The sequence below is a fragment of the Lactuca virosa genome, chromosome 7 (assembly GCF_052849685.1).
Source record: "Lactuca virosa cultivar CGN04683 chromosome 7, Lactuca_virosa_CGN04683_v6, whole genome shotgun sequence".
NCBI lineage: Eukaryota > Viridiplantae > Streptophyta > Magnoliopsida > Asterales > Asteraceae > Lactuca > Lactuca virosa.
In genome coordinates, this window is record NC_136432.1 from 21,838,013 (window position 1) to 21,910,101 (window position 72,089).

The 72,089-nt window shown below is 36.5% G+C and overlaps 1 protein-coding gene and 1 pseudogene across 2 annotated transcripts; both read right to left on the bottom strand.

Annotated features, from left to right (window-relative positions):
- Positions 1-8,302: 8,302 nt before the first annotated feature.
- LOC145123385 (uncharacterized) lies at positions 8,303-10,741 on the bottom strand. The gene is made up of 5 exons (XM_079058600.1): positions 10,431-10,741; positions 9,239-9,406; positions 9,041-9,172; positions 8,600-8,953; positions 8,303-8,492 (listed from the first exon to the last, which is right to left on the bottom strand). The coding sequence occupies exons 2-5, from the start codon at positions 9,349-9,351 to the stop codon at positions 8,354-8,356; spliced, it is 738 nt and encodes a 245-aa protein (XP_078914726.1). The 5' UTR covers positions 9,352-9,406; positions 10,431-10,741; the 3' UTR covers positions 8,303-8,353.
- Positions 10,742-16,141: 5,400 nt separating this feature from the next.
- Positions 16,142-21,190, bottom strand: LOC145125952 (protein DETOXIFICATION 24-like; annotated as a pseudogene). Its single transcript, XR_013716228.1, has 9 exons — positions 21,019-21,190; positions 20,317-20,577; positions 18,520-19,061; positions 17,876-17,962; positions 17,742-17,798; positions 17,194-17,407; positions 16,945-17,082; positions 16,781-16,867; positions 16,142-16,695 (listed from the first exon to the last, which is right to left on the bottom strand). The product of XR_013716228.1 is annotated as a protein DETOXIFICATION 24-like (transcript).
- Positions 21,191-72,089: the final 50,899 nt, after the last annotated feature.

Sequence of the window (72,089 nt, forward strand, 5' to 3'; positions counted from 1 at the left end):
TGATGACGAAACATAATAACTATATTATTGTGGGTTGAAAACCCTATGTACTCACCAGGTTTCCCAACCTGACTCACTCAGTTTATTTGTATCACAGGTGTCGATATGAAGATACATTACACCGAGAGATTAAGGAGAAGTAGATCACTAGTGTAAATGAATGTAAGCTCTTTTTATTCTTATGTTTCTGTATTGACGACGACATCCCAAAGTTTTAAAATGAATAAAATACATTTCTTCGGAAATGCTTTGATAACATAATTATCATGTTTTTTCTGGGAACAAATTCCGCAACAATTTTGTTTAAATAGTTATTCTGATTTGAAAATAATGCATAAACAAATCAGTCTTTTCTGGCCGTGAAAATGGGGATGTCACATGCAGGCTATTAGTGGAGATTCATCGAGAACTTCTCCAAAATAGCCAAGCCTCCCACCACTCTAACCCAGAAGAGAAAGAAGTTCGATTTGGGAAACAGACAATAGTCTGCCTTCCAGAAATTGAAACAATTGTTGTGCAGTGCGCCAATTTTGTCTCTTCCAGAGGGAACAAAAGACTTTGTAGTATTTTGTGATACCTCACACCATGGACTTCATAACGAAGTTTCCAAGAACTTCAAAAGGTTATGACACCCTTTGGATAATGGTTGATCATTTAACCAAGTCTACCCATTTCCTAGCCATCAAAGAAACTGATAATATAGAAAAACTCACCAAGACCCATCTCGAGGAGATAGCCAGACTACATTGTGTGCCAATAACTATTATCTCGGACCGAGATACTAGATTCACTTCCAGATATTTGGCAATCATTGCAAAGGTTCCTAGGAACCAAACTCGACATAAGTACTGCATATCATTCTCAAACGGATGGACAAAGTGAAGGAACTATACCAACTTTGGAAGACATGCTTCGTGCTTGCGAGATAGACTTTAGTAATTCAAGGGATACTCACTCACCACTAGTTGAATTTTCATATAACAATGGTTATCACACTAGCATAAGGGTTGCTCCATTTGAGACCTTATACGGACGTAGATGTCGTTCTTCGATATGCTGGATAGAAGTTGGAGATACCCAACTAGCTAAAAAGCATGTTGTAGATACTCTACTCACTAGCCCTGAGATTATTCATGAAACAACACAGAAGATTGCTCAGATAAAGGAAAGATTAGTTGTCGCACGTAGTCGTCAGAAAAGCCATGTTGACTTAAGACGCAAATCCTTAGAATTCAAAATAAGAGACCGTGTCCTACTAAAGGTCGCACTATGAAAAGATGTCATTAGATTGAAAACAAGGGAAACAAAAACCCCGTCACATCGGACCTTTTGAAATCTTGGCAAGGGTTGGTCCAATGGCTTACAAACTCAAGTTACCTGAAGAACTCATCAAAATTCACAATATCTTCTATGTGTGTAATCTTAAGAAATGTCTCTCTAATGAGAACCTTGTCTTTACTCTCGATGAGATCCAGGTCAACACTAAACTTCACTCAATGAAGGAACCGGTGGAAATCATGGATCAAGAAATCAAAAGCCTTAAACAAAGTCGCATACCTATAGTAAACGGCTGATAGAAATCTTGTAGAGAAACGTGAGGACCACATGAGACAAAAGCATCCCTAACTTTTCAACGATGTTCCCTCCACTACTGGAATGAAATACTAGTAGAACAAAATGATATTGGAACAAAATATTCTATAACAAAATAATTTTGGGAAAAAATTCCCTTAACGAGGAGGTAATGTGACATCCCAGAATTTAGGTCAAAGATTGTGAACGGTCAAGTTTAAAGTAAGTCTCTTTGGTAAATTGACTCATTGAGTTTTAGTGCATCTAATATAAAATAAATGAGTTATTTCAACTATTATAAGATACCATATGGTATCTTAATTCCAAATATTTAATCTGACAAACAAGCCAAACAGCTTAAACGACAACCTTAGGAATGCGTCTGAAAAACTGAAATTCCGTATTAAGCCATTGTGAGAAAAACAAACACTCTAGTCTCATAGTACGTGTTTCCCTGTTTTCGAAAATATAAAGAACGTCCAAAACAGATTTCGTATGCAAAAAATACAACCGTTTTAAGAATCCAAAACCAGTATACTACTATTTTTCTTAAAACCACTAAAACTGTTTCTATCCGTTGAGGGACTTGCACACCTCAAATGGAAATTCTAAAAGCATTTTTGGACTCAGACTATAGCCTAATATTTAATTTCATATTTGAAATATTTTTAGTAAAAATATTTATAAAAAGTGAAAAATCAGACGTTTTCAGATTTATTAATCGTGAAACATTAAACTATTGCTTTCGACACGATTCCTATTATTGGAAATTCATTTAAAGTATAAATTAGAAATCCAATCCGGCAGGTATGCGATTTTTAGCGATAGAAATAACCCTATATTTCTAAATGTGTCTGCAAATATATAGATATAAGTGTGTGGGTGTGTATATGTATGAAACATAAGTTATAATCAATTATAATTGTTTTGGTATAGTTTTTATAAAATATACAACATATGAGACATGGACATAAAAGAATCACAATATAAATGTTAAATAATAAAAACACTAACGTATTTACATGTATAGGTGTATGTATCCAAGACGACTTAAAAAGACCAATACTTAATAAATTAACATTTTAACACTTCTAACATATAAATTTGTGTGTATAAATAATGATTTTTGGAGTTATATTTGTTACCATACACGTTTTTCTTTACCATTTTTTTTCATACATATCAAATACATACATACATACATACATACATGTGGGTGTATATTTTGCTAGTTTTCTATAATATATTACAATAATATATATTATACAACCAAAAATAATTTATTTTATTAGCTCAAATATTGAAGTACACTTCTTATATGATTCCAAAAATCTTCCCAGGATCATTCCTATATCTTCCATATCTTGATTTAAAATCAAGATTTTGTGCATAAAATCATTTTATACATAACCTACACACATACTTTATGTATCATAACCCAAATTCACACTCAAAGACTTCACAGATGCAAGACACACTCAAAGATTTCATAGATAACAATACATACGAAACCGTATAAGATTATAACGATTGACTTCAAAATGATAATACCTGCCTGATCATTCTTCATCTCGTTTCTTCTTCTTCCTTTTGATATCAATAAACAGCAGCCTCCAAGTTCTTGTTCATCCCCTGTCAAACGACCCAACCCAAAGAATCATCGATTTCTTTCAAAAATTAAACCCAAATCACCCCTCAATGTCTCATGTTGATATTCACTACCCCTACAGCCCCTTTCCCATGAACAGATAAACAAAAACCCAAAAGAAACATTTTTTTACTTGTGGTTGATCGGGACTGCTAAAACAAGGGGGAAACATCGGGATTGTCGAGCAAACACCATCGAGGCCCTCACCAGTGACGTATGGCTGCCAACCGGACTTCCATCGGACCTCTTTTGCCTCTCGTACCTCACCCACGCATCTCCCCTTTGCACACCGCTGCTGGAATCGAAGCAAGCAGCCGAGAAGCTACTTGAACAGCAGCCTCGCTGCCTCCCTCTTTCTTCCCTTTCAGACTCGTTGACCCGGAGACTTCTCCCTCTTCGCGGATCAACTGACGAAGCGCACCTGTGAGATTTCGTCTACCTTCGTTCACTGCTTCCGTTAAATAAGAGTTTGAAGTGTTTTATTAGAGGATTTTTTATTTCAGTGATTCGACTGTTTTTGCGATGGGATAATGACTTAAAATGGTAATGTATTTTTCGATTTGTACACATTTGGTCACTGAGTTTTTTTTTCGTCAACATTTACCCCTTTAACTTGTTAAACTGTACACATTCAGTCCTTATGACCGGTTACTTCAAGTTAGCCGGGAAAAATGACTTAATAGGGTAATATATTTTTCATTTTGTACACATTTAGTCATTAATATTTTTGTACATATTTAGTCCTTAACATTTTTTTGTTTCAAATAAGTCTTTTTGTTGTACTCACTCAGTACTTATAAATGATTTCTTTAGGTTTTTCTCACGACATCTTACGTGGAACAATCATTGATAAGTTGTTTGGGGTTGTTGATGTTTATGTCCAACATGATCTCGACTACTTGGTTGCGTAGGTCTTGTGGTTTGGCTTGGGTCTTGTATTCTGAACGTCGTAACTTCTTCATACGATATCAGATTTTAATGATCTTTATATCCACGTGTTCATTTTTTCATTAAGATTACTCCCGTTAAAATGTAATATATTTTTACTTACGATTTTTTCTTTAAAAAAAACATTCATATATGCATTCATAAAAACGTATGGACAGGGGCAGACGCAAGAATACATAGTAAGTGTTGCCGAGATGAAATAGGTGTTGCTGATATATGAAAAAGAGCTATAAACGAAAAAAAAAATCAAAAAATTTTCCACTGCGGACAAAAAAAACAGTTGTTGTCGGTGCAACACCGAGACTAGGGTAAATCCGCCCCTGCGTATGGATATAAAAATCGTAAGTAAAAATATATTATTTTTTAATGGGAGTAATCTAAATAAAAGTTGTAGCAGACTAAAATACGAACGCATGGATATAAAGATCGTTAAAATCCAAGATCGTATGAAGAATTATGACGTTCAGAACACATGACCTAAGCAATCAAGTAGTCGAGATCGCAATGGACATAAGCATCAAAAGGCCCACACACTTCATTAATGAATTTCCCACGTAAGATTTCGTGAGAAAAAACTAAATAAATCATTCATAAGTATTTAATGAGTACAAAAACAAAAATGACTTATTTTGCAAAAAAAAAATAATAATAATAAAATAAGGACTAAAAGTGTACAAAAATATTAAGGACTAAATGTATACAAAGTGAGAAATATATTACCCTATTAAGTAATTTTTACCGGCTAACCTGAAGTAGCCGGTCATAAGGACTGAATGTGTACAGTTTAACAGGTTGAAGGGGTAAATGTCGACGAAAAAAAAACTTTGTGACTAAATGTGTACAAATCGAAAAATACATTACCCTTTTAAGTCATTATCCCTTTTGCGATAGTGTCAAAACTTCGTGAGAACGAAATTCCGAGAATAGAATCAAATACTAGGGTATTACCTGACTTGAAAAATGTTACCATTTTCACTTAACGAGTTGCGTTGCTATTCCAACCAATCATTTGAAGATTCGTTTCGATAAAGCCTATGTTGTGCTGTTTTGTTCTTATCCACAGTGGTGTCAGACTTTTTCGGGAAAAATAAGTTAGTTCCAAAATCAAATACTAGATTGATTGGTGTTTATGGGATAATTGTTCAGGATTAAAAGAATCACATTTTAAAGTACCCTATGCAACATTTGAAGTGTCATTTCTAGCCGTTACATGCAACATATTGTTATTTGATTGTTCGTTTCTTTTAAACGGTCATAACTTTTGCATATGAACTCCGTTTTCGACGTTCTTTAAATCCAAGGAATCATATTTTCATGCTCTATAAATCTGGGATGTTACGCTCTAAAACCACACTCGTAATACAAGGAAAAGCATCATAAATACCTTCAAACACCAAAAAAAATGTGTCCAACTTATTCATCTTTGATGCCCACTTATCCGTCCAAGTAAAAGAATAATTACCCAAAGGCACATCAACAAGCTCAACATCATAAATAAAATAATTACATAAGTCTGTAAGTCTAACATTAAAAACCGATCCAAATCGCTTTGTGACTTCCCCCATTTCATTAAAATCGCCCAACAAAATGACTTCACCCTCCCACTTGTGAAGTAGTCTTAACAAAGTAGATCATAACTCTTTTTTATCATTTACCCTATGAAGGGCATATAGGGAAATAAATAACACAGGTAAATCCAAAGAAACCCAACAACCATCCACAAAAACATAATTGTCTGTACATAAAACTCGACCATTGGGAGACTTCGAATAAACTGGAGTACATATAGGATAGACCGGTGCAAAAACCTTTTCTCAAGATATCTTCCAAACTGTTGGGTTCCTTGCTCCGGATGTAGTTCGTACGGTGTGAAAGCAGTTGGTTACGTAGTTTTAGAATTCTGCTGATCCCAAGTAGTCCATCTCCATCATTGCATATGGCAATATAGAAAGTAAAGAGGAAAATGCATGACCAGAAGAATTGTGTGAAATAAGTGAATTGATCTAGTCAAGGCATGATTGATTCAGTGATGTGACTTCTCCTGCTCGGCTGCTCCAGTAAATCAGTCTGGAGACTTGCTAATTCAATTCAATTGCCTTGGTTTTTCCAAGATATACATGGGAAAAATAAGAGAATTTTGAAAAACAAGATTATTCCAAATACATAGAGAGCTACAGACAAAGTCAAAGTGCAAATTACCCTACACTTGACAAATTGACCACAAATCTATATGCAAAATTTTAGTTTCCTAATGAGTTCAATTAAGGCTCTAAACGAACCGAACGAACACGAACAAGGCTTGTTGATGTTCGTTTGTTTAAGTTAGTCGAACAGACGAACGAAATCGAACAGATAACAACTTTTCTTGTTCATGTTCGTTCGTTTTTGTTTAATAAAGTGTCTTGTTCATGTTCGTTTGTTTATGTTCATGAACATGCTAAACGAACATAAACGAACAGTAATAAACACACATAATTAAACATATATGAACATAAACGTACATATGATATAGTAATATAATATAAAAACAATTGAACATATATGAACATAAATAAACTTAAACGAACGAAAATAAATGAACGTAAATGAACGGGGTTCATTTAACTAAATGAACAGAGATTTATGTTCATTTTTGTTCATTTATTAAATGAACAAACTCCCGCCGAACGGTTCGATGAACATTCTGTTCTGTTTGTTTACAGGCCTAAGTCCAATACAATAAAACCCAATAATAAGTGTTATATATCAAAATATATTTTCCAAAGCGTATGGAAAGCCTCAGAAAAATATCACTCAAATATCATCAAAGTTCGTTTTTTTAACATGCTTCAAAGTACTTAATTTATAATGTGAGTTGTTGATTTTTTTTGCCATTGCATAAACGGTCATTTTTTACTCTCGTTTAAACTATATGATGCTATGGTAAGTTAACTTAAGCCATTAATATTTGTTTTGGTTGAATCTTTAATTTAACCCGGTTGTTCATTATCGCCTTATAAAAGGAAGAAAGTTGCATGAGACTTTGGTCATAATAGTGTTGGGTTTGAGACTTGTCACGACATTTTTATATGTTTAATACTTTGACCATAAGACTTTCATATATTGTCGATTTCGTCCTTGGAGTTTTTGGGTTTCATACTTTAGCCACAAAACTTTGATATATTGACAGATTTAATCCCTATATTTGTTGGGCTTCAGACTTTAGCCCCAAAACTTTCGTATATTGACAGGTTTATCCTTAAATTTTATATCATTCTAGTTTTAGTTAAGCTACATGTTCCCCAATCACCTCACTCGGTTTATTTGTTTTATTTTGTTTGAGTCCTTATATAGCCCACTTTTCGTTATATATAAACTAAATATGATCAAAAATGTTATATAGCCCATTTTTTGTTTCGAGTCCTTATATAGCCCATTTTTCGTTATCTATAAAATAAATATGATTAAAAATGTTATATAGAGCCCATTTTTTGTTTTGGGTCCTTTTTTGTTATATATATAATAAATATAATTAGAAATGTTAATATACGTTTTAACTTTAAACAAAACACACGTTTATTTGTTTCTTTTTGTTTTTTGTTGTTTAAAAGGTTTTATATTTAAACTCTCTTTTTTAAACACTTTTTTTATATCTAAAAAAAACTTATATGTATTTTATCAAGTTTATATTCTGTTTTAATATAGTTTTAAAAAGTATAATCCATTACAAAACATGTTTGGAATTTGTCAAGTCTCTTTGATAAGAATTTAAGGTTGAGGGTTCAAGTCCCGTCGTGAACATAAGTGATATTAGGTGTTAGATTAGGAGTAGATTTATATATTTGTATTTGCCGGTTAAAAAAAAAAAAAAAAAAAAAAAAAGCTCTTCCAATTTTATGAAAACGGAGGATTCGTGTTTTAAGCAAAACCAACATATCTTTCAATTTATAAAACAAACAAAGAAACACCAAAAATAACATTCTTTGGAATCGCACTTTTTAGTCTTCTCAACTGGATCATTACAAAATGAACTTTCTTGTTCTCTTCATTTTCTAGACATTTTTCTACCTTTAAATGTAGATCCATTATATGTCTCCAATTGTATTATCCGAATAATTAATAAATAAAATATACAGATAATAAGAATATAGAAACTTTAGAAAATCACTATCTCGAATCTGTATTCTATCAGTTGTAAATTCGTTTTCAAGGAAGAACAGGAAGCTCAATTTGATTAAAAGAAAAGAAACTTACACGTCCATGTTCAACATAACAAAACTTTAAAGGGATGCCTTCACATTGTCCTTCAAGTTCCTCAATCTGTTTCTTGGTTGGTGGGTTGCCACTACAAGAGACAAAAAAAACAAAAAACAAAAAACAATTCAGAGAATATGAATTAGGATGATTTATTTATCAAAGATAACAAAATATGAATTTATAAGGTCATCTTACCTAATTATACAGAGAATAAAGATCGGATTGCCTGGATTTGACTTTCTAAACTTGCTGTTTGGAGGGTAAACATCAAAAACCAGTTTTTTACTCACTTCATTTATCTCCATACTACTAAACAACTCAGTAACTTCCATTATAGAACTGTTTTCTTCACTTTTACCACGTTTTATGCTCCAACAAACACCATGCCTCTTGATTATATAACCTAATGACTTAAGATGCCTGTAAACCTCAAATGAATCCCATGAAGATCCACCTACACCTTCTGCAACCTTTTTATAAATATCTTCAAGTGGAATACATTTATCCTCATCATCTAACAGATGCAATGCCCCTATCTCTGCCAAAAACCTACACATCATCAAACATTTTATAACATGTAACCAAGAAGTTGTAAAGTATTAAGTTTTTTTTTTTTATTTGTCTCCTTTGACTTACAATGTATCTTCAAGAAAACTATATAACTTCCCACCACGAACTATCCCTGTTGTTGTCCACAATTTGCCTTTATTACTAACAATCTCAGCCATTCCCACATCTTGTTTCCAACGAGCCTTTGATATATCTTTCCTGAAAATTAAAACTCAATGTTGTAAGAAAACTTGATAAGAGAAAGGGTTAAATGAGAGAGAGCACCTAAACTGCAACTTGGGAAAATCAGTATATGCATAGCAATGGTCCTCATTATCACTATCAGGTGCAGTTATGTCTGAATCACTTGATCCACCTGCCCAATCTTTGATTTCCATGATTGAAATGATGCTTATAAAGTTGGAACCAAAGCTTCAGAACAAGGAGCAGATTCTGAAAACGTGGAAGAAACAGATTTAGTCAAAGCAAAAGAATTTCAATGAAATATTAAGAATTATAACCCTAGATGAGAATTACTCGAAGAAGCCACGTAACATAATATCAAAAATCCAATTGCAATGAAATTAAGTAAAATACAATAGTCAAGTTCACCATTGTATTTTACTTAAAATTCATTGCAATTAGACTTTTCAATTTTATCAAATAAAGAGTGAACTCCTACAAAATCATAAACTTAAAAGAAAACCCTGAGCCTGAGAGGCTGACAGAGCAGTGGCGGATCCAGCCCGGAAGTCAAGTGGGGTGCACCGTTGACCGTTGACCATATAAATTAATACGAAAAAATTAAAATAACAAGAAGTAGAATAACATTATAACCTTAAATGTCATTTTACAATTGAAATCTAGGACACATAACTAAAAAATCCATTGATGATATTTTCATTCCTAACCTTGGAAAAATTTTATGTTTCAACTGTGCAAATTACACAATAATTTAAAATTTCATTTGGAATCGATTTGGTTAAACAATAAAAAACCATTAAACAATAAAAATCATTAAACAAAACCATTCAACATAGAACAAAGGCAAAGTCACTAAGTCAGTTCAAAACTATTAAGCAAAACAGTTAAGTAAAAATCTGAACTTTGTACACCCTTTTTAATCGGTTATATATCTTTCCATTGTCCCACATAACTATTAAGCAAAACAAACCAAAGTATCAAACCCATTTAATCCAAATTAACCAAAGTATCAAACCCATTTAATCCAAATTAATCAGCCAATAGTATTAAATCAAGGCAAAATTCAGTTTAAATCTAAATTCAGTTCAAAGTATCAAAGCAAAAATCAGAAATCAGGAATCACTAAAATCAGTTCACACAAAACCACTAAGCAAGATAAACCCATTTCAGTTTAGAAATGGAACACAAAATCACAAAATCTGATTTGAGAGTTTCAAACCAAATTTCTGAAAATTGAACACAAAATCAAAAGAAATCAGTGCAACAAACTTACAAACTTTTCGTCGGCGGTGTTGTGCGGCGTCATACGGTGGTGGGTCGTGTGCGGCGGCAGATGGTGTCGGTCAGCCGGTGGTGAGCGGCTTCAGGCAATGGCGTCACTACGTTAGGCAGCGGTGATGTGTGCCTGGATTGTGCGAAGTTTTGGCGACGGTGGGCGGTGGTTGTGGAGTGCTAATTCCCGACGATTTTCATTTGTTTGTGCTATGGACCATGGTTTCCACTTGTTGGGTACTTGGTAGGCTAGGTCAAAGAACGGAAGAGAAGAATAGACAGGAAGAGAAAAATGGACGAGGGAAAGAAATCTAACGCCTTGTTCCGGAGGGTTTTTTTTTTTTTTTTTTTTGTAAAAACGGATGGAAAATTTTGACAGAAAGAAAGGGAGGTTTTTAGAAAATATTTATTATTTCGTGACTCGTGTTCCCGAGTTCGAAGGAAATGAAAAGAAATGAAAGAAAAATTTTAAGTTTTTGTGTTCCCGAGTTAGGAGGAAAAAGAAAATAAAACTAAAAATTTTCCTTCCTCTCACTTTCTTCCCAAATCCGTCCAATTTGGAATGAAAATATGACTCCAAAATCTTTTCCCTCCCCTCACTTTCCTTCCATTAATGAAACTCGGGAACACGATTTTCCTTCGACACCCCTCACTTTCCCTCCGTATCCTCTCATTTCTCTCTTAAGTGGAACTCGGGAACAAGGCGTAAATGAGTGGGGACCAATGTTTGCGAAGTGGGTCCATAGTTTAAAATAAAAACGAGATAAATTATTTTTTTTGCATATTACTAGAAGGAAAAAAAATTTAAGTAGGGGCCATGTACCCCACTCCTATTGAATTGAATCCGCCATTGTGACAGAGTCAAGATGGAAAGTGTTAATACTGTACAGTATCAAGAACTAAGAGCTTCAGGAAACTTGAACTTTATGTTGCCAATGATGAATTGAGGTCAAATTCGTTTCTGATATTGGTATTGCTTAGCTTTCAAAGCCTTTCAACAGCACATGAAGATCCATCTTACAAGGTCCTCTTGACATGGAATCATGGGCAGAGAACGTCATTTATCGTTGCATCACCATGGCTATTTCTGACTTTTTAACCAGGAATGTCAAAGGAGAACCCAGGGCCGGTCTAAGACAATTTGAGGCACGGGGCAAAATACAAAATGGGGACCTTTCTGACACCTCCGAAAAATTTTATTAACTAAAGAAAATAATACAATTGTAGGCCGGGATTCCCCAACTATAAAAATAAAAAAGGCTTCCAGACAGGATCAAAAGCCACCAAACAGCTTAACAACTATTAAATACAAAAAAACAAAGAAACATTATGAACCTTAATACATAAAGGTAACAAAGAAAAACAAAAAAAAAATTACATTTACCGGTGCAAAGTTATCATTCTATCAAATTCAATATCATCCGGCAAATCTTTCTTAATTCATAACGTGGCCAAACTATTTAATCTTCTTATTCTCTAATCTGCTATAAGAAAGTGAAATGCAATAGAATTCAGAAATACAACATATATCTGGAATTTAGAATGGGATGGTGTAAGAAAAAAAATCAGTATTCGCATCAGATTAAAAAAATCGAATTTAAAAGTCTAAGATCGAAATTTGTATAAATGTATTCAAGTGTAAGAACAAAAATTGAAATTTGAATCATATTAAACTTACACAGATTCAGAAATTAATTCATGATTTGCGTCTTTGAATTCTTTGATTCTCGAACTTCAGAATAATTCAATCCTTCAGAAAGAAACAAAAAACAAGAAACATAGGGGTATTTCAGAAATTAGAATTAACAAAGGCTATTTCTGATTCAGAAATTAGTCTTTCGGAAAGAAACTTACACAGATTCAGAATAAATTCAAGAATCTCGTTTGTTGCTCTATTAATTTCAAAAATAAGAATGAAGAATCGCTTGATGCAATCAGTGTAAGGATCAAGGGTCAAGGCGACAATGTCTCAACTCTAAAGGGAAAATCGAACAGAGATTCAGAGGGGGTGGAAGAAATTGTGGGATGATGAGATTCAGAAATTAGAAAAGAAAAAAAAAGAATCAGAAGAATAGAAGAATCGAAGTAACTGTTGTGTGGAGTCTAGAGAAGTGGAAGCGGTGTATTTGGAGTCTCCATAGAAATTGTTGATGAGCTACGGAAATAGGGATTTGTGAACGCATGCCTGACGCTAATTAATCTTGCTCCTGCTTTTCGGTTCCTCTTGCTCCGTATATTATCATTGGGCCTGATAACTAGTGGACTAGGCTAAAAATAATGGGCTAACTCAATATAACAAATGCAAAATGGGGGCCTTTGGTATTTGGGGGCCCGGGCAGGTCGCCCAGCTTGCCCAGGCCCACGAGACGGCCCTGGGAGAACCACTCCTTGCCTTGTCCGCTGGTATTGTCTTTTTTTTATTCTTTGTTTTTGGTAAACTTTATTTTTGAATAATAATATATTGTTCGTGGACATTCAGCTCTGTATCTTTTGAAGAACACAGAAATCGATTCTCAATAAGCAGGAAGATAATCAGTAAGAAAAGACACCCAATCGCTCTACATACTAGTACGCGCGCGCGCGAGAGAGAGAGAGAGAGAGAGAGAGAGAGAGAGAGAGAGAGAGACTCACCTGGGGAACTCGATTAAGAAGACGAAGGCGTGAAGAATATGGTGTCGGCTCTGCACACAACGATTAAACGAACGTGAGATAGGGTTTGGATTTTTCATCATCTTCTTGTGAGAGAAAGTCACGCGTTTATGGAAAGTTTTTAATTTACGATTGTTATTGTTGTTAAAGTTGATATAATAATTCGCATACTAAGTTCATAAGTTCATATAATATAATATATTGATTATTTTGAATTATATGATTATATATATAACTATTAAAACTATTATATTGATTATTTTGAATTATATGATAATATATATAACTTTTAAAACTGCATAATCTCGATCGTTTGAATAAACTTTATCCGCAGGTTACTTATGAATAAAAAGAAAAAATAATATATAGTTTAATGTTATTTATAGTTGTTGTTATTGTTAATTAATTTTTTAAAAATTATTTGTTCAACGTCTTAATTTCTATAGTTGTAATTATTTAAAACATCAAACATTGTTTTTTGTTTTTAAATTTAACAATATAATCATTTATATAAAGTTATTTTTAACTATTGTTATTGTAAGTTATTTTAAGCTACTTATTTGAAAACTTTTAATGATTATAAAAATATCTTTAGGAAATATTTTAGTTAAATTGAGATTACAATTTAGTTTTTGTATTTAGCACTACAAGTTATCATTTTTAACTATTCACAAAATATTCTTTGGGTTTTTAAAGAGGAACTGAAATTTATATTTAAGTTGACCATGTAATGTATATATTTAAATTAATAATTTAAGTATATTATCCAAACTGTTCAAAAGTTGTAGTTTTAAACTGATAATGGTTTACATACAACAACCTATTAAATTTAATAAATTAAATATAATATGTTAAAAGTTAAAGACATAACTTTATAAGTAGAAGTAAATATATTATTTTAATATTGAAATTTAGTTTATTTATGATTACACTTTAGGTTTGATATTTATTTAACCTTATTAACCAATTTATAATCATTAGTAGAAATACACTACAATTTATCACTTTTAACTATTTACACAATATTCTTTGGGTTGTTTAAGTTGAACTAAAATTTATATTTAAGTTAACCCTGTAATGTTATATTTAAATTAACAATTTAAGTATTTTATCCAAATTTTTCAAAAGTTGTAGCTTTAAATTGATAATGGTTTACATACAACAACATTTTAAAACTAATAAATTAAGTATAATATGTTAATAGTTAAAGACATAATTTTGTAAGTAAAAGTAAAAATATTATTTTAATATTGAAATTTAGTTTATATATGATTACACTTTAGGTTTTCTATTTATTTAACCTTATTAACCAACTTATAATCATTATTAGAAAGAAATTGAAAAGTCATGTGAGTTTCAAATGAATGTGGTGAAAGGAAAAATGCTAACACAAAAACCTTTAAACTTGTTTTCTTTGTGAACTTTGTATGTGATTTGTATTTGTGTTTCTACTCAAATATATTGACCTTTTTATAGTAGATTATCCATTAATTATTTATTAACATATTATATAAGTTATAAAACCTTTGAATAGTTAATCATTATTAAGAGAATTTTGAGTGATATTCATTCAAATAGGAGGTTTCAAATGAATATGGTTTGAGTAAAAATATAAGTTGAATAGCCTTAGGAGTTTCAAATGCATGAGGTTCAAGGAAAAATGCTAGCTTTACTTGTATGTGATTTGTATTTGTGTTTCTACTCAAATATATTAGCATTTTTATAGTAGACTATCCATTAATTGTTTATTAACATATTATATAAGTTATAAAACCTTTGAATAGTTAATCATTATTAAAAGACTTTTAAGTGATATTCATTCAAATAGGAGGTTTCCAATGAATATGGTTTGAATAAAAATATAAGTTGAATAGCCTTGGGAGTTTCAAATGCACGAGGTTCAAAGAAAAATGCTAGCTTTATGAGATATAGATATATATATAGATAGATTCCAATGAACCAACGCAATTTCTATTTGGACACTTTATAAAAAAAAATTAAAAAGTAGAAATGGCTAAAATGGTCACTTGTGAGCTATTTGCGTAGAGCACTCTCGACAACTATGAAATAGTTATCTGAGAAGGGGGGCATCGGACGGTTTTTTTTTGTTTTTCGTATTTTTGAGTTGATTTGTTTTGAGTACACTTGTACATTTGTGTCTCGGATCGGTCTCGAAACGGTCCGGTCTTTTGTGGTCGGTCTCAGAGCGGTCCCGTCTTTTTTCGGATCGGTCTCGTCCGGTCTCGAGACGGTCTTTTTTCGGTCCGTTCTTTTTTCAGACCGGTCTCTTTCGGTCTGATCTTTTTTGGGATCGGTCTCGATCTTTTTCAATCCGGTCTCGCGGTCTTTCCGTTTGCCTTTTTTAGTTTGGGTTTTGGGTTTTGGGTTTTCGGGTTTTCGGTCCGGTTTCGTTATTTATTGGTTTTTTAGTTTCAGTTTTGAGTTTTTCCCTCAATAAATGTGTGATTAACACCAAAATGATAGATTAAACTTTATTCAAATGATACACTAAAGTTTAAAAAAATAAAAAAAAAATAAAGTTAGATAGTATGTGATTAAAATTGTCTAGTTAACACAAAAATTGTATATTTATGAACTTTGGCTAGCGGTCTTTTTTGAGATCGGTCTCAGGCCGGTCTTGGGTCGGTTTCGGACCAGTCTTGTGTCGGTCTCGAAACGGTCCAGTGGACCGGTCTCAGAACGGTCCGGTTTTTCTCGGACAGTCTTAACTGGTCTTTTTTCGGACCAGTCTCGTTTCAGACCGGTCCGGTCTTGGTCCTTTTTCGGGTTTCAGTCCGAGGTTGGTCCTTTTGTGCAAGTCTAGATTTGAGTTGGTCATCCAAACCCAAGTGAATGGTATAAAATTGGTTTTTAGATTGACCGAACCGAATAACATAAAACCATTTGAAGTGGGCCAAAAGATGGAAGCCCAATTAAATTGATCTTAAATATTAACCACATCTTTTTACATAATAGAAACTTTATGATTTACAAACAACCCATTTAACATAGCAAAAAAATAAAACAAAAAAATCTTCAAAAACATAAAATTTAGTTTACACTTTATACACCAATATAAATCCTACGTCTATAACCCTTCGATAATTCTAACAATAGTTGTTTCATTGTGTTTGTCCATGTTTTTAATGACGCTTGATAATATTATTGTGTTTGTTGTTTTTTGATATGTGAAAGGTATCTGTTTCATTATAGTTGTGGGTTGAGGTATTTGTCATTAGAGTTATATAGTGCCTTTTCAAACTTTTTCCACGATGGAATCCTAACGGTTGAGAAGTGAAATTCCATGCAGGGTTCAAACTTTGGCACATTCAAAATATTGTTAGTGTTCCTTGATTGGCTTTCCATGTGGGCCTTAGGAGAGATTGATATGGGTCACTCAAATGGTATGATTTACCATTTTTTATTGCCTTTCTCCACTTCAAATGAAAGTATGGATCATGATGAGACATATAACTTATTCATTTAACACCTAATACAAAAACACCTTACATTTAATACCAAAAAGTTAACCTTCTCCAAACTTTTTCCTAACGAATTTCCTTATTATCAGACGTCTTCACGTAAAACCGATTTAGCCGATTTGAAGTCCGCTTAACCTACAATAAATACCCAGTTAAATTTTTCTACTTAATGTGAATAATAAAACACATACAAATAGAAAAAATAGCCTTATAAAATTACCTGATCATCCCAATCGGTTGTCGATACCATATAAACAAGCGCAAGTGTTTGTGTCACGACACCACCAATCATTCCAATCCATATACCCTACTTACATAGCCAACCAAAAACTGTCATAATATAAACACTTATAAGTAAGTATTGTTCTCATAAGGGTTGCATACCTTTACTTTGAGGTTAGTCGTGTAACCAAGCAAAGCTCCTGCCGGAATACCAATCAGATAGAAGCAAACAAAGTTCACCATCGCTACTGTACCCTGCATTCCCGCTCCAATCGCCACCCCTAAAAAAATCATATTAGTGTTTCAGCAAAAATGTTATTCTTCAAGCAACCCATGAGTTGGCATAAACCATGCCCAACCCTAACAGCATCATATGAGATATAAATTAGATTACATCATCCGGAGCCCAATCCCACACTATAGTAGGTTATAGTCCAATGCTTGACTTTCCAGAAGTAGAAAGTTTAGAGTTGAATTTAAAAAAGTAGAAAAGTGACAGAGTTGACTAATGTACCTGAGAATGAAGAAAAAGACTCCAATTGCAATAGAAGTTCCCAACAAAACTTTAATCGAAAACTTTGTTGCTTTCGCATTTCCTCTCCCTAATTCATTTGCAACACGGACACTGCATATTGTTAACCAACACAATGTTCATCAGATACACATGTAATGTACAGGAAAAAACATGAATTTTAAGTCCCCTTTTGTTGCACAAAACATGTTGTATTATATTTGGAATTCATTAGTTTAAACCGAGACCGTTCTCAATAAAACAAAATTTGTATTTTTTTTGTCTAAGTTGAAAAAGGTAGGATGGGGATTAGCTCTTTAATTCTTGTTTGTGTAAAATACATATATACCCTTCTCATATTTATCATCGAAAAAAGACATAAAAGTTTGGCCAGTCCTATATAGACCGGTCTCAATGAACTTTGTGAATGGTTTGATCTGTTACGTACCATGCAGCCCCTAAGAAACCAAGACTGATCATGAACTCCCATACATTAATGTTGAGGCTGCAAAAGTATCAAGCATTAGTGATTTGTATGCAAAGATAGAAGTAAAACACATATGAAAGCTCAAATTCTGATACCATATTGAGAAGGCAGATATTGAAACCTTTGCATTTTCCATGTACCCTGCTAACAAGACTAGCCCAGCATTGTACCATAACTCCAAGCTACAATTACAAAAATAAAAAAGTGTTTTGCTCAGTTTTATTGACCAAAAAGTGCACATTTTCTTATATGCAAACTCTACATTTATAGAAAGTAAGATGTTTCTATTTTACTTGATGGCGGAACACAACTTTGCATTACGAAGCTATACATGAGTGCTTTTATGACTTAATAAAGAACAAAAAGATGGCATAAGACAGAATATCAAGAAAATGATACTTTCCCCGTTAAGTCTTATTTTTCAAATTTACCCTAATTTCACCAAGAGTGTCGTCATTTTTTTTAAATATTTTTCAAGCACACTTTATCCATACAAGAGTATATGACAATTTTACACTTGTGTTTGAAAGTGATGTTGAATATAATTGTAAAGTAATGGAAAGAACGACTTAATAAAGAATGACAAAGTTTTTCCCATTACAATTATAACACTCATTTTACCCTCGTGTCTAGAAATGATGCTAGTTTTAAGAGTACTCATATTAACGTTAAGTCTCAAAATTAATCAGTTTAATGTGAAAGTCAAAACTGTAAAAAGACAAGGTTGTTCCTAACTTACCAAACCATAACACCAGAAGATATTGAAAGTTTCACAACAGGAAACAGATCCTTAAAAACAGTTGATGTAAACCCCCTCCAAGAATAAGGACACCAACCACCAAATATATAAACAAACTCTCCAATCACAAGAAACCACGACGACATAGATAAAGCAATCATAGCCCCGCCAACTCCGAGGTTCAACTTATACACAAAAAGCAACGACAAAGGGATATGAATCCCGAATTGAAAAATCGAAAGCCATGCAATCACCATGTTCTTCGATTGTGCTTGTAGGTACATTTGTATTGTGAGGCTAAACACGAAATTGTAGACGAAAGGGATAAAACATAGAGAAACGTGTCCCGCGCTGTTTGCTACGGATTCGTTTTCGCCTAAAAATTTAAAGATTTGTGCAGCGAAGATGAAAATTGGGATGAGGACAGTTAGAGAGATTAAATCGATTATCCATGATCGTTGTAAGTAGATGCCCATCATGTGGTGTTGACCAGCTCCAAAGGCTTGTCCACAAAGAGTTTCAGTTGCACTCGACATCCCTAACTGCAAATATATTAATGATTACACAATATGTTGTACTATAATATTTAGCGTCCATTGGAATACTGATAATGGAACAAAAATATTTGTTTCGTCCTCCTAAGAAGTGTGGACAAGGGCATGTTGCTATGGAAGACCGATCACTTGTTAGTATAAAAGACTTGAATGCACTTGTAATTCTAATTGTTGAAATAGCCTTAGCATCACATTCGATATTTACATAAATTGAAATTGAACCAAAAAAATAACATTTCGACTTTGAAAAAGCTAATTATGTTTGAGATTTCTTTCTCCTGTTTTGTAGTTATGGTTTTTACTGAATTTTTTGTTTTTCATTCAAGATACTAATAATAATTAATGTAAACAAGTAATTTTTCAAAAAAATAATAGGTGTTTTGCTTTTCTCTGGTTAGATTTATTATTATTATTATTATTATTATTTTTCTCTTTAAAACATGATAAAAAGTAATGAAAAGCAATTAATTTACTAAAAAAATAACACAATACACCATAAACATATGTTTAGTTTTCAATGGAAACCTCAAAATCATGTTAGTTAATTTTAGTTGTTAACATTCTTATTCAATTAAATTTAGAGAAAATTTCATTAAAACCACTATAGTTTTTTTCTCTTTTTGGTTTAACCATGGAAATAATTTTTTTTCCTATTTTAATCACTGGGAGTTTGCTTTAAAAAAAAACAAAAAAAAAACTTTGAATTCTATAGAAACTATGAGAGTTTGAAAATAGTTTGGTTTACCAACTTAAAATTTTGAGGAGAATATCTTTTCAATTTAACCATCAAAGGTTTGATTTATTTTTATTTTTCTTTAAAAAAAAATCACATTTCACCTAAAAAAATATTCTTCCATATGTTATTTAACTCGCGGCCGGAAAAAACGGTGTGGTGTGTTTTTTTAAAATACAAAGTTTCAACGGTTAAACTTGAAAAAAAAAGATCCAATGATTAAACCATAACAACTCCTTAAACTTCTATGGTTTTTATGAAATTTGGTCTTAAACTTATACATAAAATGGCGTTGTTTCAGATTTTCAGTTCATTTCAATTTTTGTATAACCAAACTCAGACAAACTTTTTCTATCTTTTAGATGCACAAAAAATTGGAATATAAGTATCAATTTAATTGACAATATGACATTGGTCCCACTTCATGTCTAATGTACCCTAAACACTATTTTATGTAAAAACGGATCCTATATGTACAAGCTAAAGAAGCAAGTGTAATAGCAAACTTACAAGAATTCCGTTGACGAATCGGACACTTAGTGTTTGGACAAGGGCATAACCTGCAAGATCTAAATCGCTGATGTGGCCGATGAATGATTGTGTGACAACAATCGTTCCAAATGCGCAAACTCTTGATATAACACTTGGCAATGCGACCCTCCAGATCTTTCTGGATTCATTCCATATTCTTCCTTTCAAGTCACCTTCTTCTTCATCATCACGTCTAAGTAGCTTTGCTTGAATCTCATGATCCATGCTTCTTGAAATTAACTACAGAAGCATTAAACTATTCAAGTTATATTCATCTTACACTGAAATATTACTACTACATAAATAAATATGTTACCCAGCACGTTCTTTTTGAGGCTTTCATTTTATGCTCCTTGATCATATTTGGATTTTTACCATTTATTACTTTATTACTAACTAATCTATTTTATTAAATAGGCAAAATAATAATGAGTATTATATAAAAGATTATCATTAGAAAACTTTTGTCAGGGCAGATATATAATATCAAAAAACATAACAACTGTATATTAATTTTATGATCTTTTGCTTCTATAATCACATATAGATCAAAAATGGAACTGATGTCTAATATGACTTGTGTTAAAAATTAACATATCAAACAATGTGCTTTATAGAATATTTATTTTTTGAGAAGAGATATTTAATTGTAGAAAAAAGCTAGAAAGAACAAAGCTTTACGCCGCTCCTTTCGATACTAGTGAAGATGAGGTTGAGAAATTGGGTTGACAGCGGAGGTGGTGGCAATGCTCGACGGCGTTGGCCGTTCAGTGATCCGGAAATGAGTGGAAAAGTGGTATTTATTGAATTTGAAATGTGGGAGGGTGGGTAAAGAGCGTGATTCACATGTCTACGAAAGGCCAAAGCAATGGCCACCTTTATTTCGGACGTTGGGCTCTTGAAAGCATGGCCCCGCTCCTGAAATAACTTTTTGAGTAAATTACAGTTTTGGTCCTTGTGGGTTGTATCAATCTACATTTTTAGTCTAAATTTTGATACTTTGACTTGGATGGTCCCTATAGTTTCAAAAAATTACATTGGTTATCCCTAAGATAGTTACCATTTAATTTTCTCTTAACTACAGTTTAAAAATACATTTTTACCCTCAAACCAAAGATGTTACAACATGTAAAATTTTAGGACCAGTTACTCTAAATTAAATAAAAGAAGCCTTAACAACTTTGAGGTCTCACGCTTTCTCTTCAGCTATCACCGCTTTTTCCCTTGACATGGCTGGAAACCTAACGTTATTCCTTCTCTTGACCTTGTCACCTAAGTCTCACCTCCCCCAACCTTCACATTTCCTCTATCGTCTCATCTCCTGAAAACAAGCCCTTATGCTCTCCTCATTGTCTCATCTCCCCCGATCATCGCATCCACACCTATAGCTCCAAGAACAACTTTTTATGGTGGTGATGATTGTTGATGATGATGGTTAGGCTTCAATTCCAAGAATTTGTGTCCCAATTAACATACATGTGCTCTCTCCGAACATCTCATCTTCTCCGTCTTCTTTTTACTTCTCAGTTTGATTTAGGATTAGGGTTAGAAGGAGGGAACATGTTTGAATTTCTAGTAAGGATAAAACCCTAGTTTTGTGATACTTTTCAAACTCTAGTGAGGATATATATAGTGACGCGTTGGTGTTGTTCGTATGTGTATGCAAGTTGAGGAGATGGAATGATTAGTGAGTGTGTTTTCATGCCAAAAGAAATAGACTTAATGCATCCTTGGTGAGTGAGTTTTTATGCTTTGATTTTTTAATTATAGTTGTGAATGTGGTTTTGATTTTTCAGTTAGATGTTTCAATTTGATTTTTATTTTAAGTTTGATATTTGAATGTGGTGGTGATCGGTTGTGATTGATGGTGATGGTGGTGGTGGCGATTGAAGGTGATGGTGATGATTTGTGGTGATGGTCAAGATTGGCGATCATGGTCGTAATTAGAGGTGATAATGATGGAGTTATTCTTAGAGTAATTTATAAATTTAGCTAAAAACGCTACTTGTTTTTAAAAAAATCGCCAAAATTAGCAATTTTCGGAAAATAACCACTAATTTCGCAGGTGATTAGTCACACCTACGAAATCCTACCTTCCAGCTGCTATTTGAGTATGTTGGGCTGCGATTTGGGCCAATAACAACCCATGGGGCAGAAGTAAATACTCTTATTTTCTAGTTTTCACCTTACATAAAATTCTCTCAACCTCTCTAATGGTTGTAGAAATGTATTCCCCCGAAAACTTTATAAGATCACTACTTATTTAGTGTTTTAATCATGTTTTATTAAGTTTTATACATTTAGGATATGTTTATTTATGATTTATTTGCAAAAAAGAGGAGATAATATATGAAATCTGGTGAGCAAATCCTATCTAAAGGGTATGAGAGAGAGCGAATCACATTTGGGGGGATAGTAAATAACAGAAGTATGTTGGGTTTTGAGAGCATTTCGCATCTGGAGTGTAATGTACAAGTATTTGATGTGTAAATCGTGCACTATAACTTGTACATTCGTAGATACATGTGTAGATGAGAACGTACAAGTTATTGATGCACAATTCGTGCATTAGGGACTTGTACTTTTGCAGGTGGATAGTCCTTATGCGAATGTACAAGTAATTGATGCACGACTTGTGCATCACTAGCTTGTACCTACGATTTTAAGAAAGTTAAAAAAAAGGCAAGATAATTTTAGAGTAAATTGTAGGTGGGAGCAGAGCAAATCGCAGGTGGAGCACAACCACCTACGATTTGTTTAGAAAAATCTAAAAAAATATATTTTATAGACACTCATTCTTGATAGGTCACAGGCCAAAAAATTGAGCCAAAATTACACTTCAAGAAGACAATTCCTTGGTTAGTTTCTAAATAAATGATTTTTTAAGTTATTTTTTAAAAAGTAATTAGATTTTTGGCTAAATTTGTATGTTTCTTTTATATTTATTATATTTAATAATTAAATAAATAAATAAGAATAAAAAAAATAAGAAAAGAACAAACAGATGGGCAATATCGTCATTTCACATGTACTTAATGGAGCATCTTAGATGGTAACCGCCTCAAGGACCACCGGTGTAATTTTTTGAAATCACAAGACCAACCATGCTAAAAAAAATAAAATATTAGACTAAAAGTGCATATTGGAGCTAATCACATAGACCAAAATTGTAATTTACTCGTAGTTTTCGTTTTAAGAATTGTAATGATTGTTTGGACATAAAAGCATTCATGATGGATCTTTTAAAAAGGTTATATATATATATATATATATATATATATATATATATATATATATATATATATATATATATATATATATATATATATCCACAATTAGATAGTTTTTTTCACATTGTTTTGTTGTGTGATCTTATGTACTTACAATTCGTTAGAAGTTTATGAACCAACGAAATCATTGAAAAAAAAACTAAATAGAAAATTTTATTAATCAATAAGTTTTTTGAAAAAAGCTTAGGCTTGAAAAACTCCACAATAGATTTTTGGGATTGTATTCTGATAACTGTTTTTATTTTAATATGCTTTTGAATGATTGGAAAAAGGAAAATTGGTGTTTCTGATTGAATTAAAAATGAAATTTTTACCTTATAATTTTTGGGGCGTTACAAATGACCCAGAAATCTGAAGAATATGAAGGATCTAAACTAGCTTTTTGCTTCCTTGCACCAAGATGGAGTTCCTTCTTCCTCAAGCTTCTCAAAACCATGAAATAAAGCTCAAAACCAAGCCACCATGCTCACAACCATGGAAGGGAGGCTAGGGTTTCAAAAAGGGGGAATGGAGGCCGAAGCGAATGTCATAATCCAAGAGTTAAGGTCTTTAAATATAGGAGAAGCCCTAAAATCTTGGGCTTTGGCTACAACAACTACCACGTTGGGCCCATCATTTCGCCATGTTGTAGCAGCCATCCAGCCACACTTCTTTATTTAACTAATGTGTCATGGCATGGTCATTAGCCTACCACGTCGTGGCACCCTTGGGCCAGCAAGCCCAAAGTCTGAATTAAGCCCAAGGTCTTAACACCTAGCCCAAGAACATTTTTCCTTATGGTCCAAACTCAATCATTTGAGACCCGGGGTCTTTTCCAGGTGAATTACCGCCTGTGCCTTTAATTAAAGATTACCTTGAAATGGGATGTTACATATAACTTCATTAAAATTTTGGGAGATAAATATCAAGATAAGTAAAAAAATTTATAAAGAAAATAAGTTCATATGAATTATGGAAGTATGAACAAAGTGATGTTTATCAGTAATATGATATGAGTTTAACATTTTATTATAACATTATTTTAATGAAAATATAGTTTAAGAAATAGTTCAATAATATAGAAATGTATTTTGTTTTGAAGTGGTTATTTAAATAAAGAGTATTGAAAGGCTGTGAGACTGTAAAATTACTAAAGAAAATTTTATGTATTGATCAAATGTCATTAAGTTTGGCAATAATATGGGACAATAATGAACATGAAGGAAAGTATTCATAAATTTGTTTAAATAAGCAAGTAAAAACTTGTTATATTTATATATATATATATATATATATATATATATATATATATATATATAAAAGGACAATTAGAATTAAGATATTATGATTTATTACAGATCTTGTAAAAAATCAGTCATATATATATATATATATATATATATAGGAATGATCATTTGAGAACTCATAGTTTTCCGAGAACCCGAGAACTAAAATTGGAGCGTTAGATCAAAAAAAGGATGGTCATGATGCATTGTGGCATTTTTGTAAATAAGTGGAAAAATAAAGGGACGGGGGCATTGAAATTAAATGGTATTGAGGGCATTTTAGGGTTAAAGAAATTACTCAGTACACACACGTCTTCCTCGCGTCCAACCGCCTCCATCTCCTCCGATCGACGCCATTCCCCCTCTACATTCCAAACGAGAAGACGATTACTAGTTCACCGTCTTCAAAAGTAACCTCCGCCTCACAAAGCGTCACCAGAATCTTGATCCATCGGCGGTCCATGGCGTCACTCGACATTGCCCTTAACCCCTAAACGCCCTAAAAAGTCTATTAAAATTTCGAATTCCATCGCAAAACCTAACCCTAAACCTAAGCAGCATGTAGATCCGAATGTTAATGACGAAAACATAGCTCTTCTTGATCCTATTGCTCCTGTTGTTGATTCTGTTGATTATGTCTCCTCCGAAGATCTAAAACCCCTTTTTGACCCTGATGTCAAGTTCCAGGTAAATATATTCCGTTTCAGTGATTACTTCGAAACCATTTCAGTTATATCTCATCTAAAAATCTAAATTCCATTTCTGATCGTGATGTTAATTTCCAGTTACACATGTGTCTTAGTTCCATGAAAACTAAATCTATATCAAGAACCCAGTTCGTGATTTTGTGTAAATTGATTCATTTTTTCTGATTTTTATGAACGCAGGGCCTAATTGAAGGAATGGAATCCAAGGATTGGCTGAAGATTTGTGATTTGTTAAATGATGTTAGGCGGATGGATGAAGATTGGCCCCACCTCTCCCTTATCCCTCGCTTTGACACAGACTCGGTAATGACAAGTTCAACCTAAAGGTACTGGCCCTCTCTATGGCTTTGAATTCATTTAGTTTCATTATGTACAAATTCAAGTATCCAACAACTGATTTGCTCATTCAAGCAAATTTCTTATAATCTCAATAAAAGTAATGTATTTCTTCAAAATTCTATTTGTGTCTAAAAATTTAATTTGGTTCGATTCAGCTGTTAATATGGATATGCTTACTGATTTTTGGATTTTACTGTTTTATTTTTGCTGATGAATATGAGTATATGACTAGGGTTGTCAACATAGAAGGGTGTGCACAATGAATTAAAATGGTTAACAAGTCAATTATTTTGAAAACGAAAAAAGTATTAGATTTGATCTAAGATTGGTGCTAGAATTATTATTATTTGGTTAACGATTTTGTGGAGTTTACTAATATGTGGTGTTTTTATATGAATATAGGGAAAAGGTTTTGTTGGTTTTAGTGAAGGCGATGGAGAATCCAAGAAGCGCTTTGTGCAAAACTTCTATCATGGCTGCTTCTGATATTTTCAAATCATATGATAATAAGTTGCTTGAGTCCACAACCTGTGATGCTGTTGACCACATGGTATGACTTAGATGATGGAAATTATAGAAAATTCAATTTTAATATATCTATTTTACAACTAAATCTCAATAGGTGGAGCATGTGAATGCTTTAGCATCTGAACTAGCATTCACAGCAACAAACGAATGTTTCAAGATTAATCAGTGCAAAGATCTGTTGTCAATATTCACATACATGGAGGTAAATAGACATCAAACTCCAAATTATCTTTTAATTTCTATTTTATTAAACTATTTATCATCATTTCTTACATACTCATGTTTTGAATGAAATTATTAATTACATTTGATTCACATGTAAATCACATTTGATTCACATGTAAATCACATTTGATTCACATGTAAATCATATGCGATTCACATTTAAATCACATGTGATTCACACGTAAATCACATGTGATTCATACGTGAATCACATGTGATTTACATATGATGTCATATGTAAATGTGATTCATATGTGAATCGCATGTGATTCATATGTGAATCGCATGTGATTCATATGTGAATCGCATGTGATTTATATATGAATCGCATGTGATTCATATGTTAATCACATGAAAATCACATATGTATTTTTGTGAGTGTTTTTGCATTAACCAATTTTTTTTTTCAATTTTCTTGTAGATTTGGAAGAAATTATGGTGAATATTGAAGAGGTAAAAATGATAAATTGAAGAAAATAAGGAAATATTGACACAAAGACATGAAAACATTATGAAATTTGTAGCATTTTTTTTATTTTTTTTATTTTATTTTGTATCGAATAAAATACTTGTACTATTATGCTTATAGATTAATTAATAAAAATGAGATTTTTTATGATTTATATACGAATATTATAATATTTTTATTGATTTTTAAAAATTTAGTTCTTTTTTTAAAATGCAGTTTTTTTGAAAAAATTACAGTTTTTTTTAATGCAGTTTTTTTAAAAAAATTGCAGTTTTCTTTAAAAAAAAGTTGCATTTTTTTTGAAAAAATTGCAGTTTTTTAAAAAAATTACAGTTTTTTTTAAATGCAATTTTATTTAAAAAGAATTGCAATTGTTTTCAAAAAAATTGTAGATTTTTGAAAAAAATGCTGTTTTTTAATAAAAAATGCAGCTTTTTTTAAAAAAAAATTGCAGTTTTCTTAAAAAAATATTTTTTTCATTTTTTTTAAATTCATCTTTTCTGAAAAAAATTAAAAAATCTCCATTTTTTAAAAAAAAATCTGAAATTTGATTTATTATGTTAATTTTTAGAACTTTTTATTAATATTTCCAACAACAATAAAAATTAAACATTAAATGAGATCGGTAAGATGACGATCATGCCCTTTATGAGTTAGTTTTGATCTAACGCTCCACTTGTAGTTTTCAGGTTCTCGGGAAACTATGAGTTCTCATGCGATCTCACCAATATGAGTTCTCTTGGAACCAATGAACCAATATTTTCTCAACTTTTAGAGCAATTTTTTCATCAAAAAAAAACCAAAAATATAAAAATTCATAAATTTTTATCCTCCATCCATTGATATCAAATTTGATAAAAAAATAAAAAAAAATTGATCTATTCAGATTCACACTGTGAATTTGTTCAAATTCACATTGTGATTCTGTGCAGATTCACCCTGTGAAATTTGTGCTGTGAAATTTATGCAGATTCACACTATAAATCTGTGCAGATTCACACTGGGAATTTGTGCAAATTCATATAGTAAATTTATACAAAATTAATGATTTATAGTGTAGTTTGACAATGTGAATTTGAACATATAAAAAAAATTATCAAATTTGATATCAATGGAAAGAAGATAAAAAGTTATGAATTTTTATATTTTTAGAATTTTTTTCGATAAATAATAAGATCTAAAACTTGAAAAAATAATGGTTCATTGGTTCTATGGTTTAAAATGGTTCCTCGTTGAACTTTTGCATATATATATATATATATATATATATATATATATATATATATATATATATATATATATATATATATATATATATATATATATATATATATTAGTACCTTAAAAACATTTAGCTATTTTAGGACAAGAAAGTTTTAATTTCAACTAGTAGTACAAATTGTTAAACACAACGCACAAATGTTTTATGCATTGAAGAAACTAATTCTTATTCTTATCCGGCCAATTCTTATTCTGTATTAACATGTTGAAAAAGTAAAAACTCGGATTTTGAATTTTAAACCATGAATCAGTCAAAATTGAATCTGTATTTCCTCTCACATTATTCAACAAATTGGATCGGTCAATAGGAGATACACTCTATATGGCATGTCCTATGACACCTCCTCTCTCAGTTCGGTCAACACGGTGTTGCCTTCAACCACTCACCATCACCATCTCTCTCTAAAAAAACCCTAAAATCCATCACCACGTTTCCATCCCTCACATTCTGTCGAAAAAATCACCTTAAACCTTAGATGACGTTGCGTTCTCCGCCACTAGTTACCTTACTCCCTCTATCGTTTTGAAAGTCTTCCAACAATTACCTTTGTCGTCACCACCACTTCACCTGTTATGATATGCCAGAGATGATTGAGTCGATATTGCCAGCGAACCCCGTGAAAACGACTTCCCCTGATATCACAGTATAAAACAGGAAAGAGATCATTAGTCGACGTCCGGGAGGGGTTCCCGTGATGAAGCTCCGACGATCAAGTTGTTGGAGATAGTGTCTAAGTCCATAACTATATTTGGTATGCACTTGACCCGACCCGGCATGGTCCATTTGGGTTGCACTTCACCCGAACAATTTACAGATAATCTTTTGAGAATAGTATAAGTTATGATTTATTAATATATTATAAGTTCTAATACATTAATATAAAATCATATTATTTAATTAGTGTTGATCTATAATTAATTTAGAATTAATTTAGAGATCAAAAGTATGACTAATTAAATATGGGCTCTTGTATTTATATAGTGTGGGCTAACGCTTATTTGGAATGGGCTAGGCTTGCATGGAAAGTCCATGGATACTCCATGGAGCTTTAACCCATGGATCTCATGGAAATGAAAAGACATGGGTATTAGGGTTTACATGGATGTAACCCTAATCCACCACACTATATAAAGGAGGCTTTGGTTCTTGAAATTGCACTAGATGATGTGTGTAAACTAAGAGGGCCGATTTCAAGAAGGTTGTAACTATTCTCTCAAGTTTCCAAGTTTGTGGTGATTTGTGACTTCCATTTGAGGCATCCACATTATTGGTGCTAGGCTCTCAAACTCCAAGCAATCAACTACTACTACAAGGTAAGTAATTCTACTAGCTTTATTTGATTCAAGTACCCCATGCCATGCTAGTTAGGATAAGAACCTTGGAAAAATTACTATTTGCATGTATCTTAGTCAAACATAGATCCAAGGTTTCTAGGGTTGCATGTACACCATAGGAGTGTTAGAATGCTCAAAACCCTTCAGTGGTATCAGAGCCTAGGCTTGTTTACTTGATACTTGATGCAAATAGCTTGAAAATCGAATTTTTTGTTCACTGCACATATGAACTCGCCGAGTCCATGGGGGGACTCGACGAGTCCATGAAGAAATGCATGCTACTCGTCGAGTATGTTCATGCACTCGACGAGTAGAGGCTGTAGTGTCCAGATTTTCGAGTTTTGCTGCTGGAAATGGACTAGAAATATTACCCTAAACTGTTTTGGTGTTATAAAACTTGTTTTAGATGGTGTAATGTTTATGCTAATCCATTTACAATGGCTATTATCAAAAATTACAAGTTTTATATAAGTTATTTATGATTCTTGAAATTATTGATAATCATGTTCTTGAACTTATGAGATTAGATGATCATAGGAATTATTTGTAACCTCCTTGGTAGTTTAATTCTTGATCATTATGTGTTTTAATGGAGTCCATAACTTGTTCTCAAGTTATGGAAAACCAAAGGTCACACTTTAATTAAAAACCATTATAAGAACACATGAGTTATAAAAATGAAGAGTCTTCATTTTAATACTCAATTAACTCATAAGTTATGAGAAATGTAAAGTTTTGAAAGTTTACAAAACTTGCCCTCAAGTTTTGGAACAAGTAAAGTCATATTAAAACTTTAGTTCCAACCCTTAGAATTTTAATTATTAAAATTCAACCCTTATACTTTATAATATTATAAGTTAATAATATATATATATATATATATATATATATATATATATATATGTATGTATGTATAAGAACAAAGTCTTCTTACCATTAGTAGGCCTCATTCACGAAGCCGGTCTATAAGGGGGGTATAAGGTTGTTGCCTATAAAATGGCAACTTAATGGGTGTCCATTCTCACCCACCGCTTCCTTGATCGGTGGAGGGTCGTTAGCCGAAAAGGTAGGACAAGGACTATAATTCTCATTTAAGTATGATGAATATACTAAAGTAACTAAACCCTTATTAAATTCCCAATCTTAGTTACTTTAGGAAAATGTGAATAAGGTGCTAATCCATGAAATTACACTTTGCACTTTGATTAAGTCGTTAGTGGAGCGTGTGTGGTTAACCAGCACACTAACCTGGACTTATCAAGGTAGGAAAAGGGTGACTTAATGTTTATCATAGTATCGATGGAGCGTGTGTGGTTAATCGGCACATCGATTGAGGGGTAGTACATTAAGGGTACCAAGTAATTTGCATGGTTACTTCACACCTTGTTTTGTGATCCTCGGCATCCCAGTCACAAAACTTGAAGGGCACACTCGAGATTGAAACATGTCATTGAAAAGTTCAATGAATCTCAAAGAATCTAGGAGTTTCTAAACCAATTAAAACCTTATTTCGTTTTTCATGGTGGAAATTGGTGAATCGTCATTCACCTACCTTCAAATATCTTATAGCTTAGATTACGACATCCCTCTTCTAAGTTATAAAATATTGTGTTGGGTACTAGCCTTAATATTACATTTGGGTGTATTATTAAGGACTATATTTACATCTAATCTAATCTATTCTTTCTTCTTTTCAGATGTCTTCCAATAACAATGCTTCTGGCTCAAACCCTACTGGCTCCTTCTCTCTCATGAATCTTTGTGGGAGAGTCATCTTTGATGGATCCAACTTTATGGATTGGATCAGAAACATCATGATGGTCACTCGTTATGAGGACAAAGAATATGTCCTTGATAAGGAGCTAAAGGAGATTGATGAGTCAACTGCTACTCCAGAGGAGACTGCTGCATTTCAGGCACATGAAAGGGATGCTACTAAGGTAGCATGCATCATGATGGCCACTATGACAGCTGAGCTCCAAAAGTCCTATGAGGACCACTACCTTTTTGAGATGTACATGTATTTGATGGACCGCTACCATCAAAGTGCTCGTCAAGAAAGGTATGAAATTATCTCCTCCATGATAACTACCCGAATGAAGGATGGTGAGACCATCACGGCCCACATGCAGAAAATGCAAAGGTTTGTGGATCGTTTGAAGAAACTAAATGTTGACTTTCTTGAGGAGATGGCAATAGATATCATTTTGCACTCCTAACCTTCATGTTATGATCAATTTAGAATGACATACCACATGAACAAGGAAGAAGTTACACTTAGTAAACTTCAAGGGCTTTTAAAGACTGCAAAAAGTAATCTTAAAGGCAAGTCGGGTGTTCCTACCCCTCCTACTCCAACTGCGGCCAATGTCTTGGCAATCGGGCATGGAAAAGGGAAGAAGAGAAAGAACCCTTCTAAGGGTACCAAGGGTAAGACCCTTGAAGGCTCCTCTTCAAGCAAAACCAAGAAAGGTTTTGTCACTCCTTCTGCTAACCCTAATGAGGCTGAATGCTCCTATTGCCATGAAAAGTCGCACTGGAAGCGAAACTGCCCAAAGTACCAGCAAGATGTGAAGGATGGGAAAGTAAAACCCAACCATGCAGGTATATACACTATATTGTCTAATAACTCACCTCATTCTAAGTCTTGGGTCCTTGATACAGGTTGTGGAATTCACATATGTTCTGATTTGCAGGGACTAAAAAGAAGTGAGAATGTGGAGCATGGAAATATAAACTTGATCATGGGGAACAGGAAAGCTTCACCTGTCACCAAGATAGGAGTTTATTCCTTATTGCTCAATAGTGGGTTTACATTAGATTTGAATAAATGTTATTATTCGCCAGAAATGGCAAGAAATGTTATTTCCTTTCATGCATTGTATAAACAAGGTTTTACCTTTTATTTTGATAATAATAATGGTGGTATTGATGCTTTCTTTAATAATGTTCTTTATTTTAAAGCATTACCTTGTGATGGTGTGTATGAAACTGTATCTGTTGTAGATAACCTAGGAAATAATGTATTGTGTATTGATTCTTCCACTAGCTTAGATAAAACATCTTTATGGCATTGTCGTCTTGGACATGTAAGTAAGAAACGCATAGGCCAACTCCAAAAGGATGGAGTCTTGGAATCATTTGACCTAAAATCAGATGATAGTTGTGAATCTTGTTTTCTTGGAAAAATAACAAAGTCACCTTTTACTGGCTCTTGTGCTAGGGGTGAAGGTTTGTTGGACCTCATACACACGGATGTGTGTGGACCCTTCAGAACCGCCACAAGAGATGCTAATCGCTTCTATGTGACTTTTACTGATGATTTTAGTAGATATGGATATGTCTACTTAATCAAGCATAAGTCAGAAACCTTTGAAAAATTCAAAGAGTTTAAGCAAGAAGTGGAGAATCAGTTGGGCAGGAACATTAAGATGCTTCGATCCGATCGAGGTGGTGAGTATCTTAGTACTGAGTTCCTTGACTATCTTAAGGAATGTGGGATTGTCTCACAATTGACACCTCCTAGGACACCACATTTGAATGGTGTAGCTGAGAGGCGCAATCGGACCTTGTTAGACATGGTTCGTTCCATGATGAGTCGAGCTTCGCTACCAATCTCATTTTGGGGGTATGCCTTAGAGACTGCCGCCCATATCCTTAACCTAGTCCCTACAAAGAAGGTTGCCAAAACACCTCACGAGATGTGGACTGGAAAAGTTCCCAATCTAGACCACATCAAGATTTGGGGTTGTGAGGCTTTCGTGAGACGCGAGACTCACGACAAGCTCGAACCTCGAAGTGAGAGGTGTATTTTCATCGGCTACCCACAGAAATCCTTTGGTTACATCTTCTACAGACCCAGTGATAATGTGGTCTTTGTAGCAAGAAGAGGAGTCTTTCGAGAGAGAGAATTCATAAGCCAAGGAGACAGTGGGAGGCAAATTGACCTTGAGGAAATTCAAGAGTCAAGTGGTGAAGGAACCTCAACCCCTAGCCCTCAACCTGAGGAGGAAACTCCTGTTGAGCCAATTGACAAGTCTGAACCTCTGAGGCGTTCCACAAGGGTTAGGAATGCACCTGAGCATTATTATGGTTTTCATATTACTGCAGAAGGTGAGACACTTATCAGTGATGAGACATTGGTAAATCTGGATGAACCTAACAGCTATGCGGAAGCCATGACAGGCCCCAAGTCTGCCAAATGGAAAGAGGCAATGGACAGCGAGATACAGTCCATGTATGACAATCAAGTTTGGAACTTGGTTGACCATGTACCAGGTCGTAAGACAGTTGGGTGCAAATGGATTTTCAAGAAGAAAACTGACATGGATGGTAATGTACACACTTACAAGGCACGACTGGTTGCAAAGGGTTATTCTCAAACTCCGGGAGTTGATTATGATGAGACCTTTTCACCAGTGGCCAAGATTAAGTCTATTAGGGTTCTGTTAGCCATTGCTGCATTTCATGACTATGAAATATGGCAAATGGATGTCAAAACTGCTTTCCTTAATGGAAAGTTGGCTGAAGATGTTTACATGGTTCAGCCAGAGGGTTTTGTCAGTACAGAGTATCCTAATAGAGTGTGTAAGCTTGAGAAATCCATCTATGGATTGAAACAAGCACCTCGTAGATGGAATCTTTGTTTTGATGAGAAAGTCAAAGAGTTTGGATTTTCGAGATGCGAAGATGAATCTTGTGTATATGTCAAGGCTAGTGGGAGTATAGTCAGCTTTTAATATTGTATGTGGATGGCATACTACTCATAGGAAATAACATCCCAACCTTGCAGGAAGTAAAGTCCTGGCTTGGGAAGTGTTTCGCTATGAAGGACCTTGGAGAAGCTGCCTATATCCTAGGGATAAGGATTTTAAGAAACAGGAGTAAAAGACTAATTGGACTTAGTCAAAGCACCTATGTGGACAAAGTGTTGGAAAGGTTCAACATGCATAATTCCAAGAAAGGTGAGTTACCTATCCAGTGTAATGCCAGACTGAGTAAAACTCAAAGTCCGAGTACAGAGGCTGAGATAGCTGAGATGAGTCGAGTACCATATGCTTCCGCTGTAGGCTCGATCATGTATGCTATGACTTGTACTCGTCCTGATGTTGCCTTTGCTTTGAGCATGGTCAGCAGATATCAGGGGAATCCTGGCAAGGCTCACTGGACAGCGGTAAAGAATATTCTCAAGTACCTGCGAAGGACTAAGGACTGGGTCCTTACCCTTGGTGGGAGTGATGACTTGAAAGTAGCAGGGTATAGTGATGCTAGCTTTCAGACTGACAGGGATAATTTCCGCTCTCAGTCGGGCTGGGTCTTTACCCTAAATGGAGGGGCAATTACTTGGAAAAGTTCCAAGCAAGATACAGTGGCTGATTCCACTTGTGAATCAGAGTATATAGCAGCAAGCGAGGCAGCAAAAGAGGCTATATGGCTAAAGAACTTCATCGGAGACCTTGGAGTTGTACCAGCTATAAAGGAGCCAATGGAGATTTTCTGTGACAACAATAGTGTGGTTGCCTTAGCTAAGGAACCAAGAGATCATGGGAGATCCAGACACATTGACAGAAAATATCACTTCATCAGACATCGAATAGAAGAAGGAATCCTCGTGGCAAAGAGGGTATCATCGGATGAGAACCCAACAGATCCCCTCACGAAGGGACTGACTCGGGTTAAGCATCTCCAGCATGCTCGGAGCATAGGGCTGAAGGATGATATTAGTTTTAGTAGTTAGATAATTTTGAAATTTGTAAAGTGTAATTGATATTTGATGATAAATAAAAGCTGTTATTTATGAGTAAAGTGTTGCTATCTCTTGTCAATCGTTTACTATTATTTCTTTTTGCATGTTTTGACTTCCAGAATAATTATGTTATGGTATATATCATATTATTCAAACTCTCCACAGTCGATCATATGTTGGGAGTAGATATGAATCAAGACTGTCATGGGTTGGCTTGTAGAGGTCTAAGATGTTAGACAAAGCGGGGCTACAACACTCATGAGTGCTATGTGGTTAGACATAACAAGAGATGCTACAACACTTCATGAGTGCTCATAAGTTCTGAGTATTGGATCCAACCCATGCTCGCTGGTATCACTTCATGGAATTTATCTCGAGTGATCGTGAGACGGTAATATCATATAAGTCTTCAAACCTAGAGATATGATTTGTTGCCTATGAGTTGGTTATGTATGGATTGCACGAAAACGCATTGGTAACTCGATGTTATAAATCGTGTCTTTGTGTGTAATTCAACAAGTAGTAGAGCAAACATATGAGTCGAAGTTTATCTGTTCCTTATAGGATTAGAAGCGATATCTAGGCCCCTCGATGATTTTGTTTTGACCTATGTACCAGGCCCGGTCAGAACTAAATTGATGTGTTCAGTTAAGTTCTATGTCAAACAAATCAGAAATTGGGAAACAAATGCTGGACAATAAGCAAGACCATGTTCCATGTATTTGTCCGGCTGATATCTAGAACAGAGGATTATATGATCACTTATCTAAAATGGCGCTTCATAGTTCAATAGAGTTTTAAGAGCTACGATTGCTGATCGGTTCCTGAAGTCATACTTGCAACTATAGTTATTAGACTTATCCAAGTGGGAGACTGTTGGAGGTAGTGTCTAAGTCCATAACTATATTTGGTATGTACTTGACCCGACCCGGCATGGTCCATTTGGGTTGCACTTCACCCAAACAATTTACGGATAATCTTTTGAGAATAGTATAAGTTATGATTTATTAATATATTATAAGTTCTAACATATTAATATAAAATCATATTATTTAATTAGTGTTGATCTATAATTAATTTAGAGATCAAAAGTATGACTAATTAAATATGGGCTCTTGTATATATATAGTGTGGGCTAACGCTTATTTGGAATGGGCTAGGCTTTCATGGAAAGTCCATGGATACTCCATGGAGCTTTAACCCATGGATCGCATGGAAATGAAAAGACATGAGTATTAGGGTTTACATGGATTTAACCCTAATCCACCGCACTATATAAAGGAGGCTTTGGTTCTTGAAATTGCACTAGTTGATGTGTGTAAACTAAGAGGGCCGATTTCAAGAAGGTTGTAACTATTCTCTCAAGTTTCCAAGTTTGTGGTGATTTGTGACTTCCATTTGAGGCATCCACATTATTGGTGCTAGGCTCTCAAACTCCAAGCAATCAACTACTACTACAAGGTAAGTAATTCTACTAGATTTATTTGATTCAAGTACCCCATGCCATGCTAGTTAGGATAAGAACCTTGGAAAAATTATTATTTGCATGTATCTTAGTCAAACATACATCCAAGGTTTCTAGGGTTGCATGTACACCATAGGAGTGTTAGAATGCTCAAAACCCTTCACAAGTTAGTATGAGATCTGAGAGAGATTGTAGTAGATTACAAAAAAGAGAGAATTTCGTCCCCTTCTTCGTGAGGAAGAAGGATCCTTTTATACCTATTTAAGAGGCGTGTCCCTCAACTGATTCTGTTGAGGATTCCCTCGTGAGGTGCGACGTGGCGGACCCATATTGGAGGGTCCTCCGTCACGTCTTTTGCCTCATTCTCTCATTGGCTGGAAGGAGATCTTCTAAACGTTTACGAAGATCGCGGCTATCGTCTAATGGGCGAGTGGGACTCTCTGATTGGTTCCACTTTTGTCGGGGTATAATTTCCTAGAGAAGGGGTTAAGGTGCAACTTTGCACCTTAACCGCCATATCAGCGCTCTTCGCGTTGGCGAAGGCCCGGACTTGGCTTTAGACTAGGTTCTGACCATGCCAAGCCCGGTGTTAGTTTGACTTTTTTTTTACGTTCCCCTAAGGGATAATTTAACAAGTCCCTTAGACTCGTAGGTGTATGCATCAAATTGTCAGTGTCGTCGTTCGAGTCTATATCTCAACACGTGTAATCCCGGGATTAGTTCTATCGTTTGACAGGCCTTGGGCAGCGCCGTCAATGTGCGTCAGTCCCGTTGGGAAATGTTTCGTGACGCCAGTTTCACCTTTAAAATCCCCCCTTTCCCCCCAGGCTTTTCGTCCTCATATCCCCATTTTGGCTTTGTTGTATCAATCCGGATATTCCGTTAATTTCCTTTTCGATTATTCATCCTTTTTTCGATAATGGACCGTTACGGTAGAGTCCCTACTGCTGAGGAGTTCCAATTTCTGCAAGACCGATTCAGCTTCTTACCGGAGCATCGTGTAGTGATTCCGGAAAATGGGGGATCGATCTACGATTGCCCTCAAGAGAAGGTGGGCGTTTTGATCCCTCTATTTGAAGCGGGGTTACGCTTGACGACATCCGATTTCTTTAACATGATTGTGGACCACTATGGTCTTTCCGTCGACGAGTTGACCCCGAGCGTTGTTAATAAAATCTTCGGTTTTGAACTGATTTATCGATCTCTGGGTTATGTGCCAAATTTCTGGGTTTTCAGTTACTTTTTCTATTCGACTACGAATTTCGGAGTCCGCACTTTAGCGAAGAGAAGAGGCATTCGTCAGTTGATTTCTAAACAAGATGCTCCGATGAAAAATTGGCAACGGCAGTGGCTTTGGGTTAACCGAAACCTTGTAGGGAGCAGATTTCGTAGAACCCGAGACTTTTCTGACCGTCTTCCCAAGTTGTTCAGGAGTAATTCGACTCTTGGCAAGCGTCTGGGAAACATTATTGTCGTTGGGAAGAACTGGGAAGATTTTATTCTTGCAGCGGCCGGTATGAGTGCCGCCTGGAGGCCTCGCGGGAAGATGGCACAGATGTTCGTCGTGAGATGCGATATTAACTCATCTCCTTCTCCCCCCCCCCTTTTTTTTTGAAAAAAGAGTGAGAATATGAGATCTTATTGGCTCGTGAGATCTTATTTTGGCGTTTGCTTTCATAAGTGTTGATGCCGAGATTTCTTTGGAGATGGCCCTGCGTGGTCATTATCAGGGCAAACTTTGCCACTGGGAGATCGATATGGTGGAGACTCTTCCTCCTCATGTTTTTGAAAGACGCATGCGAGAGCTTGCTAGACTGCCCTTGGCAGGACGCGGAAATGTTGGTTCCAGTGGACCTGCTTCGCCTTCCAAGCCGACCGTTGGGGTCGTTTCCCCGGTTCGTTCACCAGTTCTGGTTTCTTCTGGTTTACCTGCAGGAGCACAGGCAGACAAAGGTAATGCTCCTATTCGGAAAAGGCGAAGTTTTCACGTGGTGCTGTCGTCAGACGAAGAGACGGAATCTGATGATGCGGGCCTCTGTCCTCGTAAGAGGCACAACACTGTGTCTATGGCCAAACTACTTGGTGGCATTGGGTATGCTCTTTGTGATAAGTTCTCGGTGCCCGTGCAGAAAGAGGAAATGGTGGTACCTGGTTCTTCGATAACACCACCTCCGCCGCTTACTGGTGCGCTTTCAACTGATCTTGGTTCCAGCTCTATGTTTGGGAGCGTGCTAGGTTTTCGTGGAAGTTCTTCGCGGCCGGAGAGGTGTCCAGTGGTAGGCGAAAGGGGAACTGCGCCTCACTCTTCTTCGTTTAAAGCTTATATTCCGGGCTGGGCGATTACTAGGGATTCTTTACTATCGGAGGATGCCATCGCCCAGGAATGGAGCGGCAATGCTTATCCTCCGACCACGATGGAGTTTCTTACGGGCCAATCGGGGGTTCGTGCGGCTGACGACCTTTGTTATGTTGCAACGCATGCTTCTGCTCTGATGGTTGTTGCTGCCAATCGGATTTGCCGAGTCAGTGTGAACGAAGCGCAGTTGAGATCTTTGCACAGTACCATCGCCAAACTAAAAGAGGAGGTCCATGATGTAGAGGCTGAGCGTCACATTCTTTCTGAATAGAACTGCATTATGTCATGCGACAAGGCCATTCTGGAGGAGCATACGACCACTTTGGAGAGCCAAACAGAACGCCTTGAAGGTCAAGTGAGCTCTCTCACTTGAGAGAATGATGTGTTGGTGAACCAACTGGCCAGGTGTCAACGTCAACTGGCTCGAGCCTGTGTTGAAGGTGTCGTTGCTCGAGGTAGTTTGCAATGGGTTTTGGAGAAGGGAGTGGTTCGTGTGATTGACAGAGTCACCGAGAGCGCTGAGTTCGCCAAAGGAGGTCCAGGGTGTTCGCGAGGCTTATGAAGCCCTTGGGTTTGAGAAGGGGAGGCAATTGAGTGGTTGCTCCACATCTTCCAGTAACTCCGAATCCCCGGTTCCTGGCCAAGTGGCGAGCAGGGCCAAGGAGGTCGACATTGCCCTTACATCCTTTGCCGAGACGTATTTTGCTGGCCTCTTCAATTTAGGGGAGTTAGATTATGATGGCTTCCGTCAGTTTTGTGGCAAGTTGAGTCCGGGAGGTTCTTCCTCAGACTCTGAGGGCTGATTTGTGTTTGCCTTTTTTGTTCGTTTCGTAATGTAGCTGCTTTTCTATGTACTATGTGTATAGTGTAAAACACTGGTTGTTAATAACCATAAACTGTTTTTTTGTTTTGTATTTGGCATGGATGTTGTAACATATATGTGCTATATGCTTTCCTGAGTTATTTTGGTTTTTATACTCTTGATCATGTAGAGCATGTCTCGTATCACTTCTGGTATTAGATTTGAGCCTCTGGCCATGTAGAGCATGTCTCGTATTATTCTGGTATCAGATTTATGCCTTTGGCCATGTAGAGCATGTCTCGTATAACTTCTGGTATTGGCTTTGTGCCTTTGGCCATGTAGAGCATGACTCGTATAACTTCTGGTATTGGCATAGGGCTATGTAGGGCTGAAAGCCTGTATATTCTAGCAAAATTATAATCAGAAATTGTATGTTTTCTGTGCCATTTGGGCCGAAGTGTTATTGATGTATATCAATTACAAAAATTGTTATGTCTCGTTGATTGTATATCTCTGAATCAAATCATTGATTGATATGGAAAGTTGGTCACATGATTCACATATGCCTTCGTTGTTTCTTGTTCCTCTTTGATTCTGCCATACTGAAGTATATATATGGCATAACGTTATATTGTATCTATTATTGAGCTCACTAAGCATCACCGCTTACCCCTCTCAGTATTTAACAATTGCAGGATATAAGTAACAAGTATGGTTATATACTGTCGGAAGATGTAGAATAGTTTTTACTATTACTTTTGTATTTCGGTTTATGTTTGTATAAAATTACAATATCCTGGGTAGTTATGTAAAATATTAAAACATAGTCGGTTTGTATCTAATCTTTTGTGATCACTTTATCAATGTAAGATATTGTTTTATAAATATGCATGTAGCATGTTTTGGAGTAACAATTGTCAAGTATGAAAGTTTGGGTCTTTCAGAAATATGAAAGTTTAGAAAGGGGTTCTTTCAATCATGGTATCAGAGCAGTAGTTTAAGTGAACTAAATATCACAGATTGTTATTTAGACTTAAACCGTTGGAAGTTCAATATATGAACGAGTTCATTAGGAATATATGGATACAAACCATAAGAAAGATTTAAGTGGGGTATCGGGTAGTGATAAACCCTAGTGTTTTAAAATATTAAGTTACTTCAAAATTTTTAGAGAATTAGTTTAAGTGAACTAGGAATTTTGAGAAATTCTAGACTTAAACATGAATTGCTAAGTAATGATGATACGATGTGTATCTAGTATATTTTAGGTTAAACACCTAAATGGACACAAGCACTAGAACATTAAGAGGATATATGCCTTATATTCTAATATGTGCTAAATGATAAATGAATATAGAATGCCTTAGGTTGCTTGCTTATATTACTATTACTTGAGAAAGTTTAAGGTCTGTTGCCGACCTTGGTCTGGAAGTGAAATTCCTTTCGAATTAGGAGAAATATTAAGATATGCTAGATCGAGCTTATGCATAAAAGAATTATAGAAGATGAATTTAGGAAATCCAATATATGTTTGATAAGAAACGCAAAATCCCCAGTTGAGTCTAGGAGAAATTGTCGTATGTACTTGTTTGAACACATTCATGTGTGATAAGTTCCTTTGTAAAAATTCTTGATATGGTGACTTGGGGACTGCGAGACAATTCTTGGAACAAGTATGAGTAGGTGTGAATAGTAGTAGAGGCCTATACTACTAGAAGCACATGACTCACACTTGGATCAGGGAAAGTCACAAGGTTACCAAGAAACTAGTAATCGATTCCGTTTTTGTTCGAGTATGTCATTACCTTCATTTCGGTGATGACTAAGAAGATGATTTTCGTTCAAACCTTAATGGTCGTAAAGAATCGAGTCCGACTAAAATAGATATGCGAAGTGAGGTTATTGGTTCATAGAACCATGTCTCGTGTAGTGACGAAATTTTAGTCAGAGAATTGAAGAATGAGATGTTCAGACGGAGAGAACAATTCAAACAGTAGAACATATGCTTTGTGCATATGTCTTGGAGTTGGTGCACGTCAAGTGGAAATACTATCGAGGCCCAAATGATAAAATTAGGGAAAATAAGAATGAGATAAGAGCGAAATATTCCCAGTCATTTGTATCGTTATGATTTCGGGGACGAAATCCTCAAAAGGAGGAGGTATTTGTAACATACATGTTCGATTATCGTGTTATGTAATTTTAAAAGTGAATAATATTATGAAATATTATATAATTATGAGTATTGAGTTCTAACAGATAGTTTTTACTAGAAATGAAGTAAATCTATGTTTAGAATCAATCGGAAAATATTGGAAGTCTTATGATATTCCAATCAAAAGACAAATATCGAAATTTAATGAAAATATAAAATTTGGAATAAGTAAAATTTTATTACTGAAAGTTGTAAAGAATCTCGTTAGAAACATTTAGGCGAAAACCTCATCGAAATCCGTGTTATAACGAAGAAGTTATGACCAATAGAAGATCCCCGACAAAACCGGCACGACATCGAATGATGTAAAAAATGAGTTTTTGATAAACTACTTTTTAGCCTTGGTGATCTAAACGAAAGTCGTAGTATTTGTCAAACCGAGAATTTTGATAAAAAGAACGCCCAAATCTGACTTTGTATGAGGAAGTTATGATTTTTCTAAGTTTCAGCTTAGTAGTAGACAGCTAAAAACTCGAATTTTAGATCGAGTGATTTTTAGCCAACACAACCTAAACGAGAATCGAAGGTCTCGTCATTAGTAGTACAACGGTAAAAAGACTGACAAAAACGGACGTTGGATGAAGAAGTTATGAATTTTTATCGGATTTTCCTGTCCCGGTCTGTTAAAAATAACAATATTAAAAATAAAGTCAAAATTAGCCGACGAAGTGAAAACGAAAGTCGTAGAGCATAATTTTCCCTACGCGTTCATATAAAGAACGTCAAAAACGGAGCTAGTATGCGAAAGTTATGGATTTTAGAAGTTCGGGGCACAAAATTCGAGAAAATCACTAGAACCGAGAAGAATCGCATGGCACAGCTTCGGCCACGTCACCCTTCTCGCATGCAGACGTGTGTCCGAGCCGGAGAACAAAGCGATGCGAGGTCCAATAGCCATCCGACGCGTGTGCACCCCCGTGTCCGAAGCAGCTGCGTCATCCGAGACGCTGGACCAATCCGAAGCCAACGCGTGCCCATCTCGCATCCGAGCCTCACCCCTTCTGCCGTGTGTTCCGAACCTCGCAGCCACCTTCCCTCTCCCTCTTGCTTCGGATCCGAGGCTCCCACCTATATAAGGGGTGCGAGACCTCCTAGGTAAATGTTAGAAAATGCCCCTTTTTCACCCCTAAACTCATATTTCTACTATTTCAACTTCCCTCGAAGCCCCGAGATTATTTCCAACGCCCGAAACACACCCCGAAGTTCCCGAGAAGCCCGAGAAATTTATCTTTTCGGTTTGAAGCCCAACCCTTGCAGGGCCCGGTTTTCATTGAAGAAAGTCAATTATAGTAACGAAGTGCTGCCCAAATTACTATTTTAACCCCCGGTTATTTCACGGTGAGTTTAATATATAGGAACAATTGTATGTTGTGTTATATGTGCTATATGCTTTCCTGAGTTGTTTTGGTTTTTATACTCTTCATCATGTAGAGCATGTCTTGTATCACTTCTGGTATTGGCTTTGAGCCTCTGGCCATGTAGAGCATGTCTCGTATTATTCTGGTATCGGATTTATGCCTTTGGCCATGTAGAGCATGTCTCGTATCACTTCTGGCATTGGCTTTGTGCCTTTGGCCATGTAGAGCATGACTCGGATAACTTCTGGTATTGGCATAGGGCTATGTAGGGCTGAAATCTTGTATATTCTAGCAAAATTATAATCAGAAGTTGTATGTTTTTGTGCCATTTGGGCTGAAGTGTTATTGATGTATATCAAGTACATAAATTGTTATGTCTCGTTGATTGTATATCTTTGAATCAAATCATTGATTGATATGGAAAGTTGGTCACATGATTCACATATGCCTTCGTTGTTTCTTGTTCCTCTTTGCTTCTGCCATATTGAAGTGTATATATATATATATATATATGGCATAACGTTATATTGTATCTATTATTGACCTCACTAAGCATCACCACTTACCCCTCTCAGTGTTTAACAATTGCAGGAGATAAGTGTGACATCCCCATTTTCACGGCCAGAAAAGACCGATTTTGTTTATGCTTTGTTTAAAAATCAGAGTAACATTTTAAATAAAAGTGTTGTGGAATTTGTTCCCAAAATAAAATATGATAAAGATTTATCAAATCATTTCCGTAGAAATGTATTTCATTAAAATCCTCGGGATGTCATGTTCGATACAGATCAAAAGCATAAATAGTACAATATAAGCCTTACTACATTTATTCATATCTACAGGCCTATATCCGTAATCTCTCATCCCAAACATCATATCTATGCTCGTGCAGCACTACATGTAATACAAGAAACTGAGTGGGTCAGGCTTGGGAGCCTGGTGAGCACATAGGGTTTTCAACCCACAATAAATAAGTTTATTAATTTCATCAACCAACAATAACCCGATTACCCGTTCCCGTTATCCTCACTTTACGTCCCTAAACACCTATCATAAGGGACCTAGCCTAAGGATCATCATCGGGATGGACACTACTGCTAAGGGGGTTCCTCAGCAATAAATGTCCTAAAGGCAACCATGAGGGGGATGGAGTACACCGGTGAACACATCGTTCACAAACACCTACAGGTTGCGAGCCTGCTAGCGTTCCACTGGACTGTCTAGAAGAGTCCGTGGTTGTCATCCATACTCCGCTAGATGACAGAATCAACAACAACAACATCGAGGTCTCTCATCATTTTATCACACATCGTCTATTACATCTACCCATGTTTTACCCCAACATTTTGTAGATATAAAATACATATATAGTTTAAATCATTTAAAACATGTATAAAAATCTTTCATCAGCATAGACAGCAAGTATTCAGACAATATGCACACATAGCATGTAATTTATATTAAATACTTCATATCTATGTGTAAGATGAAAGTGACTATGCACTCACCTGGTAAGGTGGTGACTTGGTACTCGGACAACACTTCGTTTACTCAAAGCAATTTTTCTTGGACAAAACCTAGTATCATTACCACTAGAGTTTAGTATTATTACTATTATATAAGCGTTAAACAATACTTATATAAGCGTTAAACAATACTTATATAACCCATAATAATAGCACAAGTACTTATTTTAAGGTCCTAATAATGTTACTATAATTAAATAAAAGCTATATTAAAAATAGCGTAGGCGTAGCTCACTTACAGCGGGTTTTATATAAAACCGGGCTTCGCTTGGAGCAGTGTTTCCGAACCGAAAGACCCTTTTTCTCGGGACTCCGGAAGCCTTGGGGCTTCCTTCGGGTGCTAGGGGGTTTACCTAGACTTTAGGGGGGGGGGGGGCTCAGAGAGAGAAACTAGTGAGAGAAAGAAAGAATGGGAAATGTGTGAAGAGAATGAGGGTGGGAGAGGTTCTATTTATAGGGTGAAATATGGCTGAACTTGGTGCCACATGTCACCATCTAGTGGCAAGACTTGGGGAGAAAGCAATGGCCAAGATTGTGCCACGTCACCCACTTTCGCACATCACACTTCCGACTTCTAAAATCTGTAACTTTCGCATACGAGCTCCGTTTTTTACATTCTTTATATCCACACGTAGGTAAAAATAAGATCTACAACTTTCATTTTGACTCCGTTGGCTAATTCTCGACATATCTTAAATTTAACAGTACGAGGAGATTATACTGTTAAATGTCCGCGTAAAATTCATAACTTCTACATACGGACTCCGTTTTCGTCTGTCTTTTTACCGTTGAGTTCTTATTAATGAGATCTTCAATTCTCATTTAGGTCGCGTAGGCCAAAAACCACTCGATCTAAAATTCGAGTTTCGGGCTGTGCGCTGGTAAGCCAAATCTTAGAAAATTCATAACTTCCTCATACGAAGTCAGATTTGGGCGTTCTTTTTATGCACGCTCTCGGTTTAACGTATACTACAACTTTGGTTTAGATTACTAAGGCCAAAAAGTACTTTATCGTAAATTCACTATTTACGTCACACAGCATCGTGCCGGTTTTGTCGTGAAACTTCGACAGGTCATAACTTCTTCGTTATAAGTCGGATTTCGGCGTTCGTTATATTTCCGGAATCCTTGTCTCGACCAATACAACTTTCTTCATCGATATTTGGTTTATCTAACACTTTATTTTTGACGCTTATTTTTATCCTTAATTTATTATATCATTATAAATAAATAATAAGCATATAAAGGCACATAATTCACATAATACTCAAATATTTCATCTTTATTATCTCAAAAGAGTTACAATAGTTGACCTAGACTATTACATCATTTGATAATGCTTAGCCCCGAAACCCAAGCGTTACAATAAGTAACAAGTATGGTTATATATACTGTCGGAAGATGTAGAATAGTTTTTACTATTACTTTTGTATTTCGGTTTATGTTTGTATAAAATTACAATATCCTGGGTAGTTATGTAAAATATTAAAACATAGTCGGTTTGTATCGAATCTTTTGTAATCTATTTATCAATGTAAGATATTGTTTTATAAATATGCATGTAGCATGTTTTGGAGTAACAATTGTCAAGTATGAAAGTTTGGGTCTTTCAGAAATATGAAAGTTTAGAAAGGGGTTCTTTCAGATGTGTTCTCTTCCCCTCTTTTTTTTGTATGTATACACATGTTTTGAATTGTCCTGTGGTATCTCTAAGGACATGTTATTCTACTGTAATTCGTTTTTGCACATTCCCTTGTTCTAGGCTTTGGGTTAATCTGATAATGTGTGCTTCAGATGTCGCATATATGCTACTACTGAGTTATGTTCCTCTAACTTGTATGTTTAATCAGGCTTATGATGTTAAGCTGTGAAATAGTAGTCAATGCTGTTGACTATACTGTATGGTTTAGTTACCAATACATTGGCTGAGATCGTCATCTCAAGACCTTTGTTGTTAAATTCTCAGGGGGGAAAGGTTATGAATCTTTTACAACCCCTTGTTTTGTGCCATTTACAAATTCTCAGCTCTGAGATGTCATTGGCATATTGTAGGTAAATATTGTGACTCTTTTAAGACCTACGACTGCATTCTTGCATAGATTTTGCTCAAGTAGCGTAGGTGATCAGCCGTTGTTGCTACTTGGAAAATATGCACAACCTCTATACTTTGTGTTTTTGCAATACATAATTTCGGAAAGTTTTTTCAAAATGCAAATTATATTATTTCTGGAAGGAAAAAAGAAAGACATGAGACAATAGACTCTGAATGTCTAAGTGTCATGGCATGTGCCCGGTCTTCGCTTTGGCGCCTGAAGTATGGCTATCCTGTGCGGAGTTGGGCCATACTTCTTTTTGGGCGGTGACGTCTTTTCTACACCTGATGTAGGTGGGACTTCATAGGTTGGGGCTTCCTCTCATTTCCCCCAGCGGGGCCCGGCGCGGGGGAGTTACGTTTTGTTTTTCGTACCCTGGGGGTGCTCTCGCCTGTCTTTCTTTGCGACCTGATGCGTGTTGCGACCGTGGGAAGCGCCTCCCCTTGTCCGGTGAGAGTACCACCTGTGCGTTTCTGCACACCTATCCTCCTTGCATTTCCCGCTGTCACTGGAGATGTTGTTTTGCTTACCGGGAGCCCTTGCTGGCGCTCTTCTACGGGAAAACCTGGGCGTTAAAAAGAACGGAATTCCACATCCATTGTTGTTGTTTCTTGCGCTTGCACGCTCTGTCTTGAGGAGCTTTGGTTTATGTCTAACATCGGCTAAAATTTGCTCTGGAGCCCGAATTGTTCTTTTGCTGGGCATTGCCTGGTTGTCAATTATAGGCCAGGCAGGTGCCTTTGCCTGTGAGCCAACATTTCCTTGTCGTGTGCTTGTCACTCTGTATTCTGGTTGAGTGCTCCTTGGGTCGACGTTAGTTCCCTCCTGTGGGAGAGATGTTGTGAGCCGACTGAACACATCTCGCCGTCTTTTCCTGGTCTCGTGGACTGGCACTTGTGACACGACAGATCTCCTTTGTGGGCCTTCTCTTTTTTGGCGACCTTAGTTTTGACGCGATTGGGTTTCTTGCCTTGCTCCTCGTTGGGAATCACGCCCAGTTGCCGGCTTGGTCGGCACTACCATTGCAGACCCATCACTCGTGCTGAATTTGAGAACACCGTGGAGAGTATATGGATTTGATTGCAACTAGAAAAGCGCAGGCTCGCCTATGAGAATGTTGTGCTATGTCGGACGATCGACAACCGAGAATTCGAGCACCCTTGTTATCTCATTTTCCCATTCATGACAAACCAATGTGAACGGGAGTCTGACTGTTCCCGTTGGCCAAACGCGGTGACCAGTGAAGCCAACTAACGGGCCCTGGCACGGTGGCTGGAGGTATTCTTTCCATTCAATTGGAAGTTGACGAATGCAGTGCTAGTAGATCACGTTGACTTTGCTTCCGTTGTCAGTGTAAATTTGTTCTACACGGTGTTGACTAAAAAAGTCGGTGATGTGCAATGGATCCTTGGGGTCCCAATGTTCTGGTCTTGGGTAATTTACTGATAATTCTATGTTGATGATGTTTTGGTGGTACGACCATGTATCTGTATATCGGCTTTGGTGATTGTTGCATGGGCGGGGCCCGGTGATGGTAAGTATCTCTGCCCTTCTTTCATGGTCTTTTCCTCCATCCTTTTGATTTTTGGGCTGGTGTTTATCCTCGTCGAATTTTGCCCTGAGGTCTTTTGCTATATCAACTATGTTTCCAAGTAGTTTTTTCTCATCAATCTCCCTCTTTAGCACCGTACACTCGTTGGTATCGTGAGTTTTGCTTTTATGATACTCACAGAACTTGGGCTTGTCTTTATTCTCCTTTGCTGGAGCCTTGTTGATTGCATGAACATCGGTATGACCGCTTCTGCTATCGTCCCTTTTGAATGATCTATACCTTCTAGACATGTGCCAGGAGTGACGATTGTGTCGCTGCTGGTTGCCATCTTGCCTTTGTTGCTGGGCCGAGATTGGCCGCGACACCGCCTCCTCCTGCCTGGCATATGCATTGGCTACAACTTTGATATTGGCATCCTTTCGCTCTTCCCCTTCGATTTGCCTCAGATATTTTTCCACACGGAACTTGAGTTCGTCCCGGGATCTAGGGACAGTTCCCTGCATCTTCTTCGATAGGGGTCCTGATAAGTCTATTTTATGAATGTACTAAATTATCATAAATCTGTTGAATTGATGTATAATTGCGCAAGAATGACACTACTTTGATGAGTTGTTGAACTTTATGTGCAGGTCATTATATACGACTAAAATTGGGTGGAACCTATAAGAAAAATGAGAAAAATGAAGCTAACAAGTATGGGAGACGAATTGCTAAAGGAATGAAGAAAAATGGTGTTGAGAAATTTGACCATTCTTCAATGTTTTGATCATATCTCAAGATCTAGAGCTCCGATTAACATGAATGAAGAAGTTCTGGAAACTAGACAAAATTTCCTACAACTTTCATGTTTTGCGTTTTTACTGATTCTACCGTTTTCATCACCAAAAGGGGGAAACATAGATTAGGGACGTCCTAGAACGAGTCTAAGACCCCCCTAGAACGTCTACCCATTTTAGTCCATTTTCAAGTGTAAATCAAGGACGACAGAAAGCATGTAAAATGCCACGAAGGACGCCCAGACATCCTACCTGACGTTTAGGACACCTACTAGGACGCCGACGTGGGAAAAGACCTGAAAATCAGTTTTTTAGCACTTATTTAAGAGAGATTAAACCCTAATCGACTTAGGACTTCTCCCCTGCGATTTTGCCCAGTTTTGGAGGGTTCCAAACACATTCAAACCTTCTCCAAACACATTTTTTATCACTCCAATCCGATTTCAAGACGAGAAATCATCAAGTTCATAAGGATTCACCATTAGAAGATTGTTCAACCAAGGATGTTCATCATCACCACTACAACTTCGGAATTTCCTTACTTGTCCGTCAAGATTTTATTGTTTCAAACTTTGATAATCATTAGGTTATAATTGTTTCATGATTTCAAGTTTGTTATTGGATTTTATTATGCATTTTATTCATTTCATTCAAGTTAGTTGTTTTATGAACTCAATGGAAGGCTAAACCATTAGGGTTACTTCCGGGGATGTTTAGGACTTTTGGATGAACACACTTGATTATTACTTGATTCTAGTTAATTTCAATTGTTGTTTTATGTTACATGTGATGATATTTGGTAATGATAATTGAAATTGGATTGTATGAATTTTTTGATGTCATAATTAAAATAGTTTATTGTCAACTCATCATTTGTGCCAAGTTCAATTAGTTTAGGAATAAAGACAAGTGATTGAATCAACATATAAATTTGTGATATTAAATCTTAATATTGTAATAGGTAGTTGTAAGACACTTTATTTCTAGTTCACTAATTGTTCCTAATCCATTTAGACATAGGGAGTAAGACAACTAGTTGAATGAACATATCGTGTGCCCAAAACTATGTGTTACAAGTTAATAAACCCCAATTGCATCTAAGTAATTGAATTAGGATTCTAGGGAAGAAAGTGTGTGAATCTAAACTATCAATAACTGAACCGAGAGTACTCTAGTTTTCTCATTGAGATTTTCGTTTTAATTAATAAATTTCCAAGCTTTTTGTTTGATCTTTGCTTTAATCTTTTTTCGTGACAATTGCTAGTAATTTTTCGTTAACTATTTTAACACAAAGTTTGACCACAACCTCCTCGTGGATTCGACCCTTACTTACCCTAGCCATCTAGTGTGTGTGTGTGTGTGAGGTTTATATTTGACCGAGACAGCGACCTTCATCAAAATTTGATTTTGATCGAGGTCGTTGTCTCAGTCAAAAATAAACCAACTAACCTAAGTAGATAGGGTAAGACGGGTCGAATCCACAAGGAGTTCGTGGTTAAAATTTGTGTCAAAATAATCAAAAAAAATGTATTACTAGCAATTGTCATGAAAAATATTTAAACAAAGATCAAACAAAAAGCTTGGAAATTTATTAATTAAGACGAAAATATCAATGAGAAAACTAGTGTACTCCCGGTTCAGTTATGGACAGTTTGGATTCACAGACTTTCTTCCCTAGAATGCTAATTCAGTTACTTAGATGCAATTGGGGTTTATTAACTTGTAACACATGGTTTTGGGCACACGGTATGTTCATTCAACTAGTCGTATTACTCCTTATGTCTAAATGAATTAGGAACAATTACCGAACTAGCAATAAAGTGTCTTACAACTACCTATTATCATATTAAGATTCAATATCATCAGTTGGAATAATATATGTTGATTCAATCACTTGTCTTTATTCATAAACTAATTGAACTTGGAACAAATGATGAATTGACAATATACTATCTTAATTATGACATCAAACAAATTCATACAATTCAATTTCAATTATCATTACCAAAGATCATCACATGAAGCATAAAACAACAATTGAAATTAACTAGAATCAATTAATAATCAAGTGTGTTCATCCAAAATTCCTAAACATCCCCGGAAGTAACCCTAATGGGTTAGCCTTCCGTTGAGTTCATAAAACAAATTACTTGAATGAAATGATCACAATGCATAATAAAATCCATGAACAAACGTGCAATCATAAAGAAAATGTAACATAATGATTCTCAAATTTTGAAACAACAAAACCTTGGAAAACAAGTAAAGAATTTCTGGAGTTGTAATGAAAATGATGAAGATCCTTGGTTAAATGATCTTCAAACGTTGAATGCTTGTGAACTTGATGATTTCTCACCTTCAATTTGGAAATTGATGATCAAAAATGTGTTTGGAGAAGCTTTGAACGTGTTTGGAACCCTCCAAAACTAGGGAAAATCATAGGGGAGAAGTCCAAAGTTGATTAGGGTTTAATCTCTCTCAAAGTTGATTAGGGTTTAATCTCTCTTAAATAGGTGCTAAAAAACTGATTTTCGGGTCTTTTCCCACGTCGACGTCCTAGTAGGCGTCCTAAACTCTAGTTAGGACGTCTGGGCGTCCTTCGTGGCGTTTTACATGCTTTATGTCGTCCTTGATTTACACTTGAAAATGGCCTAAAACGGATAGGCGTCCTAGTGGGCGTCTTAGACGCGTTCTAGGACGCCCCTCATCTATGTTGCCCCTTTTTGGTGAAGAAAACGGTAGAATCAGTAAAAACGCAAAACATGAAAGTTGTAGTAAAGTTTTTCTAGTTTCCAGAACTTCTTCATTCATGTCAAGCGGAGCGCTAGATCTTGAGATATGATCAAAAAATTAAAGAGTGGTCAAATTTCTCAACACCATTTTTCTTCATTCCTTTAGCAATTCGTCTCCCATACTTGTTAGCTTCATTTTGCTCATTTTTCTTGCGAGTTCTGTGACATCCCCTAATTTCTCGGCCAGAAAAGACCGATTTCGTTTATGCTTTTTAAAATAAAATCAGAGTAATCCTTTTAAAAGGTATTGCGGAATTTGCTCCCATAAAAACATGATAATTATATTATCAAATCATTTCTGAAGAAATGTATTTTATTCACTTAAACCATTAGGATGTCATCGTCAATACAGAAACATAAGCATAAACAGAACTTACACTCACTTACACTAGTGATCTACATCTCTTTTAATCTCTCAGTGTAAAGTAACTTCGTATCAATACATGTGATACAAACAAACTGAGTGGGTCAGGCTTGGGAGCCTGGTGAGCATATAGGGTTTTCAACCCACTATAAATAATTTATTATGCTTAAACATCAAACAATCAACCCAATTACCCAATCCCCATTATCTTATTTATTTCTTAAGGATTTACCCTAAGAATCAAATCTCACTCATTCCTAAGGATTCATCCTAAGGAATAGGCACGAAGTCCATCGCTGCCAAGGTTCATACAACAGGCACTACGTCACATAGTCGCCAGGGTTAATACAATAGGCACTACGTCTCATAGTCGCCAAGGTTTATACAATAGGCACTACGTCTCATAGTCGCCAAGGTTTATACAATAGGCACTACGTCTCATAGTAGCCAGGGTTTATACAATAGGCACTACGTCTCATAGTCGCCATGGTTTACTCAATAGACCTCTCATCATTTTATCACACACCAACTATGTACTCATGTTTTACCCAACATATTTGTAGATAAAAATACATATACAGTTTAAAACTTGTATAAATCATCAATTCAACAGTCACCTCAATTAAACAATTAATATAATTACACGTAGCACGTATTTTATATAAAATACTTCATGTCTAGGTGTAAGATGAAGGTGACTATACATTCACCTGATTTAATGAAAATCGGGCAGCAATTCGTTTCCTAAAACGATCGTTTCTAATAAAACCGGGAGTTTTATTGAGAAACCGGGCTCTGCAAAGGTCGGGCTTCGAAACCGAAAAGATAAATTTTTCGGGCTTCTCGGGCACTTCGTGGCGTATTCCGTGGGTTATAATTGATACCGGGGATTCGGGGGATGATAAAATGAAAGAAACATGGGTTTAGGGGCTAAAAGTGACAATTTTCCAAAGTATACCCGGGAGGTCTCGCACCCTCCTATTTATAGGGGCGAGCCTCCTGATCCAACGGCTGAGAAGGCTCCAGGTGTGCTGATCCGAGGGCTCGCAGGGAGGGCTCGCACGTGGGCTGCGCATGCGAAGGCTTGCTGTCCTCTTGTGATTGGACCGAGGTCTAGGTCCGAAGTAGGGGGGTCCGTGGCATCCTTGCGAGGGTTCGGACATGTGATAGAGGGCACACGTCGCCTTCTCAGTGGACCGCTTCGGATCAGCTCAGAAGCTATGATGACTCAGCACTTTTTCGGACACATGGCACATTCTAAGCGAGGGTGAGGTGGCCGAAGTCCACCTTGCGAAATTTCTCGGTTTTAGCAATTTTTCTCGATTTTCGTGCCAAAACTTCTAAAATCCATAACTTTCGCATACGAGCTTCGTTTTTGACGTTCTTTACATGCACGCGTAGGTAAAATTACGCTCTACAACTTTCATTTAGACTTCATCGGCTAATTTTGATTTAATTTTTATATTATTATTTTTAACAGACCAGGACAGGAAATCCGTTAAAAATTCATAACTTCTACATCCGACGTCCGTTTTCGTCAGACTTTTTACCGTTGATCTACTAATGACGAGACCTTCGATTCTCGTTTAGGTCGTGTTGGCTAAAAATCAATCGATCTAAAATTCGAGTTTTTAGCTGTCTACTGCTAAGCTGAAACTTCGAAAAATCATAACTTCCTCATACGAAGTCAGATTTGGGCGTTTTTTTATCGAACTTCTCGGTTTAACGAATACTATGAGTTTCGTTTAGATCACTAAGGTCAAAAAGTAGTTTATCAAAAACTCACTTTTTACGACATTCGGCACCGTGCCGGTTTGTCGCAAAACTTCGACAGGTCATAACTTCTTCGTTATAACTCGGATTTCGGCATTCTTTATATATTCGTAATCATTGTCACTCCCACTACAAGTTTCTTAATAGATATCGGCTTTATCTAATATTTAATTTTGACGCTCATTTTTAGTCTTAATTAATTAAACCCTAATAATTAAGCATAAAACACATAAAACACATAATATTCACATAATTCCTTTTCATTTCTCCAAAATGAGTCACAAAGGTTAACCTAGACTATCATGTCAATATTAATGCCTAGCCTAGAAACACGGGCGTTACAATTCTCTCCTCCTTAGAATGATTCCGTCCCCGGAATCACACATCAGCAAACAAATACGGGTAGCGACTCATCATGTCACTCTCCGTTTTTCCCCAGGTGAGATTTGGCCCATTCGTATGTTTCCAACGCACAAGCACTAAATCGACCATCTGTTGTCACAACTTCTTAGTCTTACGGTCAACGATTGCCTCAGGTTCTTCAATTAACCTCTTGTTTTCATCCAACCTTAATTCAGAAATGGGAATTATGTCGGGCACATCTCCCGCGAACTTCCTCAAATAACACACATAAAAGGTGTTATGAATACCCTCCAGTTTTTCCGGTAATTCTAGCTTGTAAGCTTGATTCCCGATCCTCTGAAGAACTTTAAATGATCCAATAAATCATGGACTCAACCTTCCCCTTCTACCAAATCTTATAAGTCCCTTCCATGGCGAGACTTTAAGTAAAACCGAATCTCCAACTTCGAATGATATTGGTTGTCTTTTCTTGTCAGCATAGCTCTTTTGACGATCTTGAGCTGCTAACATCCTTTACTTCAATTCGGCTTAAGTCAACTACTACATCGAACTTGGTTCTCTGAACCACGTAACAAACTCATCGTAGTCGGACTCAATTTGATATGACCTCTAGGGTCGGAATAACAATCATCTTCTTAGTCATTACCGAAACGAAGGTAATGAAGTACTCGAACAATAACGGAATCAATTTCTAGCTTCTTGGTAACCTTGTGACTTTCCTTGATCCAAGTACGAGTCATGTGCTTCCGGTAGTATAGGCCTCTACTACCATTCACACCTACTCCTACTCGTCCCAAGTATTGTCTCGTAGTTCTCCAAGTCACCATACAAGAATTTCACATAGTCATTCAATTCATCAGATGACAAAACCAGGGTTTATATTATTTCTTGAAATAATTACACAGAGGTTCAAGTTTACCCTATACTACGCCTCTAATAGGCTACACCATGAGTTATTAACTGCATTACTACTTTATGTCTTAGTTTTGGGAATATAAGGTCCTTACTCCTGATCCCTTATATTTCCATCTGCTTCATTAAGGATCATTTGGAATGCCTTTGGTTTTGGCGGTGTGTTTTTCTTTGGGCAGTCTCTAGAAATATGCCCTTCTTCGTTACATTCGTAGCACACCTTTTTGTTAGATGCGCATTTGTTGGCATAATGCCCTGTCTTCCCACATTTGTAGCAAGTCATCTCCTCGCTACACTTCCCGAAGTGTTTCTTTTTACACTTCTCACACCACTTAGCTTCATCTCTTCCTCCAGATTTTGAGAATTTGCTTTCTTTGATTATCTTTGAAGATCCCTCATGCTTCCTTTTCTCTCCAACTTCAGCTCTCTCCAAACCTTTCTCTCTTATCTGAGTCTCGACATTCTTAGCAGCCCAGATGGCGGCTTTCAGAGTGGTTGCTTGTTTGACTATCGGACCAAAGTCCGCTGGTAAACCGTGGGCAAACTTGTTGACCTTGGAGAGTTCAGTTGGAATTAGATAAGGAATAAGCTTCATCTTTTCTGTAAAACTAGTAGCGTACTCGATGACGCTCATTCTTCCCTTGTTCAGATTCTGGAACTCATTGTTGATTTCCAGAAGATCCTGCTCAGAGCAGTATTGCATTTTCAGTTGCACGACGAACTCTTCCCACGAAATCTTGCTAGCTTCCCCCTTGGGCATCGAATCAGCTAGTAACTTCCACCAGCTCAACACACCAGATTTCAACAGAGGAATTGCAAGTGCTGTCTTTTGTTTGTTGCTGCACTCACAGCTTTCAAACATCGTCTCCATTTCAGAGATCCAATTCATGACTTCCACCGGTGTCGGACTCCCAGATAGACACGGTGGTTTAGATGCCATGAAATCTTTGTATTTGCACCCGCGTCCATCAACTCCTCCATCCTGGTTGTTTTGTCTAACTATCAGTGGGTTGGCTTAACCAAGAGTCTCACTGTAGTTCCCTCCTACTGATTGCCCTTCATTCAATACGGGTTGTTCAACAGGTATCGTAGTTTCTTCCCTATTCTGTTGTAGTAATCGCCTGGTCTCCTCCATTTGGCGATCTAACATCATCTGCATCATTGCTTGTACCCCAGCCATCGTCATTGGCTCAGGTGCAGCTCCTACAACAGGTACTTGCTCAACTACTTGAGGTTGAGGCTGTTGATCCTTGTTTCCGTTTGCATTTGCAACTCCACTACGAGTTCTTGCCATTACAATCTATATACCGAATAAGGCGAATTTAGGTCTTTACCCTCGATAGGTATTTAAATTCCCTTATCACTCCGAAACGTTTACATGTTAGTTCTAATATCGTAATCGTACGCTTAGAATCCTACACACATAAGGTTTCCAGCTCCGGTCGGCAACAGACCATAGATCCGAACAAATAATGGCATATATGGCAAACATATAGCATTTAGCACATAAAAACATTTTAGGCATCTTTCCTAAAATAAACTAGTGCTCGTGTCTAAAATATGGTAGACACTCATCTCACAATCATCACTTAGCATTCTAAGTTTAAGTCTAGAAATTCTACAATTTCTTAGTTCGCTTAAACTAATGCTCTGATACCAATTGTGATATCCCCTAATTTCTCGGCCAGAAAAGACCGATTTCGTTTATGCTTTTTAAAATGAAATCAGAGTAATCCTTTTAAAAGGTGTTGCAGAATTTGCTCCCATAAAAACATGATAATTATATTATCAAATCATTTCTGAAGAAATGTATTTTATTCACTTAAACCATTAGGATGTCATCGTCAATACAGAAACATAAGCATAAACAGAACTTACACTCACTTACACTAGTGATCTACATCTCTTTTAATCTCTCAGTGTAAAGTAACTTCGTATCAATACCTGTGATACAAACAAACTGAGTGGGTCAGGCTTGGGAGCCTGGTGAGCATATAGGGTTTTCAACCCACAATAAATAATTTATTATGCTTAAACATCAAACAATCAACCCAATTACCCAATCCCCATTATCTTATTTATTTCTTAAGGATTTACCCTAAGAATCAAATCTCACTCATTCCTAAGGAATCATCCTAAGGAATAGGCACGAAGTCCATCGCTACCAAGGTTCATACAACAGGCACTACGTCACATAGTCGGCAGGGTTTATACAATAGACACTACGTCTCATAGTCGCCAAGGTTTATACAATAGGCACTACGTCTCATAGTCGCCAAGGTTTATACAATAGGCACCGTGCCGGTTTGTCGCGAAACTTCGACAAGTCATAACTTCTTCGTTATAACTCGGATTTCGGCATTCTTTATATATCCGTAATCCTTGTCACTCCCACTACAAGTTTCTTAATAGATATCGGCTTTATCTAATATTTAATTTTGACGCTCATTTTTAGTCTTAATTAATTAAACCCTAATAATTAAGCATAAAACACATAAAACACATAATATTCACATAATTCCTTTTCATTTCTCCAAAATGAGTCACAAAGGTTAACCTAGACTATCATGTCAATATTAATGCCTAGCCTAGAAACACGAGCATTACAGGTTCCACCCACTTTTAGTACTACATATTGACCTGCATATAAAGTTTAACAACTCGTCAAAGTAGTGTCATTCTTGGACAATTATACATCGATTCAACAGATTTATGACAATTTAGTATATTCATAAAATAGACTTATCAGGCCCTGGGAGCAAACCTTGGGTGAAAGCGCCTGTTACCAGGAACTCTTCATATCCTGGAACATTCAAGGTGGCCAGCATGAATCGATCATAATACTTACGAATCGATTCCCCTTCTTTCCTCTTTCATGCCATTACAAAATTAGCATCCCCCTTACCGTTCATCAACTGCATGAAATTGTTGAGGAAAAGGTATTTCAGCTGCTCAAAAATGGAGATGTTGCCCGACCTCAGAGACTTGAACCACTTGCATGCATTTCCGATTAGGGTGCAAGGAAAATAAGTGCAGGTGAAGAGACGATCCATCTTAAGGGATGTCATCGTCCATTCATAATTGTTAATGTGGTCGTCTGGGTCTGTAGTACCATCGTATTTGGGCATGTTTGGGGTCATCGCCGTGTGTAAAATCTCGTACTGCAGCAGCTCATGGCTGAAATTAGAGTTAGCGCTTCGCATGGGGGTTGTCCATGTATGAGTATGGCATCCCACCATAAGCCATGTGTTGTTGCATTTGGTACGGGCTTGCATACATCTGGTTATGCATGGCCGCTGGTGAGATGTACGGCTGATATTGCGGTAGATTTGGCGCCGATCCAAATTGATGGATTCTGTATTGCCATGCCTGAGGAGCCTGTTGAGTATTTAGTGTTGCGTATTTTGGGCCTTTTACTTAGTCTTTTTATATATCCGATTTGGGCATGTCCACTCGTGAGTTATTAATTAAGGTTTTACTATTTAAGGTGCATGCATGCATCATGTATTTAAAAATTGTGTCATTGTAAACCCTACACACCTCTACAGTAGCAGTTCTTTATCGAGCTCTTCTGAGGTTGTGACTTATAATCATTCGACACATTCTTGATTCATATTTTGTGTTTGATTGTTTTTACTTGTTTGAACCTATTCGGTCTTCAGAGTTTTCAACTCATTAATTGGTATCAGAGCAGGAGACTGTGTAATATATATGCATCTCTTCTATTGAAAGAGTTTTTAGGGTTTCCGCTATTATTGGATCTGGTTCAGCCGTCATCATTATTATTGACGCTGATCTTTGTTCTTGATATTACCAAAAACAATTTTAGTTTACACATCTGATTCATACAGGTTATAATCGATCTTTAAACATGTCAGACGATTCTTACGTTAACTCCATAAATCTTTCAAGCAACATTGGATCCACAACTAGAATCCCCATTCTTTTCCCTAATGATTATGAAGTGTGGGCGCTGCATTTTGAAGACTAAGTCCTTGGGCTTGAAGACCATGGCTATTTGATATGGGAAGCCATTATTGTCTATACGTTTACTCATACAGGAACAAGAAGAGAAATTAAAACTCAACAAGACTTCAACAAACTTCTTCTTGATGTAAAGGACGTATCACAAGATGAGAAGGATAGACTGATAAGCAACGTTATAGCAATGAGGATCATCAGATTTGCTTTGCCACCAGACACTTTTCGTTTGGTTAGTTCACGCAACACAGCAAAATCCATTTGGGATAGGCTTAAGGAACTATACTCAACTGATGCTGATCTTGAGCATTCTACTCAAACTCTACTGCTTTCTGAGTTTGGAGCATTTGTTCAAAATCCTGAAGAGAGTCTAGATCAAACTTTCAATCGCTATAATCATCTTCTCAGTAGGATGATGAAGCACAAAATTGGACATGAACTGATCGAGCAAAAAGTCACGTTCATGAACGGGCAAAGATTTGAATGGAAGGCTGTTATTTCTACCGTAAAAGCGCATGGGCTGTTCAAGAACTACACATTGGCGAAGCTAGTTGGAATACTGAGGTCACATGAAGATCAAGTGACGAAAGAAGGGAAGATAGTTTCTGGGATGGGATCACTGGCCCTTGTTGCGAAGGGTAAAAAGGCAGTAGATGATGATGGTTCAGAGTCTGATCTCTCCGATTGTGAACTTTCTAAGGAGGAATTCGCTATGATGATGTCTAATCCAAAGAAATTTGAAAAGATGAACTTCAGTCGCAACAAAAACCAAAACTGGCAGGGCAGTTATAGCTCTGAAAAGGTAAAGGAGGAGAGTGTTAATAACTCTCAGAAAGAAGAAGCGATGAAGGATAAAAAGCTCATGTGGGACTCCAGCTATGATTGTAATTATTGTCACGGCAAAAACCATTTGGACAAGGAATGCATGCAGAGAAGATTGAATGAGAAGAAGGAGGGAGAGGATGACGAAGCATACTATCTCCAAAATCTTGAGGAGATCAAAAAAAAGAAGAACGCTGATAACACCATGCCTGCTTTGATTGTGTAGGAAAACGAAGCTGAAGATGAGTTTGGCAGAGCCGAGGTCTGGTCGACTGACTCTGAAGATGAAGAGGTTCGCAGACCTACTCATGGAAGGAGCTTCGTGGCGAAGGATGAAGTTTCACAGTTTAATGGAAGGTGTTTGATGGTAACGAATGAAGTGTCAGAGATGAGAGGTTATGTAACTGATGGTGGACGTGGCGCTGATAGATGTTTCGCTACGAAACCAGTTCTTGAGCAGATAAGATATTGCGAACAGGTGATCAACAAGGTAAACTCTATTCTTGAATCTTTAAATATACATGTGTCTAGATATGAGACTGAAATGAACGACTTAAAACACACATTTTCAAGTTTCAGTGATAGTCTAATACAAACTCGTTTAATCAATTCTAACTTAACCGATCAACTCGGCAGGGTTTCGTCAAAAAGTGAAGAGAAACGCATGTTGATTGAAAAGTTGGAATCTGATTTGTCTAAGTCTAGGGATGAGTCAATTTATTTGTAGAGAGATAATTTAGGTCTTTTAAAAGAGTGTTATATTTTTTGTTTGATTGCGAAAAGACTTTATTTTAATATTACTCAATTGCATGATTGGAAAGAAAATTCACAAGATGATTTTGCCCTTTCTCGAGTTGAAAGAGGACGAAATCGACGCTGACTGCTACAGGTGCGAATCCATTGTCTCATCAGACGAAGTTTCAGATGCATATAAAGTAGGACTAGACAAAATCAAATCTTATATACAGTCCAAAGATCACAAAAACATGCTTAAACAACTATTGGATGAAAAAGACAAAGAGTAAATTAAATCCAAAACTGTATAGAAGTTTGACTCATTAAGCACCAAGTTGAGTTTAGAAAATAAAATTGATATTGAAAACGTTTCTGAATTCGACGATGAAAGTGATATGAGTGAAATCTTCGTAGAGGATGAGGTTGACTGCCCTGAATTTGTTAAAAGCGAACTTGAACCTGCGAAAGTTTTAATTTCTGAAAATTCAGTTGAGTTCGCACGTATTTCTAAGAACAAATCCAAAGTTTTGACAGAAAAAGCAGTTGTTTTCCAACAGGTATGTACTGTACCTAACCAAGTTTTTACAACTAAAGGACTGAACAAAACTCAAACAGTTGAATAACGTCCATGGTTGAAGATGATAACACAGATGGCTGTGGAATGAGTTCATCTGGTCTGCTCCAATCGACAATGAAGATGAAACCAAAGGTCTATCTGAAACGACCTTGTGGAAAACAAAGAGCCGATACGTAGCAGAACCCCTAAACAAAGTCAATTCAAGCTACGAAAAGGGAAGTCCTAGTGGAACTAAGAACGTTCCAAGTGACACATCGTCTGTTCGGACCGAAACCCCTATCAGAAAGCCAAAACCTAGGGCTAGTATTCACAAATCCTCTGAGCAGTTCCCAGCTCAGAAACGCCAAAGTAATGCAAGATATAACAAAAATCTCAAGGAAAGAAAGCAGTTCTGGAAATCTAAAAATCCCAACGTTTTTCATAAAGAAAAATCCAATACTAATGCGAAAGTCTCTCAAAAACCTAATCCTAATGCGAAAGTCTCTTCACCTGCGAAACCTAAGAATTTTCAACGAAATCAGTCTCTACAGGTTTCGAATCAAAAAGTTTTTCAAAAACCATCCTTTTCAAATCATGTGAAACCTGTGCAGAAAACCAAGTCTCAATTTTTTCCTAAAAAGAATGTTTCGCATTCTGCCAAGACTTCGCAAGATGTCAAAGGCAAAGGAAAGATAGCTTCACAGCCTAAATTTCCTCTCAAAAGATCCGAATCTAGTCAAAATAGAGATGAGAAGAAAATTGTTAAACAGGAAATCCAAAATAAACAAAAAGAAACTATCCACCAAGGATACGAACTCAAAAGACAATAGGATTACTATTTTTCAAATCACAAAGAAAGATAAAAAAAGCCTTAATAAAACGAACTTATTTGGTTGATCCTGCTATTTCTTTTCTTGTGAAAAACTCAGGAGTGCCCAAACAACTTTGGGTTCCTAAATCTGCTTAATTTTCACAGGTAATACGTGATAAGCAGTTCGACTCTAAATGGTACATCGACAGCGGCTGCTCACGTCACATGACAGGCAGGAAGGAGGAACCGTGAGAGTTTAGAGCACTAAAGGATGGAGGCAGAGAGAAGTATGGCAATAATTCACTTGGTGAAATCAAGGGTTATGGGATGATAACCAATGAAGAGTTTTCAATTCGAAAGGTCGCGTACGTGGAAGGACTGCAACACAACCTTATTAGTGTTTCAGAACTAGTAGTTGGTCCACGACTAAAAGTATCATTTGATGACGAAGGATCGGAGATAATCGAAAAGAAGTCCAAGACTGTGCTCCTGAAGTGAAAACGAAAAGGCGAAATGTATCCGCTGAATCTGAATCCCATCAAAGGGAAGCCTGCAATCTGCTTACTTGCGAAAGCTTCCACTGATGATAGTTGGCTATGACACAGGAGACTCTCGCATCTTAATTTCAAAGATATCAACAAGCTTGTTCTTCGTGATCATGTGCGAGGGTTACCACTCCTGAAATTTGACAAAGAACATCTATGTGCATCCTGAAAAATGGGGAAACAGAGCAGGAAGAGTCATCCAACAATTGTGAACACGAAAGTCATTGAGCCACTTGAACTTTTGCATATAGACCTTTGTGGTCGTTCTGCAATTGGTAATAGATATATTCTCATAATTGTAGATGATTTTTCCAGATTCACTTGGGTGCATTTTCTTAAACAGAAACCGGAAGCCTTACCCAAGTTCAAGGACTTCATAAAGCAGATAGAGCTACAACTGCGAAAGCTGGTTCGTAACGTTCGCAGTGACAACGATCTGAATTTCAAAAACCAAGCGTTTGAAGAATTCCTTACTGCGAAAGGAGTAACTCATAATTTTTCAGCTCCTTACACTCCTCAACAAAACGGGGTAGTCAAAAGACGAAACCATTCGTTGTGCGAATCTGCGAGAACCATGATATCATTCGCGAATCTGCCGCTTTACTTGTGGGCAGATGCAATAGGAACTACTTGCTTTACCCAAAACCGATCTATCCTCAATAAGCGATTCTCTTTCACCCCATATGAAATCATAAATAATCAAAAGCCTAATGTCAAGTTTTTCCATGTTTTTGGTTCTAGGTGCTTTATCTTCAACTCAAAGGAGCAAAGGAACAAATTCGATGTAAAGGCCGACGAAGGTATTGTTAAGTGCATTTTGTGCACCTTTTTGCACACCTTTTAGTCCCTTTTATGCATCTATTTAGCATAGTTATTCTTCATTTTTATTGCATATCATCATATTCATTTTAGTCTCTAGAACAACCTTATTTGCACACTTTTATGTCTTTTTCAGGTAAACTGGAGGTTGGGACGCGCTTTGGGAGGTGCCGGAAAGCATTGGTGAAGATTTCGGGATGATCGGGCGAAGAACGAAAAAGTTGAAAAAATCAAGTTTGGATTCGGAGTCAGAAGGGTACACGGGCCGTGTTGGATTTACACTGCAAAATCAACATGGGCCGTGTTGACCAAAATGGGAGTTGTTGACCAAGCTGAACACGGGCCGTGTCACTTTTACCTTATGCTCAACACAGGCCGTGTTCGACCCAAAAAAACTAACTTTTGGCAGTTTTCCTATCTTTCATATTACGGAAATTGGGTCATTTGGGGATAGAGAAAAACATATCAGAGCACATTTTGAGAGGGGATTTCGAAGGTTATTGCAAGGGATTGATCAGTAATCATTTGGAAACATTATTTCTAGTATTTGTAAGTTGTAATTGCATATTATTTCCTTTTTCTATTCTTGTGATCTTGTTCTAGCCATGTGTGGCTAGAACCCTAGTTTCTCCAATTTCATGTTTTGACTTCTTGGTAGTGATTTCAATCATATGACATGATGTTTGTTTTCAATTTCTATCTAATGAATTTGATTTTGCTTCAATCAAATGTTTGATTCTAATTGTGATTCTTATTGGCCATTTGAATTAGGGTTAGGTCATTCAAGTTATCCATTTTGCAAAATCCGTAATTGTTTTGTGAAATTGAACAAGTAACAAGCACTAAATTGAATTCTTTTGAATAAATCTAGTGTAAATCTTATTCATACACTTTTACACTCCCGAGCTTGTGAGGAGCATTGGGTGTTGTTGGGAACATTCACATAAAGCTTCATGCAATCTTTTAATCTAATTCTAAGAGCTTGTTTAGATTAGGTTAGTAAGGTTAGGGTTAATCAAAGAGCTTGTTTTGGTTAATTAATGTGGTGAATGGGAAGTGTTAGAGCTTGTTAACACTTTCAAGTACCAACTTAGATAGAATTGAACAAATATTGTGTCATCTTTGAATCACATTGTTAAGCTGTCATACATGAAGTTGGAGTCTTTACACAATCTGAATTTACTTCACTCATTTAGCTGATTATTTCTGTTTTTAATTTGTTTGTTTAATCATTGCATTCAAAACCCCCCTCTTTAATCTTTTGTGAACAAGTACCTTGCGCAAAGAGGTATTAGACCGATTGTCCCGTGTCTCTGTGGATCGACCCTACTTGCCTTGTACTACCTTTTAGTGCAATATAGTAGTGTTATTTGTGGAGTATATCGTACCCCTATTATTTGTTAGGTTTGACACGCCTAACAGGTATCTTCCTGGGGTATTCTTTAACTTCTAAAGCATATAGGGTTCTCAACAAAAGGTCCAAAAGGATTGAGGAAACCTACTATGTTACGTTCGACGATAATTACATGAAGAAGTTTCAGAAGAATGATAGTTCAACACATGAGATCTTTCATAAGCCAAATCCTGCTACCATCCCACTCTCCAATCTCTACGAGGAGTTCTTGAATTTATTTGACGAGCCAGAAAAGGCAATCTCCTCAGAGTCCAAAGCAGCAGACAATAAGGAAGACGAATTGAAGAAAATCATGGATAATGCTGTGAAAGATATGGAACACGTGCATCCCACTCCGAAAGACCCTGAAATTCCATCTCAATCAACAGATGCAAATGCTACATCGCAGGGGGAGGGTTCTACTTCAACCTCCTCACATGATACACCTGTTCAGGGGGAGAACGAAACCCTTGAAATCAGCTTAGAACCACCTTTCCAGGGGGAAAATCCGAACCCAGAAGATGATATTCATACATCATTCTCTAAAGTGGAATATTTCATGTTCAATTCGTTTATCTCCAAAATTGAACCTAAAAACGTTCAAATTGCTCATTCTGATTGGGTGCAAGCAATGCAGGAGGAGCTCAATGAATTTAAAAGAAACAAAGTTTGGAGAATTATTCCCACTCCAAAGGATGCATCTGTTGTTGGTCTTAAATGGGTTTTTCGCAACAAGGTGGATAAGGAAGGTAATGTGATATGAAACAAGGCGAGACTTGTTGTTAAAGGGTATTGTCAGGAAGAAGGCATCGACTACGAAGAAACCTTTGCACCCATTGCAAGGTTGGAATCTGTTCGCATCTTTTTGGCATATGCAGCACACAAGAACTTTGAAGTTTATCAGATGGATGTCAAGTGTGCATTCCTAAATGGGGAACTAGAAGAAACAATGTATGTGGAACAACCACCAGGGTTCATAAACGAAAAGTATTCGAACCACTGTTACATTCTGGACAAGGCAGTTTATGGTCTAAAGGAAGCTCCAAGAGCCTGGTACAAAACTCTAACTCGTTTTTTAAAACATACTAAATTTAAACAGGGATCGATCGACCCGACCTTCTTTCTCTAGAAATATGGTGACCACTTGATGATCGTCCAAATTTATGTTGATGATATAATTTTCATATCAACTAACCCCAGCTTAACAGCTGAGTTCCGAAAGTTGATGGAAACTAAGTTTAAGATGAGCTCCATGGGTCTGATTAACTTTTTCCTTGGCTTGAATATAAGACAGAGTCAGGAAGGTATTTTCATAAATCAGGAGGCTTATACAAAGACCTTACTCTCCAAGTTTGGAATGGTGGGAGATTCAAAAGTGAAGGTTCCAATGGCATTCGAAACGAAACTAACTTCATCTCTGGATAAACTAGCTGCTGATATGACTCTTTATCGTCAGATGATTGGGTCATTGATGTATCTAACTGCTAGTCGTCCATATATCATGTTTTATGTTTGCTATTGTGCTAGGTTCCAAGCGAATCCTCGCAAACCCCATATGAAGGCTGTTAAGAATATATTCAGGTATCTCAAGCGAACTCAGCAGTGAAGGAGTCTCGCCTCAATCGACGCAAAGGGGGAGATTGCTGAGTATTTAGTGTTGCGTCTTTTGTGACTTTTACTTAGTCTTTTTATATATCCGAGTTGGGCTTGTCCACTCGTGAGTTATTAATTAGGGTTTTACTATTTAAGGTGCATGCATGCATCGTGTATTTAAAAACAGTGTCATTATAAACCCTACACACCTCTACAGTAGCAGTTCTTTATCGAGATCTTCTGAGGTTGTGACTTATAATCATTCGACACATTCTTGATTCATATTATGTGTTTGATTGTTTTTACTTGTTTGAATATATTCGATGTTTAGAGTTTTCAACTCATCAGAACCATATGCGGGATTGCTCCTGTATACTGTTGCGCGTATGGAATAAACGGTTGAGCCGCTACCACGAAGGGATTAAACTCGGATTGTACTGGGAACTGAACGTTGGGTCCATAAGAGTCAGATTCCATGGCTTGTTGAGATCTGGCTGCCTGTGGTTTGTGGCTGGGACAGTGCAGGGATTGGACCTGGGGTGTGTTGTACAAACTTGTTGAGGATCGGTGGCTGTTGCATATATAGCGGCATGTGGGGCAAGCCTGCCATGGTGGCTTGCGGGTATACCATTGGGGAATATTGTAGCTGCGGTTGAATGGTGTGCGGGATCCACGTCCCAGTGCCGAAGGTAAGTGGGAGAGACTGCTGTTGTGAAACAGGGATCTCTGTTTGTTGCGTTGTGACAATTTGTGTTGTGGTTACGATCGCCACTTGTGGAATTGGGTTGGTCGTTGGGCGCCAGAGGATGGTCGTGAGAGTTGTTGATGTCACACCCCCAAACCAGACGACGGAAACGTTTGGGGGCTTGTGCGTGACTTTATCCTTGAAGTATCATCACAAAGTATATAATTGAAACATAACATCATCATCACCACACATGTAATATAACAACATTCATTGTTTACATCGAGTATCGTGTTTGAATATTACATGCCAAAATAATTAAAGTCTGATGAAACAAAATATAACAAAACATCCATTAGTTTGTTCAGCCCAACCCGCTTCAACGGTTTCCTAAGAATACAAGTTAATTTAAAAATGTCAACATAAAAATGTTGGTGAGTTCATAAGCATGTTTGAGAAAATGATTTGTATAACTTTGGATTCACAAGAAAATCCTGTATTTTCTTAAAATAGTTTAGTATGTTTGTGTCCTATCTTGTATTAATGCATGTGTGTTATTGATTAATAGAATGCCAAAAGTGAATGAAGAGAATGTAAATAGAATGCCCCCAGACAACCCTATGTTTCCTGTAAAAGATGAAAAGAGAATGCTGTCGTACCAACCCCGAGGTTGAGTACCATTGTGAGTATGTTTCCGAGTAATCCAAGAGAAAAGAGAATGGTCTTCCACAAACTTCATAACGTTAATTCCTCTAAGTGAGCCATCATAACCATACTAAATAATGACAATTTCTCCTGTCAAGGCGTTGGTGAACGCCGACGGAAAATAGAATAAGGTTTTTCGTCACCCTAGACTGGTTTAGTCTAACTGTAGCGAACAGCTCAGGTGTGGGGTGTCATCCCCGTATAGATATATACACAAAACCCCGCTTTCCCTCCAAGAGACCCTGGTTATAACTATAGGCTACGATCGTACACTCAATAGGTGTCAACCAACACGTCTCACTAGATCCTTAATCGAATTTTATGCGAAGAGAAACATATAAAACTCACTCCGGGCCCAATGAACCATGTAAGCGAACCACCGAGGCTCACTAAACACGTAAGTCATTTTCAGGCCTGAAAGGAATGAGGTTATATAACATGGGCCCAAAATATATGTAAAATGACAACTAAGGCCCATTTCACATGTAAGGTATTTACATGCCCAAATAGCACGAAATTAGTATCCAAGGTCTGTCGCGCATGTTAATGAGTCGATGAGGCCCAATAAGCATATAAATAGTATTCATAACCTATCAAGCATATTAATGGGCCACTAAGGCCCAATATTATACGAATAGCAAAATTAGTCCGTTTGTTATTTTATTACTAGTATTAGTTCAATTATTTGTCAGATTGTCTTAAAAATACCACTTTTGTAATCATATATATATATTAAATGCACATATGTTAACATGTCTAGATGATTTAAAATTATGTATAAGTCATACAAACTTGCATCTAACAAACGTAAAAACACTTTTAGAAAAATTATAGAAAAAATCATTGTAATTTGAAATTTGGATCCGTCAACTCTGAGAGTTTAGAAGATGAGTCTAATTTCTTCATAATTTTTATTAAAATTTTTAGTGATCTCAAACCAGTGTGAAAATGTTCATCTTCACAGACTGGTCCGAAATCCTTCCTGAAATGATAGGCAGTTTTGTAAAAATCGTCAAAAATTGTAGAAAAATCGTATGAACGCGTGAGAGTAGTCATTTTAAAGGTATAAACCTGAAATGTTTTCATGTAAAATACTTTTGAAAAATATTACCATAAAGTTGGTCAAAAAAGTCCGTAACTAGACCAAAACATTTATGTTAAAAGCTGATTTTTGAGTTTAGATTATAGGTTTTTGAACACAACCCTTGTTTTTGCTATTTTGAGTACATAAATCTCAGATCTGCAAGTTTACATGACAACATATAATTTTCTCATAGTTTTTATGAAGATCTAAGTGATAAAATTCATATTTTTAATATATTTTTAGATTTATGAAGTAAACCACACATAATCACCAAATAAATCATGAAAAACACACATAGTCATGCATATACACATAGATCTACACAAAACAACTTGTATTCTCCCCTAAAACTTAGTAAAAACTGGAAATAGGGGGTATGAACTCACATTGGGGTTTGGATTCGGTTTTGATGAAGAGATGAGAGGAGATGATGTTGTTTTCGGCCTAGCCTATTTCCTTGATGAGTTCTTCAAGTCCAAGATAGTTCTAGGAGCTTAAATCACGAAATAAGAGTGGTTTAAGGAAGATATCTAGTGTAACTTGGATTAGAAGTTATAGGACTTCACAATAACTTACCAATTTGATGAGAAGTTTGGAGTGAATCCCTTGAAGCACACACCAATTCATGATTTTTAGGAGGAAAGTGAGAGACTTACTTTGGAGAATTTAGAGAGAGTAATGTGTTTGGGAATGGAGAAGGGTGATGGTGGGGAGTGGCTCTCGGTCGAGATTAAGAAGGAAGAGGGAGGGGTTAGTTATGTTATTACATGTAGGTTTAATCCTAGATATATGGAGGATATTGCATGAATTACCATTAAACAGTGAGGAGGTGTCAAGCCATTAATAAATCTCATTTTCTTCCCTTTTTTTAAAACCGAGAATGGAGATGGAGGTGGAAAGAAAAAGAAATGTTGGGCTAGTATTGATTATCAACCAAATTTATAAGGCCTAATAGGGAAGTTTTCGGCCCATTGGGCCCACATGTGTGTTTACGGCCCAAAAAGGGTAAAAACAATGGGTTTTAGGCTCATTAGCATCATTTATGTGGGTTTTGGCTCAATAAGGCCCATGAAAATGATGTGAGACATTCTAGGCCCATTATGGCCCAAATGTTATAGTTTAATGAACGTGGGTCCAATTAGGGCCCAAATAAGGATTCTTAGCCCAAAAGAATCAAGTTAAAGGTTTATTGGCCCATTAGGCCCAATAAGAGGGTTCTGGTCCATTAAGAGTTTGAACCGGTGAATTAGGGTTACAAACCCAAAGTCGAGTGTATGAAATGCATTGAACTAGGTTATGGGCTTCTTGAGTGAGTTTTGATTCAATGCTTTGTTTTTGGAATGAACATTGGTACATAACATCAATTTAGAACTTTAGTTGTACAAGAGTTGATCACAAGAATATAGAACTTCCTAGCCAAAAATGCTAGTTGTGACAGCTGCCGTCTGTACTGCAGAAATAGATGGCGTTTGTGAAACTGGAGTGCGATTTGATGCATGCCCTTCCTGAACGGAAGTTTGCCCTCCTTCTAGTGACTGCGTCGGACGCAACGAGATTTTTTCCAATGTTCCAGACACTATTGGGATTTTTCCTGCCATTGTTGCTCGTTGAATTTTTTGCGTGGATGTATCGTTCTAGAGATACGCCCGGATGGCGCCAAATGTTGTGATATGCCTGAGATGATTGAGTCGAGATTGTCGGTGAACCCCATCAAAACGACTTCCCCTGATATCACAGTACAAAACAGGAAAGAGATCATTAGTCGACGTCCGGGACGGGTTCCCGGGACGAAGCTCCGACGATCAAGTTAGTATGAGATCTGAGAGAGATTGTAGTAGATTACAGAAAAGAGAGAATTTCGTCCCCTTCTTCGTGAGGAAGAAGGATCCTTTTATACCTGTTTAAGAGGCGTGTCCCTCAACTGATTCTGTTGAGGATTCCCTCGTGAGGTGCGACATGGCGGACCCATATTAGAGGGTCCTCCGTCACGTCTTTTGCCTCATTCTCTCATTGGTTGGAAGGAGATCTTCTAAACGTTTACGAAGACTGTGGCTATCGTGTAATGGGCGGGTGGGACTCTCTGATTGGTTCCATATTTACTAGGGTATAATTTCCTGGAGAAGGGGTTAAGGCGTGACTTTGCACCTTAACCGCCATATCAGCGCTCTTCGCGTTGGCGAAGGCCCGGACTTGGCTTTAGACTAGGTTCTGACCAGGCCAAGCCCGATGTTAGTTTTACTTCTTTTTTGACGTTCCCCTGAGGGATACGTTAACATCACCCAACCCCTTTAACCCCTGATCAATCGACTGTTGAAAGTCTTGGCAAAGCAAATATCTTTGGTTTTGACCTAGCCTTCTCATTTGAATTCCTTGCAACATCTTCCCATGATAACTGGTAAATGGAACTGCACCACCGAAAACACCATTCAACAGTGGCCGCCTACAAAAATCTATGCTCACAATTTGTAACATCCCAAAAATCAAAGTAAAA

Coding starts and splice junctions, on each gene's coding strand:
- LOC145123385 (XM_079058600.1), bottom strand. CDS start 9,351: ATGGAAATCAAAGATTGGGCAGGTGGATCAAGTGATTCAGACATAACT. Junction 9,173..9,238: donor TTTCCCAAGTTGCAGTTTAG/GTGCTCTCTCTC, acceptor TTTAATTTTCAG/GAAAGATATATCAAAGGCTC. Junction 8,954..9,040: donor AGTTTTCTTGAAGATACATT/GTAAGTCAAAGG, acceptor GATGATGTGTAG/GTTTTTGGCAGAGATAGGGG.